Source organism: Lygodium microphyllum, chromosome 1 (genome assembly GCF_053477565.2).
Source record: "Lygodium microphyllum isolate KBCC chromosome 1, Lygodium_microphyllum_v1.1.10, whole genome shotgun sequence".
Classification (NCBI taxonomy): domain Eukaryota; kingdom Viridiplantae; phylum Streptophyta; class Polypodiopsida; order Schizaeales; family Lygodiaceae; genus Lygodium; species Lygodium microphyllum.
The window spans coordinates 175,159,374-175,231,462 of record NC_141135.1 but is presented as its reverse complement, the minus strand read 5'-3'; positions in this window follow the sequence as shown (position 1 = coordinate 175,231,462).

Genomic DNA, 72,089 nt, shown 5'->3' with positions numbered 1-72,089 from the left:
CCGTACACTGAGAGCGGCCACACGGCGTGGGAACAAGGGAGGGAAAAGGGGCAGAAACGGGGGCTGTAAGTGAGTAACTGAAGGAAATTAGGTGAACTGAGGAGGGTAAGTCAATTAGGTGAGCTGAGTTACTTAAAGCAATCAAGTTAATTTAGTTGGTTAAGTTTATTAGGTTAGTCTAGTCTGGTAAGTTAATTAGGTTAGGTTAGTTTATGAAGTTATGTTAGTTAGGTTAGTCTGGTAAAATAATTAAGTTAGGTTAGTTGGTTAAGTCAAATAGGTTAGTTTAGACTAGGAAGGTTAATTAGGTTAGTTGAAACTAAGAAGGTTAATTATATTAGTTGAAACTAACCAGGATAGGAGGAGGGGATAGTGGTGGCACGTCGGACTAGAGGCGGCGAGGTGGTAGCGCGGCGGACGGGAGGCGGCGACCGCAGGGGAGAGGAAGAGAAGCGTCGCAAGCGATGGCGGGGCGGGCGCTTGGGGAAGAGGGGAGAAGGAGGAGGAGAGAGGCAGTGGTGGCGGGCGGCGGGGCGGTGGAGAAGGGAGGAGGGTACGAAGGCCACGACGAGGTGCGGGCAGTGGTGGCGCAGGGAGGAGAGGAGGAGTGGAGAGGGAGGAGGGATGGAAGGGGCCGGTGGCAGAGGGAGGAGAAGGAAGAGAAGACCGTGGAGGAGGGGCGGTCGCTGGCGGAAGAGGAGAGGAGGAAGAGAAGACGGTGGAGCCTGCGAACGAGCGGGAGGACGAAGGGAGAAGCGGTGGTGGAGAAGAGAGAAAGAGAGGAGGAAGGAAAAGGCCCGGGGGGGAGACAGAAGAAGGTGGGGCAAGCCAGGGAGGAGAGGAAAGAGGACGAAGAGCAGGGGTCACGCGACAAGCGGAAGAAGGTAACCATTTTTTTTTCTTTCGTTTTTTTTCTTTTTTTCCTTTCTTCTCTTTTCTTTTGTATTTATTTTCTTTTCGTTTTCTTGTCATCTTTCCCCGTTTGTTTCTGGTTTTTTCTTTTCTTTTCTTTTACTTTTTTTAAAATAATTGTGTTTAAAAAATATGGGGACGTGGGAAGTTTTTTTTTTGGTTTTTTTAAATGAAGTGTTTGTTGTTTGTTTTTTATTATTATGCTTTTAATTGTATTATTATTATTGCTTATTTTTAATTTATTGTATGAGTATTTTAAGTAGTTATGGTGTTTGTTGTTTTTTTAAAAAATTTATTTATTTATTTATTTTTATTTTAAAATAAAATTTAATGTGGAATGTTTTGTTTTTTATGTATATTTGGTTTTGTTCTTTTTTAATAAAAATAAATTGGGTATGGGTGTGCAAAAAGAACGCACCCCTGTCACGCGCATATGCGTAGGGCGAGGGTAAATTTTTTTTTTTGCAATGACAGGATCAGACGGGGCAAGGACGGTGATGCGCAAACCACAGACGCCACGAGGGCATCTCGAGGCGCGTAAAACCAAAAACAAGCGCGTTCACACGTGACATGAGAAACGTGGTGACACAGCTAAAAGGAAGAAAAATTAATAAAACCCAAACCGCACGTCGAATTGGAAAACCATAAGAAGGAAAAATGTGCCGAAAGACGAGGGGAAAATAATGGAAAATTGCAAAACCGGGTCCAAGCAAAATCAGGGTGTTCACATGGGAAAAAACGCAAGAAAAAAGCCCAAAAACAGTTACATGTATTAATATCAAAAAATCCGCGTAAGGGAACGAAGGACAAAAAGAAGAAAAATTGTGCACAACAATGTGTCCTACAACCCTATCATGGCAAAACACAGTTTCGATTGAGATAGGATGCATTCACATGGAAAAAACCCTAGAAAGGGACCCGAAAATGGACTCAAAAATTAATACGGGAAGAATCGTGCATCGGAATAGAGGATAGTAAAAAAGAAAAATGTCTAGAAGAAAGGGATTCACAGGGCTAATGTATTAAAACTCAGTTTGGGGGAATTAGGAGAGGTTCACATGGAAAAAATAAGAAAAACACATCCGAAAACACTCGGAAAAATTAACAACTAAAAATCCAACAGTCGGAAGAAGGGGAAGGAAAAAGAAAGAAGTGAGGGAAAGACTGGCATGACACGACTGTCTAGTTAAACTGAAAGTTTGGTGAAAATAGAGCAGGTTCACATGGAAAAATGTGAAAAATAGGCACGAAAAGGGCCCAGAAAATCGTAAAAATTATTAACGGATAAACCGTGCATCGGAATGATAGGGAGTAAAAAGAAAAAATGTCAGGAGGAATGGATAGGGCAGGGTTGGCACATCAAATCAGAGTTTTGAAGAAATAAAGATGCATTCACATGAAAAATCGTCCAATTTACGGGAATTAATTTAAAAATTAATAACTTTAGAACCGTCTGTCGGAATAGGAGTTAGTAAAAAGGAAAAATTAGCAGTTCAAAGGGATAAACACATCGGTAAGGTTGGATGTGAGTCTCACTGAACGTAGGATAGTTTAAAAGAAAGAGCGTGAAAACAAAGAATAAATACAAATGGTCAAGGAACAACCCTGGGGATAGGGTGAAATAGAATGGAGAAGTGGGAAAGGGACCCTATCAAGGTAAACTGAAGTAATGGTGTAGATATATGATCATAGCAGGGTATATGCATGGGGGTATGCAACATAGACGCACAGGGACGCGTCTCCACACTTAAAACCTTAATAGGAAGGGTAATCCCAACATCAAGGACCGAGTACCACACATCAGACAAACCAGGAATGTCCCCACACTTAAGACATGACCGTCACTGAGAAACAGAAGATGTAGGGTTAGAAAAACTTGGCCCATATTATCGGAGTAATGTTGACTATCGAGGTTGTTCACACCCAATTTAGGAATCAACAAGGGGGTGGTGTAGAGAGAGTATGCCAGGGTGCACAATTGATGGTGCATTAGTGCGTCCAACCTCGTTTGGCATAGGTGCAAGTAGGAAGGCCAGGGAGCCTTGCAGTGCAGTGTACAGAACAGAGTGACGTGTCATGTGCTGATGGTAGAGACCCAGCCCATGGGTGCATAGGGAAACAGAAGTGTACTTGACTTCAATGGTTATAACGTCCCTCAATCCTCACCTCTCAATAATTGATTGAAAAAACACCAGTCACACTCAACCCACCCTTTGTCTCACGCTCTGTTGAAAGATACAAAAGGTAGCCCATTCCTGAAACCCATTGATGTAATCCTCCTTGTCATGTGTGCAGAGGTTGTAGGCCTTGTGCGCAATTGATGGTGCAACTGTGCATGCCGCCTTGTGCCTGTATACAGTGCAAGAAGGAAGGCCAGGGAGCGTTATGGTACAGTGCACATGAACAGATCATGCATTGTGCATTGAGAGGCCCATCCCATGCGTGCAATCCTCCATTCACACATCTCACCTCGCATTTGATTGAAAGGGAAAGACTGGTTACTCACCCCACCCTCTGTCTCACGCTCTGATAAATACAAAGGACAACCCATACTCACATTTCCATCCTGTTAGGATGAAAGCTCCCATCACTCAAGGGGTAGGTAATGAAGATCATGTCGGCTATTGTTGTCATCAGGATCTTGAAGACAAGGCGTACCTAGGGAGGCAGCCAACAACTCATACTTGAATCACGAACTGATATTTTAGAAACAGCGCACTAAGGGAGGTGGCTTCAAATTACTTGCCGAAAAGGGTCTGTTGATAGGTCAGCTATCTTGAACTGCAAAGCGTTACCACCTTTTTCACAATCAGATTCCCGCCCAAGGGTGTTTCCACCTTTTCTCAGAACGAGGCCAGTTATGACAGGGAATTTCTTCATTTTCTCCCATAACAATTTTGTTTGTTTTTTTTTTGGGTTTTTTTTCCTCTCTTTTTTTTCCTGTTAAGAAAGAAAATGGTAGAAATACCATGTGTCAGGGCCAACCTCGCCACCTTGTTGGATTAGATGAGAAGAGAACAAGGTCGGGTTGAGATGTTTCTACGAGGGGCTAATAGAACAAGACCGACTCATGAGGAAAATCATAAGGGCTATCAGGAGCACAACGAGGACAGTGCGATACCCAAAAGGGGAAGGGTAGGTCGATTGTGATTGTCAAGATCCCCAAGGAGGGAAGTACTTCTTTAGACGATAGCCATTGATCAGGAAAGGATTATCAGAGGCATCAATGGTCTGCACCTGAATAGAGCCGTTAGGATTAACAACAAGTACCTTGTACGGGCCCATCCACCTTTATTGAAGCTTGCCAGGAAACTTGCCAAATTTTGAATCATAGGCCAGAACAAGATCACCTTCTTTGAACTCCTTGTGCTTGATGAAATTGTCATGATAGGCTTTGCGTCGCGCCTGAGTAGTTTCCATGCATTGTAGGGCTATCCGTCGTATCTTATCCAAGCATTCCAAGTGCAGGAGACGGCATTGAAGTGACTCATCATCTCCCAAGCGTTCTTTAACTGCCACTCGTAAAGAGGGAAATTCCAGTTCAATAGGAAAGACGGCTTCTGTACCATACACTAACAGGAAAGGGGTATGTCCTGTAGCTGCCTTATGGGAGGTTCTGTATGTCCAGAGGTCCTCTGTAAGTCGATCGTCCCAGTCACAACGATGTGCGGCAATTGTTCTTGTCAGAATCGAGTAAAGGATGCGATTGGTGACTTAAACTTGGCCATTGTCTTTGGGGTAATAAGGAGTGGATTTGCGATGGCGGATCTTATATAGTTGCGTCAGCTTCTCCATGATTTTGTTAAGGAAATGAGTACCTCTGCCACTTACGAGCTCGAGGGGACTGCCAAAACGGGTGATAATATTCTCATACATGAACATGGCTACACTGTTACCATCGTCCCGCTTCAGAACTTTAGCTTCACACCACTTTGTGATATAACTTGTACATACTAAGATGTATATGTTCTACTTCCGTCTGGTAGGTGGATCAATGGGACCCACAAAATCAATCCCCCACTTCTCAAACGGTTTTAGGGAAATAATGGGTTGTAGTGGCATGGCACTTGTTTTAGTGGGTTTCTCCATTCGCTGACAAGCATCACATCTCTTGTGCATAAATCATATGTATCCTTGTGGAGGGTCGGTCACCCACCAGTATCCTGCTAACAAAGCCTTCATGGCTATTGCTTCTCCTGCGAAGTGTCTACCACATGGTTCATCATGGCATGCTTTCAATACTATACCTATTTCATCCCCTGTAACACATCTTCGCAGCACTTCATCTTTGCCTCTCTTGTACAATGCACCGCCTAGCAAGGTGTAGGGGGCTAATTCTAACAGAAGCTTCTTCTTCTCACGGCTTGAGATGCCAGGAGGAAACTGTTGAGTTGCCAGGAGGTTGGCTATATATGCATACCAGGGAGTGACTGTTTCAACTAGAAACAACGAAGCATCAAGAAGGTCTGGATCATCCTGTTTCTCTTCCTTTGTTTGAGGGATCCGTGATAGATGATTAGCTAGGACATGGAAATGACCAGGCTTAGTAACCACTTTAAAATCGAACTCTTGGAAGAGGAGAAACCATCTCATCAATCGTCCTTTAACATCTACTTTGTTCATTAGGAAGGACAGGGCTTCATGATCCATGTAGAACTTAAAATGTGTTGACAATAGATAGTGTCGAAACTTCTCTAGTGCAAACACCATTGCCAAGCACTCAAGCTCTGTCACTGTGTAGTTCCGTTCCCTATCAATGACCTTCTAGCTTGCATAATAAATGGGTTGATCTAATTTAGAGGGGCCCTTTTGACATAAGACAACACCTAGCCTTTCAACTGATGCATCTGTGTGCACATGGAACTCCTTCATCCAATCAGGAGGCTGTAAGATAGGTGCTTGGATAAGGCACTGTTTTAAGGTATTAAAGGCTTCTTCATAGTCATCAATCCAAAGGAAATCCGCATCTTTCCTTAGGAGCTTGTGCAGAGAGGCTGCCTTGGTTGCAAAATGTGCAATAAATCTTCTGTAGTAGCCCAAATGGCCAAGAAATCCTCTCAATTGCTTGTACTCCAAGTCTTTACATACGTTAATTTTTACTGAGTTACAATAGAAGAAATCCCTTCTCAAACAATTTAAGAAAGAAAAAAAAATGATAGCAAAAAAAATGGTTTGTCATAACATAGACAAAATAGAAAATGATGAAGATCATGATGTTCAAGATCACGAGGCATATCTTAATTAGCATGTCCCATGTATTTGCTCTCAATGTAAGCTAGCATTAATTAGACAAAAACATTGATTGTCTATAGAACATGTATGACACTTTGGCGAGTTTCAATCTGAGATCATTGATCAGACGATCTTAAATTTTGAGCAAAAGGTAAGAAAATTTTATATCAATCATGCATTGTATTCACAAGCTAATTGAATACCATATACAAAAAGATTGGGTGTGGTTGGCAAATTTTCTATCCAGGGTGGTGATGTCTTGTCCCAAGAAGGAGTGCACCCTTTGCGGCCAGTTAGAAGAGTTGGTGGGCATGCGATGCATGGAGTGCCTGAGCCAATCCACCACTCAGAAGATACTACCCAATCTATACCGTCAATACCAAAGGAGACAGGCAGCTCGTACTATTGATCGTGATTGCAAGATGCCTTGCTCTAGAAATACGCAGGACAATTTACCGGTTGTTGACTGTAGTACAATGGATCTCACAGAAGGAGACTAAGACATCCTCTATTGAATTCAAGAGGCGTGGAGCAGTGGAGACGATATGTCTCTTTGAGAAATACCTGCCTATCAGCATGCTCACGATACAAATCCACCTTCTTGTGCATCTTGTAGATGAAGTGGAGATTGTTGTACCTATCCATGTTGAGATATCGAGCTCCACTCGTGATATGCCAAGCTGACCATTGTGCATTTATGTCACCGACTTGTTAGCTGCAGATGCGGTTGGTACACCGCCCATGAATAATAGCTACATGACAGCTATCTTTATCTACTCTAGTTCGTGGCTCAGTTAGTATGCCACCTTAGTTAGTTGAGTTTGGTTTGAGACCCATATATAGGGTTATTCTATTTCTTTGTACTAGATCTATTTTCTCTTAAGCCCCTCTCCTTGGGCTTTGAAGGTACCCCCCTAGAATTTCCCCCTTAGATTTTACAAGCCCCCTTTTCTCCCCCCCATAAAAGGGTTTTTGACCTTTAAGGTCTTATCTCCCTAGTTTTTTTTTAAAATTCCCTTATCTCCCTTCCCTTGTGGCATATTAAAACCCCCTATCGTAAAAACCCCCTTAAGTCCTTCCTTTGTGCTCTTGAAACCCCATGCAAAATACCCTTGGGCCTTTGTTTATTTTTTTCCCCACTCGTAAAAGGAAAGAGAGTGTTGAGGGTCATTTAACACCTCCCTTTCCCACTCAAAAACCCTCGTAAGGGATTCCACACTTTATTTATTCCCTGTTTGTGCGAGTCACTATAAGGCCATTAAGCCCCTCCCATGGCTTTAATGGGTCTTATCCGCAAAAGATTTTGAAACACCCCTTCTTTCGAAATCCCTACTTCAAGGAGGGTGCCTTCTAAAACTACTTTCGACGGATGGTGCAAGGGAGCGACGGTGGAATTCCAAAGAGGAGTTATAAAGCTACTTCCACGTCCGAAAGACTACAATTGCGATGCCTCCTAAGAAAGTCCAAAGCGCAGTCGCGGGAAGGTCATCTCCGGGCATCCATGTGGACATCTCACCCCAAGCCTAGCTTTTCCTTCCTAATTTTTATTTGATATTGTTATAATTCAATCATGCAAGGTTTGTTAGAAATATGATATATTTTTGTCCTAAAATGCTCAAAACGAAGGAACTTAGTCATTAATACTTTCAATAAAACATGCAAAATAAAGAAAGCATAAATGCATTTCTAGCAAATAGCTTTATGCATTGAAATGAATTATAAACTAGATTATTTTCCATTAAAATAGTATACTTCGTTTAGGCCTAGAAGTACAAACTGCATATCGTACTATTAACCCATATCCTCTTTGCAATGAATCATCTTGGAAAGTGCAAGTCATGAAATGATCCTTACGATGCATAACTCTAGGTAAATTATCATTGTCAACTGCATAAACTATCAAGAAAAAGGTTGCTTGTTTAGCGTCAATTTTATTCGCAAGTTATAGAAGATTAGTTGGAATTAACCTAATCTATGCCTGACATCAAATCGATAAGTTAGGGTTGAAAAATCAATTTATGCATAGACAACGAGTCATGTGGAAATGATCACGAAATTATCTTCTAGAGTTAAACAAATTGGCATAAACCTAAAACACCTAAACCGCAGAGTACTTGTTAAGAAAGAGTTGAATTCCAAGAAATTCACTAGGGAATTTAATACGTGACCTAATCGCACGTATTGTTAAAACTGATATTCCTATACCTTAAATACTTGCCCACATTCACTAAATGTAGGGACAATGAAAATGAAATTGGAAAATGAACTAGGGTTTGTCCCTAAGAAATCTTACGAGATGGAAGTTGGAACTCTAGGACTGACAACGTCAGCCTAACGTAATCAGGAACAGATTATCTTGTGACTTCGTCAATGAGTAGAATAAGTCTCATAGTTCGATGCGACACTTGCGCAACAAGTGCGGAGTCATACGATCTTGTGATTGGATCACAAGGAAATGGCCAAATTCTCGCAACGAGGATGGCAAGTCCTTACGCAAGTTATCTTGCAAGAAGATGAATAATCATCCTAATTTAGTATCTTTCTTGAGTACAGAAGATTGATTGGAAGCTAATGACCAGCCGATAAACTGAAATAACTGATGAACTTAAGGATTGACCAAGTCGGGTTAATAGGGTACGCCCTAACCCAGGATATAGGGGATCTTGCCAAGTTGCAAGTCATCCCGGATAGAGTGCTGGATGCATTCGAAAGGAAGGATTCATTCCTTAGCAGTTTGCCAACAAAAACGATCAATGGAAATGTTTGTGCTTGCTACAGATTTTAGAGCACTGTTTGGCTTCGTTTGATCAATGAATTAAAAGATAAATGGATATCTATACTTCAGGTTGAAAACCTGAAGGGAGAGGCAGCTTCAGTTACCCCTGACTGCCTGCCTGACCCTAACCAAGGGGGTTGTTGACCGCGCCGAGAAAGTGGACCGAACCCCTGCGAGAGGTCTCTCCGTTAAGCGCTACTTGGAGCACGAGGACGCTTGGGTTCCAGGGGGGATCTGGCCGTAAACCCCTCGCCTTCCGGGCCCTGCACAAGAGGCTAACGTGACTTGGGATTGGATCTCGAGGCCCGCATACTAGTCTACGGGCGGAAACTTGGATTAGTAATCCCTGTGGATTGCTGGATAGCCTTCGGGCGGATTGTGGATAAGCCTACGGGCTGGACTCTTTGTATTTCAAAGATAAATATGATAACCTGTTAATAAGGAACTTGTCTGATATTGTTTTTCTATGTCAAAGTGATAAGATTACATGAAAGAACCAGTGCCTAACGGGTTAATTAAAGAAGCTGGTTGTTACGTGTCCAACTAATGTGTTAGGTAATTAAATAACTAAAACAACCCGAGGAAAGTGCGAAGGATGGGCTATAGGTCTGTCCTATGGATGGGTGGTCCCGGTTGGCCGGGAACTTTTCTCAAATCACGACGGACAGCAGGAAGATAGTCAAAGAACACGAACAACAAAAGCGTTGACCTAGAGTTATGATTGAACCCGATTTACGTTGTTTTAGGGGAATGGAATGGGACTATGCCTTATGGCAAAGAGGTTGAGATTTGTATCCCTCTCGTTTCCCATTCTCCTTGAACCAAGTGCAGCGTGAATCCGCTTCGGACTTGGCATTTTTGCGTAAAGTAGTTCGCTTGGGTCCGACGCTAGTTGCCGTTAGGAAATGACCAATCAAGAAAACCCTAATTTAGGTCGATCCTAAGTGGGAACGGCCGGAATACTTCCGCTACATGGCAGACGCGAATTGCCCTAGATCGCAAACCCCGTAAGATTCCATGGGTGTCAGGCGGAGCTTTCTAGACATCCTTTCCGATGGACTACTAAGACGTGTCCTGAAAATACAAGTGGACACGTTACAGGCTTCTGTCCATATATAAACTCAACTAGCATAGAGCCTATAGTCACACTATGAATAGTGCGATCAGCCCATAAGGCATAAGGCAACAACCTAGGCCACTCTCGAACTCGTCCACCGTATGCTTTGGCTAAGGCTTTCACAATCGGTGAATGGCCTCTTTCCCTCTTCCCATTGCCTTCTGTATTATATACTGAAGTCAAATCAAGTTTAATACCAGTGAGAGAGAAAACCCCCTAGCCTCATCAGCATCCAACTCACCTCTATCTGCAGTAACTTGTAATGAATACATAGCAGGTAGGTAGGATAAAGCTCATCTCTATGCCTTACTGAAGAGAACAACTGACAATCAGTGCACGTCTCAACAAACTATGAGATATCTCAATACATTACCCTCCACCAATAGCACTCTTTGATCTTCTTATAGGTTGCCCAAATAGCTCGATGCCCAGCCCAAAGAATTTCATGGAATTCTTTCATGATACACACCTGTGAAGCTTCATCACAAATAATTCTCAATGGCTGACCTCCTCTCTTTCTTGGATGCTTCCAAAGTATCCCACTTTGCAAGAAAAAACCATAAGATTTTCTTCTAATATTCTTGAAGTCTCCATCAATCCATCCATCCTATCTAGACATAGTAGTCAAATAACAACTAATCTGCAAAGACTCTCTTGAATACAAAATCTCATCAAAGCTTTCCAAAGCAATCACATGAAAATTATGATCAACATGTATGGCTCAAAGATTAGCCCCATGATAAGCATCGTCAATATAAGAAAAATCCATATCATCATATCTTGCTCGTGAAAGCATATCGGCTATTGGGTTGTCTTTACCTGCTATATGCCTGAACTCAGGATTCATGGATTTTATGTACAAAATCCACCTAAGCATGGCACTATCTGGAAAAAAAAATCCATATCATCATATCTTGCTCGTGAAAGCGTATCGGCTATTGGGTTGTCTTTACCTGCTATATGCCTGAACTCAGGATTCATGGATTTTATGTACCCAATCCACCTAAGCATGGCACTATTTGGAAAAAAACCACTCATGATCATACCTAAAAGAGGCAAACAATTAGTCTCAACCACCACAACAGCTCCAATGAAGTACTCTCTATCATTCTTGAGAGCTGTGGCAACTCCCAAGAGCTCTCTTTTAACTTGAGGATACCTTCATTGTCGCATGTTTAGAACTCTTGCCCCAAACCGAATAGCATACCTATTCCCATCTGCATCATCTTGGCTAATAGCCCATCCAACAATAGGACTAGTATCAATAGTAAGCACAATAGGACTTCCACACTCATAATCTACCTTTGGAAGAATCGGAGCATCTCTAAATAATCTCTTCGCTTTCTACATGGATTTAGTATGTTTTATCTCCCATTACATTTCCCTTTTCTCAAGACCTGATAAAGATCATCTCCAATATGAGCAAAGTGAGGAATCTAAATAAGATAAAACACACAAGCTCAAAGAAACTTGCAAACCTCAGAAGTAGAAGAGAAAGTTTCCCCAATCTTTTCTATGGCATCAACCTTCACATGAGAAGACTTCATGCCATAATATCCACACATATGACCAACAATCAAAACTTCTCTAACACAAAAAATAGACTTCAACCCTGAAAGTTCAAATTTACTTCTTCTAGTCTGCAAAGAATCCTCTCAACATGTCTAATATGTGAGGCCACAAAGAATCTGCATCCATGATCATCTAAAGAATCATCTTTACCTTCTTCCAAACAACCCTTGATAGGTAAGTCATCAATGAAAGACATATAAAGCTCATGAATAAAATCCCGTATAACCTTATTCATCCCATTCATCATGTGAGCAACCGAATTAGTAGTTCCTTGTGGAAGCTTACACATTCAGACAAGGCCTAAAGGTGTCTTCATTGTAGTCAAATCTCTGCTTTCAAGGGCAAGCCGAAACTGATCATATTTGGAATAAATATCACAAAGAGAATAGATAGCACGACCAGTAAAAGCCTCAGAAAACTCATCCACAATAGGTCTTACACCAACATTTGGAATAGTGACCTTGTTTACTGCTATAGGTTCTGTATAAATCTAAGTGTCCCATTCTTTTTAGGAACTGTGAACCACCTGTTGAAATATGGAGCTGAAGATGGCTCGAGAATTCCCATCCTGATCTACTCATTCAAGAGCTCTACGAGTTTGGGAAAGTGAGCCCTCAGCACACTAGTAGGCCGTAGATTCCAAGGGACATGTGGAATGGTAAAAATAACCATAGGCATCACGACCCTAGGATCAACACATCCAATCTCATGTGGAAAGAAAGCAAAAGCTTTTTCATGTTTGTATAACATCTCTTCAAAACATCTTACCTCTCAAGAAGTAGAAAATGTTGGATCCCAATATTCATCTCTTTCAATGTCTCATCTTAAAACTTATGTCCAATACCTGCAAGATCTCGCAAAGGAGGTTGCATAGCAGCTCTTTTAATCATCTCATCAGTGTCTAAAGGTAGTGGTCCTGCAACTGGTTGAACCTTCTTGTCAACTGTCTTATATTTTGTCTGAAATCTGGCTTCATTGCTACAACATGCAAATTTCATTGCTATACCCAAATCTTTTTGCTAGAATATGTCAACACGGAATTCTTTTTGCTGAGAATCCATAGTACACAAAATTGTTTTGAAGCATAAAATGAGCAATCTCACAATACATCGACAGAGAATGAACCCATAAGACATGATATTTCTTGATTGTTAGCATTTAGCAAAACCAAAAGTTATTTCATGATATCTGAGCATGAAAGGCTATCATAGAGACCATCTATTCGGTCTTCTTCCTACAAAATACATGTAATCATTAATTATTTTTCTTTTCTTTTTACATACTGCCTGGGAGCTCTAGGCATATTAGAAATATGCTGAAAACACAAACTACTTTCACTGGATACACCATAAAAACACAAGGAAAAACTGCCACTGCCAGGAGGTGAGAGCTTTCCCTAACTCGTACCACCATCGTCTCGCAAGATAGTGGTACTTAGCAAAAATCTCACTCTCCTGCTAGAAGAGGGGAATCCCTCATAGAATCTTTATTCTACTGATGATTAATACAAACATTCATGAACTGAAAAACTCTCTTTCCATCCTTGCTTCGGATCCGTGCATAGGCAGACCCATCATCCATAACCTTAGTCTCCATCCGAGACTCAACGATAAATGGCTGCCCCAAAATAATAGGATAAGAACAAGAGTTTTGTACAAAGAAATGATAAGACTCGCCCACCCTCCAATAGAAATCTTCAGATTTGGACAAGCAGCATATAAATCTCATGTAGTATTATTGGCCGCACGCATGAGCCAACCATGATCAACATCAATTGGCGATCTACCATTGTCATATAAATCTCGCACAATTACATTAATCTTGAAACCATGATCCAAAAGAGCAACACAAGGAGTCTCAATCTCACCAAGCTTGACAACAATTTCCATAGTCGCATGAGCCTAGTGACTTCGAGAAAAATGGCTATGAGGCACCAATCTAGGTGCATCTTCGCTCTCATCATACTGTATGGGCTGAAGCAAAGGATGAAAACTTCTTGAACTGCATACATAGAGCTCCATATGTAGATTCCTCGATGATATCTTTTTTAGAATCAACCTCCTCAATCTATGATCCTTAGAGAATAGCCTAGGCAACAACTAAAGCCTCTCGATGGATCATATCTTTCAATGGTTCTTCAATAATTTCACGCTTTCTTTTTATGATGTCGTTGACAACATCATTGAACTCTCTCTTGACAATCCCCAAAACTTCTCCAAGTGTAAATTTAATTTTTAAATTAAGAATTTGATCCTCGAGTATCTTTTTCAAGTCTATGGAAGTCTCGATGTCAGATAGCAGCTTGAATCCAGGTTGCTTCTTTGGCTTCAAATCCTTTAAGTTTGGGGCCTTTTGATCTTCTTGCACTTTTGGCTTTTGCACATCAGCCATACTTTGCTCGGATCTTGAAGAAGAAGGCTGAAGAACTCTCTCACCCCTCCTAGTTGTCTTCTTTGATCCTTCAAGTTGATCATTATCTCTTTTGCACTTTTCTTCAACAAGTGCTTCAAATCCTTGAGATTTTGCAATATAAGCATAGATAGAGAAGACATCTATGCGATCATTCCATCTAGTATCTTTTCTAATTATAACATCTCCTTTGAATGAAAGTTTAGATAAATAAGCTTTATTTTTCTTTTTTGTGTTTAGTGCATAGCACCATAAAGGAGAGTTATCTTTTGGCAACTGCTCCAATTGAAGACCATAGGCAGCAGCTTCTCTTGCCGCCTCTTGCTTCACATAAAAAGAACGTAAGAGAGTTTCCTCCATTAATTTCTTCATACTCCTTTGCCAAAATTCATTTTGAGTAGTTTCTCTCTATCTCCGAAACATATCATCCTGCCCTTCCACACCACCAACTTCAATCTTTTCGCCTCTTCGAAGTCTTGACAGTCCTTGCGCTCATGGTCTTGACAGTCTTCATGATCATTTCTGGAAGAATTCATAGGAGTACAAGCACTACAAGATATAGGCCTTATACCGACGTTAAAAGTGATGAAAATATAAATAAAAATTTTTTTCCCCGTCGTCACAAAAAGCGTCATTATTGGCGATGCCATAGAACAGTCGGTATCAGTGTGGCTATTAACGTCGGTATTGGCATCGGTATCAGTGTCACATTTAAATGCGACGCTGATACCGACGCCAATACCGACATTGATAGCGATGGTTTGCGACAAAAATAATGACGCCAACAATGATGCGAGTAGTAAAATTTGTGATGCTAATAGCGACGGTAACAGGGAGAAAAAAAAATTGTGGCAGGGCAGCAAGCTGTCCGGCCACATATAGTACTGTGTGCTTTATTTGAGCCATACAAAATAGTTTCTACACTGTGTACAATGCTCGTGAAAACCAAAAAAAAGTATATTGAAATCATGACACTGATACATGAAATAAATACATAATCGCATAATAAGCGATTGGTACAATCATGACAAGATATCACTAATACATAGAAAATGTCTACACAGATCAAGCGAACAAAAAATAAAGGTGTGTGAGCTCCAGGGACCCAAGGGCGAGCTATATATCCTCACCCTCCAAAAGCTCGTTCCACCACAAAGGAGCATCGAATAGACTTTGCAAAAAAAGAAACAACACATCAATCCACCATACAATAATGCATTCTAATTAAACATGGTAACTACGGACAAGAAAGATGAGTGACTTATAGGGCCACCGCATACAATCGAACGATCAATGAAGTGAGACCGTGCCTCTCTACATATCGAGTCTCAAGGCTGATCGAATCGTGATTTGTAATGGAGTGCTGTAAAGAAAATAAAATGCTAATTGTTAGAAACATTATTATCAGTGCAAAGGATATTGCAAAAAAATAAACAAGCAAAAAATACAAAAACTTACAAAGTCCTCCAAATATGTCGTGTGGCCGCTACTCCCAAGATGATGGACTACTCTGGCCTCGAGTCGTGCCCTCGCCGCCTCGCGCTACTGACTCCAACGTCCTGGAGAATTTGTAGCCTCCTCCGTCAGTCGGCACCAGTCATCCGCATCTAATCACTCGAGCTTTGCAGCCCCTTGCGTGTGTCGAATCATCTGTGTGACATATATACACACATGCAATCCATCATCCAGCCCGTAGAAAATCTATTACTAAGGCTGGAACTAGAAACTCCTCATGCAAGGATACTACTATGTAGTCCTTGCTCCCCTCTGATATGTTCTTCCTATGATCTAAGACGTTGTGCCGAAAAACTTGTTGGCACAACTCTCTCATGCGAGCCATCACCCTCCTCCCCTCATCATTCATGATGATGGCTCCTAACCTATTATCGACTAGATATGCATATCTCCTTGGGGTCTATCTAATATGGATCCTCTCCCATCTGTGTCCACGCTTCTAGGCATATCTAGGAGATCCCTGTGCATCCGGTGTTCTGACTGGGGTAATATCTCTCGGAGTGGCACCCATAGGGGTGCCACCTACTCTACTGACGGCTGAGCAAAAGCCGAAGTAACTAGAGTAGACGTCCCCACAGGTGTGATAAATCCTAGAGGTGATGCAACTCCAGCTGAACGACGAGATGGAGACACCACGTTTGTACCTCCACAGCATCCACCTGAGCACGAGCCACGCTCCCTGGAACGGCCACGAGAGCGAGGATTCGCGCCTATATCCCATGTCGATCACAGGCTCACTACCTCCGTATCTCTGCAGCATCCCCTTGACCCTGAAGCACTCCCTCCCTCTGGCCCAAGTCTGGAGCGTCGAGCTCATCTGCTCGAAGCTTAAGCATCCGATCGCACTGAAGTAGATCTAGTAGAGTGCCGTGACGAAGAACGAGACAGCTCCTGGTCTACCATATCTCTAAATCTCGCGATTTGGTCTAGAGACATGCATGTGAAGATATCCTGTAACTCCTCATCACTCATCCCTCGACTCATCCTGAAAATGTCACCTACACAGACAGAAAACGATGTTAGAATAATCAATTTAAATCATATAAAGCATAGTAATATAAATCCTAAAAAAAAGATCTCACTTAAAATGCATATCTTTTGTACCCTTATAAGCGATTGGTCAATGAATTGAGTAAGTGGATGCTCCAAGTACGAAGTATCCTATGGTCCCATGTCAATCTCCTAACAAAACTCCACATACACTGGAAGGTCGATAGACATGTCACCACAAAAGGATCAGTCCACCGCATTCTCAAAGAATTCTTGGACTCCTGTATTTTCATCATTGTTAGTCGATACTAGCTCCAAGCTTTCAGTGGCCTCTACTCCTTGCAATATCGACCCCTCTATTTGCATATTGTCTTCATCTATGCTCGGAATGTCGCTTTGATCATATACTCTCGCACTTCGGGAAGTTGAAGGTATAACATACCACCATCAAGGTTGTTGAGGGTTTGGATAGAAGATTACATGTTCACAAACACATACAAGAGAGTTTAAACCATTGTGATATGTACCATGTTGTAATACAATTAACAAACAAATGAGTCCATGCACCTGTTCACAATGGGCCGAAAACACAAAGGTGTCGTGCGAATCCGTCCATTCTTTTTCGGAATCTATTTCGAGAAATCTAGATGGACCTCATCGAACTATTGCTCCAGCTCCTCCAAGTACCACTTTGAACCATTGCACATCAAATAGTATGATAAAGAAGCTACGCTAATCCACCGTAACAATACTTTGCAAGTTTCCAAAATACTCCATCTCATCTACAACTGTGTTTGGATCCATTACTCGTCGTCGGCTCTCTTGCTCAAACCTTGCCATGATACCACAGTCCATTATGGAGCGCATTTTGTCAATACGCTCCATGCGAAAATGCCATCCGTGCGACCACGCTGCACTATCTATTTTGTACTGTACATTGAAACACTCAAATTAAATATCGCATATAAAATATAGATACGAAAAATCCTAAACACCTTATCACCTTTGGACTACATCCCCTTGAGAATTCCTACTCCTCCAGTGAGACCTCTGTCCCTTCGCGAGATGCTGCGGTCAAAGCTCTATGCAACCATCGCATTAACATGAACCGCGGTGTCTCCTCCATGCCCTCGGGATATCGAATTAGTCGATGACGCGTACAATGTCAGAATTCAGATCGCGCTTCCTCTCGATCTTGCCTAGTGATCTAGTACTTGGCGAGCCACGTCTCCATAGAGGCATGGTGCAACATACAAAAGCGATTCACCTTCTCCTCCATTGAGGCATCCATTCTTTTTTCTACCCCATTTCCAATGACCCCAGTCAGTCTATCATCATCCTTAAGTGACCATAGCATTTCGTTGTCTGGATCCACCGTTGGTAGCCATTGTGAAATATGCACTAGTGCGTGAAACACCAACCAACCTTCAACCATGCTACCTTCTGGCCGAGCTTGTTGTTGCACAAAGCCTTTCAGGGTTTTCATGAAGCGCTCCAAGAAGAACATCCATCACGTATGGATAGGTCCAACAATCTCCACTTCATCTACAAGATGCACAAGAAGGTGGATTTGTATCGTGAGCATGTTGGTGGGCAGGTATTTCTCAAAGAGACAGACCGTCTCCATTGCTCCCCGCCTTGCGGATTCAATAGAGGACGTTTTAATCTCCTTCTGTGAGATCCATTGCATCAAAGTCGACAACTTATAAATGGCTCCATGTATTTCTGGAGTAAGACATCCTACGATCGCGATCGGTAGTACAAACTGCCACAAATGAGAATGCGTTATGAATAATGGCTACACTCCAAATAGCAAAATGTGCACGCCAATTACAATCCATTCATAGTACAAACCTAACATATCTTATGCCAGTCATGGGATTTTAGTCCTAATAATTAGTCATCTTTAGAAAATGCAGACCTGAGAGAATGCATCATACCCATCGAAGTGCGGATAGACTTGACTACTTGCTTCACAATGCACTCTTCTTTAGTGGACAAAACCCAAGGAGCACGAAATAGCTACATGCGACTATCAACACTGGACTGTGGCCAAAGCGCCTCCATCTTACCTACCTCCTTTAAATCCATTCGTGCCCCTAATACGACGAAGCTGAAGGAGAAACTGGGAGAGATGATGACATAAGAGAAGAAGAAGAAGAGTAGCAACGTAGAAGGCCAACGGAAGAAGTTGTGAAGACAAAGCTTTGCATCATCAGCGAAGATGGCATGCAAAAGGACGAGAAGAAGGCGGCAGACTGGGGAGGGCGAGCTATGAAGGTGAAGCCAGGAGAGGGTCTACCACCTTGCAACTTGACGCATGTGCGGCTCTCTTATGAAAATTTTTCTATTGAGAAGCCATCGATAGCAACAATCTCGGCAAGACTTGAAGTTAGCACTAAGCTCCACAAGGACCGCAGCACCGTTTCTGCAATAAGATAGCAAAAAGGCGTAACCTGCAAAAAGTCTGGTGTAGCTACCATGACACTAAATGCAAGAGCACCAAAACTAAATTATCCAAGTTGAAGATCTAGCCCTCCCAAAGTGCCTGGATTTGTGTTTCTCTTTTGACAGATGCGAGTTTTGGTTTTCTTCTTGATACAATTTCTTCTCTTGCAATATGTACAACAAGTATACTCCATGAAATTTTCTTGATTTGAGTACTCTTGATCCATTATTCTCATCTTGCTTAGCATCCCTGTGACAAGCGACATTCACGAACCCCTACATGGATCCCATTCGACACCTGGTGAACCAACATGATCGTCGGTTCTGATTGTCGAGATGAGAGAGTATTCAAATACTCCACCCAAATTATCATCGAGTGCTTCTTCCTTTTTGACCTATGAGATGAATAATTTATTGCAAACTTTATCTTTGGCTATTATGATGCAGAATTAGCAAATGGAGTTATCTATGTAGAAGCAAGAGCAGCTACATCAACAACAATTGGATCAACAACAAATGCTAAATCAAGAACAAGAGTATACACATGGAGCAACCAAAGCAATCAAGGCCATGGTAAGTGAATGTAAATTATTTGATGGCTAGAATTTCTCAGCTTATCTTAAAACTTTGGAAAGCCAGATGCGCTTCTTTGGAGTTCATGCCAACTGGAACAATTATTTCTTACGGCTTGATATGCCTTCTTTTTTTGTTAGAGTGACAGATTTAGTTGTGCAAGATTCAAATTGGAATGTCTTCAAGAAGGCGCTCGAAGATGAATATTTCGTAGAGGATTATGGTATTTCTTCTCAGAAGACATTCAAAGAGTGGGTCTATTAGCCCAAGAAAGGACTTGTTGCTTCTGAGTTATTGCGCGAGTTTGAAGAATATTACAACTAGTTGGATGCACTTGAACAAAGAGCCCTAAACTCGGAGAAAGTAGAGTTTTTCTTGTAGGCAGTTGATCCTACACTTCAAGATGAGTTGGGAGAGCTTCTTGAAGACCATAGGTAGCCTATGGGATTGAAGACAGATTGGCAAGATGCTATTGATGCAGTCTCTACATTAATGAAGAGGCGAAGATCGAAGGCTTGCCTACAAAATGGTATAAAAACTCCCCTAAGCATGTCTTCTCCTACCTCGACTTCTCCTACTTCTCCTTCCACTTCTTCCACCCCTCATCCTATCTATGCCTACTTCTGTGCCTATGCCTATGCCTATTCCTGCCGTAGTTGTCAGGCCATCTACCAAAGCAACTGCCGAAGACGTGGTGGAATAAATTTCAAAGAATTTGAAGGGTCTTCAAGTAAAGATGGCCAGAAGAGATCAAGATCCACTTAACCCAGGTCCAATTTCTGTCCCATCCTCTTCCCTACAAGGAAACAAAGGAATAGCGATGGTGGTTAGCGACGCAGAAATAGCGGCGTCACTATTTGCATTGCTACTAGCGTCGCAAATGCGATGCTAATAGCGACGCCCCACAGAGAAAAAAAAAGTGGGTGGGAACCCAAGCGCGTTTCATTTCGCGTATTCGTAAAACTTTTTGAGAGGGAGAGCGAGAGAGAGAGGGACCCTTTTGCATAGAGGGTGAGAGAGGGAGAGGAAGAAGGCTTGTCACCACCAGCGCCGCCACTGCTGACGTTCGGGAAAGAGAGGAGGAGCCGCCAAACCCTCCTGTAAATCTTTACAGTGAGTCCATTCTCTCTCTCTTTTACTTGTTTAGGGTTTAATTTGTGTATATTGAGAGAGGGAGAGGGAGGGAGAGAAAGAGAAAGAGAGGGAGAGGGAGGGACAGTGCATTCTCTCTCTCTTTTACTTTTTTTAATATAATTTGTGTATATTGAGAGAGGGAGAGGAAATGAGAGAGAAAGAGAGGGAGAGGGAGAGGGAGAGGGAGGAAATGGGAGAGGGAGGGGGAGGGAGGGAGAGAGAGAGAAAGAGAGGGAGAGGGAGGGAGAGGGAGAGGGAGGGAGGGAGAGAGGGAGAGGGAGAGGGAGAGGGAGGGGGATGAAATGAGAGAATGAGAGGGAGGGAGAGTGTATATTACTCTCTCTCTTTTTTGTATAATTTGTGTATATTGAGAGAGGGAGAGGAAATGAGAGAGAAGGAGAGGGAGAGGGAGAGGGAGAGGGAGAGGGAGGAAATGAGAGATGGAGAGGGAGGGAGAGAGAGAAAGTGAGGGAAAGAGAGGGAGAGGGAGGGGGAGGAAATGAGAGAGGGAGAAGGAGGGAGAGAGAGAGAGAAAGAGAGGGAGAGGGAGAGGGGGAGGAAATGGGAAAGGAAGAGGGAGGGAGACAGAAAGAGAGGGGGAGGGAGAGGAAATGAGAGAGGGAGAGAGAGAGGTAGAGGGAGGAAATGAGAGAGGGAGAGGGAGAGGGAGGGAGAGAGAAAGAGAGGGGGAGGGAGAGGAAATGAGAGGGAGAGAGAGAGGGAGAGGGAGAGGGGGAGGGAGAGGGAGAGGGAGGGAGAAGAAATGAGAGAAGGATAGGAAGAGAGGAAGAGAGCAAAAGGAAACGAGAGAGGGAGAGGAGAGAGAAAAAGAGAGATGTTATTCATAATAGGAAAAGAGAGAAAGAGAGGGTGTGGGTGAGGGTGAGGGTGAGGGAGGGAGAGGAAATGAGAGAGGGAGAGGAAGAGAGAAAAGGAAATGAGAGAGAGAGAGGAGAGAGAGAAAGAGAGAAAAATCATTAAACCTAATGGGGAAAGAGAGAGTCAGGGTGAGGGAGGGAGAGGAAATGAGAGAGAGAGAGAAAGAGAGAAAGGGAAATAAGAGAGGGATAGGAGAGAGAAAAAATGAGAGAGTGAGAGGAGAGAGAAAAAGAGAAAAAATCATTAAATCTAACACTACAAGGATTTGAGCTAGTAGCGACGCCGATTAGCGACGGCGGATAGCGGCGTCGCTATTGGCGTTGCTAATAGCGACGCTCCACAGGGAAAAAAAGCAGCCGAAACCGAGCACGGTTTTCATTTCGCGTTTGCTCCATTGTGAGTTTTGAGAGCGAGAGTGAGGGAGAGAGCGACCGTCGTGAGAGAAGGAGAGGAAGAAGACTTGCCGCCACCGCCATTGTTCGCAAAGGAGAGGAGGAGCCTTCATCACAAAAAAGAGCCGCCCCATGCTCGCCATATCTCATCGGTGAGTCTCCTTCTCTCTTTCTTTTGCTTGTTTAAGGTTTAAATCACTCTCTTTTGCTTGTTTAGGAGAGGAAATGAGAGAGAAAGAGAGGGAGAGGGAGAGGGAGAGAGAGGGAGAGAAAGAGAAAGAGAGGGAGAGAGAGAGGGAGAGAAAGAGAAAGAGAGGGAGAGGGAAAGGGAGAGGGAGCGGGAGAGGGAGAGGGAGGGGGAGGAAATGAGAGAGGGAGAGAAAGAGAAAGAGAGGGAGAGGAAGGGAGAGGGAGAGTGCATTCTTTCTCTTCCTCTTCCTTTTGCTTGTTTAATGTTTAAATCACTTTCTTTTTTGCTTGTTTAGGAGAGGAAATGAGAGAGTAAGAGAGAAAGAGAGGGAGAGGGAGAGGGAGAGAGAGGGAGAGAAAGAGAAAGAGAAAGAGAAAGAGAAAGAGAAAGAGAAAGAGAAAGAGAGGGAGAGGGAGAGGGAGAGGGAGGGGGAGGGGGAGGGGGAGGAAATGAGAGAGGGAGAGAAAGAGAAAGAGAGGGAGAGGGAGGGAGAGAGGGAGGGAGAATGCATTCTCTCTCTCCCTCTCCCTTTTGCTTGTTTAATTTTTAAATCACTTTATTTTTTGCTTGTTTAGGAGAGGAAATGAGAGAGAAAGAGAGGGAGAGAAAGAGAGGGAGAGGGAGAGGGAGGGGAAGGAAATGAGGGCGGGAGAGAGAGAAAGAGAGGGAGAGTGCATTGTCTCTCTCCCTCTCCCTTTTGCTTGTTTAATGTTTAAATTACTTTATTTTTTGCTTGTTTAGGAAATGAGAGAGAAAGAGAGATAGAGAGGGAGAGAAAGAGAGGGAGAGGGAGAGGGAGGGGAAGGAAATGAGAGAGGGAGAGAAAGAGAAAGAGAGGGAGAGGGAGAGGGAGAGGGAGAGGGAGGGAGAGTACATTCTCTCTCCCACTCTCCCTCTTGCTTGTTTAATGTTTGAATCACTTTCTTTTTTGCTTGTTTATGAGAGGAAATGAGAGAGAAAGAGAGAAACAGAGGGAGAGGGAGAGAGAGGGAGAGAAAGAGAGGGAGAGGGAGGGAAAGGAAATTTAAGATAATAGACTTATCGATAATGGTATGCAATGTGCTTTGCCATGGGCCACGTACATTGGTGACTCTTTAAGATGGCTTAAAATTGGTCATGTCCTTCATAATGTCCAAGTAGGGGATCTAATTGTGATATGCATAATTTATTGTTTTTGTATTAACTTTATAGGCATAACAAATTAGAAATCATGCCAACTAGTCAACGGAAGGACTAAAAGAAAATGATACCCTAGCTAATGGTCATTACGGTACTTTATCAAAATGAACCCAAAAGTATTGTTATAGAAGAAGAATCCCTTAAATTGAGTATAGGATATTTTCTCTCAGGTCTTATGACTATGAGTAGAATTGATTGAAATAAATTTTATTACTATAGTTGATAAATTTCATAGATGGCATTAATTTTAATACGCGATCCTAAGACAAAATACCCACATTTCTAAGATGCTTTTTGTTGAGACTGATTTATTATTAGACTAAGAGATCCTCAATGATGCTCATAAATGGATTACTTATACTCAAAGCCCTCTAGTGCAGTTTTTTACAATAACGAATAATTATCTAGTGGGACAAACAAATCCTTGAGCATGATACAAGGCCGAGATATAACATCAAAAAATCTCTCAACTACTATGTATAATGCAAGATTTATGGTCAACTTGCAACTTGATGTACATCTCCATAAAGCTATCCATTTAAGCCTCGTTTGCTGTAATATAGATAAGATGGAAAATGAATAAGATCTTATTGTTCAAGACGGCGAGATGTATCTTAATCAGCATGTCCCATGTCCTTGCTCTCAATGCAAGTTGGCAATTAGACGAAAACGCTGATTGTCTATAGAACACGTACAACGATTTGGCGAGTTTCAATCTAAGATTATGATTAGGCGATTGCGGATTTTCAGCAAACGGTAATTTGAAGTTAGTATTAATCATGCATTGTACTCGCAAGCTAATTGAAAACCATACACAATAAGATTGGGTCTTGTTGGCAAATTTTCTATCCAGGGGGGATGTCTCGACCCAAGGGGGAGTGCACCCTTTGCAGCTAATTAGAAGAGTTCGTGGACGTGCGATGGATAGATTGCAGGAGCCAATCCACCACTCGCAAAGCCCATCTATACCGTCAATGCCAGAGGAGACAGACAACCTTCCCGATCTACCTACAATCTTGGAGCCTGAGATGGAGGCAATGATCGATGCATTGATTCCCATGGATGTTGAGACATCTGACCCGCTTAGAGAGGAAGCATCCATACCATTATATGATGGGTGCCGAGTATCTCAGTTGAAGACATTGCTTGCACTCTTAAGTGTGCAAGCAAAATACGGTTGGAGCGATACGAGTGTGACTGAGTTATTCAGGTACCTTGCACATCGGCTTCGTTGATTATTTTTTTTACAGTATTATTGCAAACATTTGTGCTTTTTCAAGGTGTTTTTTGATTTTTTTCAGGTTATTGAAATATCATATATTACCACCTGCAAATACCATGCTTGAGTCTCGTGATGATGCATGACATGTTTTACGGAAGCTTGGCATGGACTACAATAACATCCATGCATGTATCAACGACTACATACTGTTTCGAGATGAATACGAGACTATGGAGACATGTCCAAAGTGTGGTGCTCACAAGTATCGACAGGACTTGCAAGGGCAAACCATCCCTCAAAAAGTTCTCAGACACTTTCCGCTCATCCCCCGCATAAACCACATGTTTCGCACATCTGGCATGGCAAGCTTGACAACGTGGCATGTGCAGAATAGGTCCACGGATGGAGTTCAACGAATATCAGCGGATTCGCACACATGGAGCCACATTGACTCTACCTTCCCAGGCTTTGCGCGAGAGCCAAGGAATCTTCAGCTCGGTCTCGCCATGGATGGTGTGAACCCATTCGGTCTACGCTCGACTTCTTACAGTGTGTGGCCTATAGTGCTTGTCAACTACAACATCCCTCCATGGCTTTCTACGAAGAAAGGACATCTCATCCTTAGCTTACTCGTCCCGGGCCGCTATAAAGTAAAAAATATGGACATGTATCTTCGTCCATTAGTCGATGAGCTTAAGATTTTGTGGGAGGAGGGAGTCACTGTGCAAGATATGAGCAAGCGCGATGGTCGGCGGTCAGCCAACATTCGAGCCATTCTCATGTGGACGATGCATGACTTTCCGGGATTGGGAGAGTGCTCAGGTAAGCAGACCTCCGTTCTCGCTGGTAATATCTATATTTTATTTCATTCAATCAAGTATTCACTAGGTCGTGGCTCGCCTTATACGTCTGGTTACCTCAGGTTATCATGCATGTCCATTGTGTGGGCCATAGTTAGACTCCCGAAGGTCACGAACCATGAAGAAGATGGTATGTCAAGGACATGCCGCTTTCTTGCCGGAGGATCATGAACTCAGGGAAGGTTTTCTTGGACGACCTCCAGCACGTATGAACGGTGCAAGCTGGTATGAGCTGAAAATGGTAAACCCGGAATTACATCCAAATGGAATACGACGGTTCTCAGTTTTCTAGGAGTTGCCATATTGGACCCACTTACAAGTCAACCACTTGTTGGATTCCATGCATATTTTCAAGAATGTGGGCAGCTTGCTATGGGACCACATCACAGGAAAGAGAGACACTATAGGGTCACGAATGGATTTGAAGGAGGTAGGTAAGATGGAGGCGCTTTGGCCGCAGTCGAGTGCTGAAGGGGGAGTGTAGCTTCCTCGCGCTCCTTGGGTTTTGTCCACCAAAGAAGAACGCATTGTGAAGCAAGTAATCAAGTCTATCCGCACTCCGACGGGTATGATGCGTTCTCTCAGGTTCACATCTTGTGGACAAAGTGGAGATTGCTGGACCTGTCCATATGCGATGGATGTTCTTCCTGGAGCGCTTCATGAAAACCCTGAAAGACTTTGTGCGACAACGAGCTCGTCCAGAAGGTAGCATGGTGGAAGGTTGGTTGGTGTCAGAGGCGTTAGTACATATCTCGCAATGGCTACCAATGGTGGAACCAGACAGTGAAATGCTATGGATGCTGAAGGACGATGATAGACTCACAGGAGATGTGGTGGTTGGAAATGGGGTAGAAAAAAGAATGGATGCCTCAATGGAAGAGAAGGTGAATCGCTTTTGTATGTTGCACCATGCCTCCATGGAGACGTGGCTCGCCAAGTACCAGATTGCAAGGCAAGATCAAGAGGAAGCGCGAGCTGAATTCCGATGCAGTATGTGTCATCGACCGATTCAATATCCCGAAGGCATGGAGGAGATGCCGCGGTTTATGTCAACACGATGGTTGCATGGAGCCTTGATCGCAGCATCCAGGGAAGGGATAGAGGTCTCAATGGAAGAGTGGGAGTTCTCGAGGGGATGTAGTCCAAAGGTGATGAGGGGCTTAGAATGTGTCGTATCTAAATTTTATATGCGACATCTAATTTGAGTGTTTCAATGTACTGTACAAAATATATAGTGCAGCGTGGTCGCGCGGACGGCATTTTCGCGTGGAGCGTATTGACAAAATGCACTCCACAATGGACTGTGGTGTCATGGCAAGGTTTGAGCAAGAGAGCCGGCGACGAGCAACGGATCTGAACACGGTTGTGGATCAGATGGAGTATTTTGGGAACTTGCAAAGTATTATTACGGTGGATTACCGTAGCTTCTCCATGATACTATTCGATGTGCAGTGGTTCAAAGTGGTACTTGGAGAAGCTGGAGCAACAGTTCGACGAGGTCCATCTGGATTTCTCAAAATAGATTCCGAAAAAAAATGGACGGATTTGTGCGACACCTTTGTGTTTCCGGCCCATTGTGAACAGGTGCATAGAGTCATTTGCTTGCTAATTGTAATACGACATGGTTTATGTCACAATGGTTTGAACTCGCTTTGTACGTGTTTGTGAACATGTAATCTTCTATCCAAACCCCCGACAACCTCGATGGTGGTATGTTATACCTTCAACTCCTCAAAGTGCGAGAGTATATGATCAAAGCGATGTTCCGGGCATAGATGAAGAAAATATGCAAATAGAGGGGTCGATATTACAAGGGGTGGAGGCCATCGCAAGCTTGGAGCCCGCATCGGCTAACAATGATGGAAATACAGTAGTCCAATAATTTTTTGAGAACGAGGCAGACTCGTTCTTTTGTGGTGACATGTCTATCGACCTTCTAGTGTATGCAGAGTTGTGTCAGGAGATTAACATGGGACCATAGAATACTTCATTCTTGAAGAATTGTATTACTCAATTCGTTGTTTAGATCTTCCATAAAGGTACATAAGATATGCATTTTAAGAGGGATTTTTCAAAAATGATTTATATTACTGTGCTTTGTATAGTTTAAATTGATTATTCAAACACCATTTTTTATCTGTGCAGGTGACATTTTCAGGATGAGTCGAGGGATGAGCGATGAGGAGTTTTAGGACATGATGGCACGCATGTCTCCAGACCAGCTCACGAGATTCAGAGAGATGGCAGACCAGGAGCTGTCTCGTTCTTCGTTAGGGCGCTCTGCTAGATCTGCTTCAGCGCGATCAGATGCTTCAGCTTCGAGTAGACGATCTCGACGCTCACGACTTGGACCAAATCAGGGGGGTGCTGCTGTGGAGACACGGATGTGGTGTCTCCGTCTCGTCGTTCAGCTGGAGTTGCGTCACCTCCAGGATTTGTCACACCTGTGGGGACGTCTACTCCAGTTACTCTGGCTTTTGCGCAGCCCTCAGCAGGTGGCACCCCTTTTGGTGGCACCCCTTTGAGTGCCACTCCGAGAGAGGTTACCCCTATCGGTACACCAGATGTACAGGGGTCTCTTGGATATGCCCAGGAGCGTGGACGGAGATGGGAGAAGACCCATCTTAGGCAGACTCCTAGGGATTATGGATACCTATTTGATAGTAGATCAGGAGCCATCATCATGAATGATGAGAGGAGGAGGGTGATGGCTCGCATGAGAGAGTTGTGCCAACAAGTTTTTCGGCACAACGTCCTAGATCATTGGAAGAACATACTGGAGGGGAGTAAGGACTACATAGTAGTATCCTTGCACGAGGAGTTTCCGGTGCCAGCCGCAGTAGATAGATTCTCTACGGGCTGGATGATGGATTGCATGCGTGCATACATGTCACATAGACGATCCGACGCACGCAAGGCAATCAAGAGTGGGGCTGCAAAGCCTGAGTGGTTAGATGCAGACGACTGGCGCCAACTGAGGGAGGAGGCTACAGATTCGCTAGGACGTTGGAGTCAGCAGCGGGAGGCAGCGAGGGCACGACTCGAGGCCAGAGTGGTCCATCATCTTGGGAGTAGCGGCCACAGGACATATTTGGAGGACTTTGTAAGTTTCTCTTTTGTTTTGCTTATTTGTTTTTTTGAAATATTCTTTGTACTGACAATCATGTTTCTAATAGTTAGCATTTTGTTTTCGTTGCAGCATTCCATTACAAATCGTGATCCGCAAGGCCTTGAGACTCGATATGCAGAGAGGCACGATCTCAATGCATTGATCGACCGATTGTATAGACGTGGCAGCCCTGTAAGTCACTCATCTTTCTTGTCCGTAGTTACCATGAGATATTTGAATGCATTATTGTATGGTGGATTGATATGTTGTTTCTTTTTCTGCAGAATCCGTTCGATGCTCCTTTGCAGCGGGACGAGCTTTCGGGGGACGAGGATTTCTAGCTCGCCCTTGGATCCTTGGAGCTCACACACCTTTAGTTTTTCGTTGCCTGATCTATGTAGACATTTTCTATGTATTACTGATATCCTTTCATGATTGTACCAATTGCATTTTATGCGATCATGTATTTATTTCATGTATCAGTTGCCACAAAATTTTTTTTTTCCCTGTTACCGTCGTTATTTGCGTCACAAATTTACAGCTCGCGTCGCTATTGGCCTCGCTATGTGCGTCGCAAATTCACTGGTTGCGTCGCTATATGCGTAGCGATGGCAATAGCGACGTTTCTATGGCGTCGTTAATAACGACGCTTTTTACAACGACGGGGGTAAATTTTGTTGTTTGTATTTTCGTCGCTTTAAACGACGGTATAAGGTCTATATCTTGTAGTGTAATAGAGAAAGAGAGAAACAGAGGGTCAGGGTGAGGGAGGGAGAGGAAATGAGAGAGGAAGAGAAAGAGAGAAAGGAAAATGAGAGAGGGAGAGGAGAGAGAAAAAGAAATGAGAGAGAGGAGAGAGAAAAATCATTAAATCTAATAGGAAAAGAGAGAAAGAGAGGGTTAGGGTGAGGGAGGGAGAGGAAATGAGAGAGGAAAAGAAAGAGAGAAAAGGAATTGAGAGAGGGAGAGGAGAGAGAAAAAAATGAGAGAGGGAGAGGAGAGAGAAAAAGAGAAAAAAATCATTAAACCTAATAGAGAAAGAGAGAAAGAGAGGGTGAGGGTGAGAGAGGGAGAGAAAGAGAGAAAGGGAAATGAGAGATGGAGAGGAGATAGAAAAATAAATGAGAGAGAGAGAAGAGAGAAAAAGAGAGAAAAATCATTAAACGTAATAGGAAAAGAGAAAAAGAGAGGGTCCGGGTAAGGAAGGGAGAGGAAATGAGAGAGGGAGAGAAAGAGAGAAAAGTAAATAGGACCTTTCAATAAGCTCATCCTAGGCTCATAGGGGTTAGGCTGATCCTCAATAAACCTAAGGGATATATGGCTAGAGAGCCCTAGCATACTTGTGCCTCCTAGCATAATGTTCTTCTTGCAAAGAGACCTCTCATACATGGGGCTTGTCCTAGCCTCCACTATGCAATATATACAATGAAGGCAATCAGCCTATCAGTATGAAAAACATTCATTTTTCATAAAGTAATCCCAAAAAATAACTTTGGATATTCCATAAAAATCAATCTCTTCTTAAAAAGACAAATACAGAAAATTAAAACAGCATCGTCATGGTCGTGTTCGTGTTCGTGGTCGTGGTCGTGGTTGTCATAGTCGTAATTGTAGTTGTGGTCGTGGTCGTGGTCTTAGTCGTAGTCGTATTCATAGTCGTGGTCATGGTGGTCATGGTCATGGTCGTGGTCATGGTCATGGTCGTAGTTGTGGTCGTGGTCGTGGTCGTTGTAGTCGTGGTCGTGGTCGTGGGTCGTGGTTATAGTTGTCGTAGTCATAGTCGTAGTCGTAGTCGTAGTCATGGTGGTGGTGGTGGTGGTAATAGTGATGGTGGTGGTGGTGGCGGTCATAGTCGTAGCCATGGTTGTGGTCGTGGTCGTAGTCGTCATGATCGTGGTCGTGGTCATAATCGTAGTCATAGTCATAGTCATGGTCGTAGTCGTCGTTGTAGTCGTTGTGGTCATGGTGGTCATGGTCGTGGTCATAGTCATAATGTAGAAAAAGAGAGAGAGATGGAAGGAGAGGATAACAATTTAAGAAAGAAAAAAAAGAGAGAGATGGAAGGAGAGGATAACAATTTAAGAAAAACAAAGTCTGATAACAAAAATAAATTGTTTGTTATAACATAGACAAAATGGAAAATGATGGTCCTGTTGTTCAAGATCGTGAGGCATATCTTAATCAGCATGTCCCATGTCCTTGCTCTCAATGCAAGCTGGCAATTAGACGAAAACGTCGATTGTCTATAGAACATGTACCACGATTTGGCGAGTTTCAATCTGAGATCATTGATCAGGTGTTTGCGAATTTTCAGCAAATGGTAAGAAAAGTTAATATCAATCATGCATTGTACTCGCAAGCTAATTGAATACCATATACAATAAGATTGGGTCTGGCTGGCAAATTTTCTATCGAGGGAGGTGATGTCTCGTCCCAAGGAGGAGTGTACCCTTTGCAGCCAATTAGAAGAGTTCGTTGGCGTGTGATGGATGGAGTGCATGAGCCAATCCACCACTTGCAAGGCCAATCTATACCATCAATGCCAGAGGAGATAGGCAACCTTCCAAACCTACCTACAATCTTGGAGCTTGAGATGAAAGCAATGATCGATGCATTGATTCCCATGGATGTCGAGACTTCTGATCTGATTAGAGAGGAAGCATCCATACCATTATACGATGGGTGCTGAGTATCTTGTCTGAAGACACTACTTGCACTCTTAAGTGTGCAAGCAAAATACGGGTGGAGCGATGCGAGTGTGACCGAGTTGTTCGGGTACCTTGTATACATGCTTCGTTGATTTTTTATTCGACACTAGTATTAAAAACACTTTTTCTTTTCAAGGTGTTTATGATTTTTTTTAGGTTATTGAGATATCATATATTACCACCTAAAAATACCATATCTAAGTCTCGTGATGATGCACGTCATGTTTTATGAAAGCTTGGCATGGACTATAACAACATCCATGCATGTATCAACGATTGCGTACTGTTTCGAGGAGAATACAAGACAATGGAGACATGTCCAAAGTGTGATGCTCACAGGTATCAACAGGACTTGCAAGGGCAAATCATCCCTCAAAAATTTCTCAGACACTTTTCCCTTATCCCCCGCATAAACCACATGTTTCGTACGTCCGACGTGGCGAGCTTGACAACATGGCATGCACAGAATAGGTCCATGGATGGAGTTCAATGAATATCAGTAGATTCAAGCGCATGGAGCCACATTGACTCTACCTTCCCATGCTTTGTCCGAGAGCCAGGGAATCTTTAGCTCGGTCTTGCAATGGATGGCCTGAATGCATTCGGTCTATGCTCAACTTCTTACATTGTGTGGCCTATAGTCCTTGTCAACCAATATCCATCCATGGCTTTCTACGAAGAAAGGACATCTCATCCTTAGCTTATTCATCCCCGATCGCTACAAAGTCAAAAATATGGACGTGTATCTTTGTCCATTAGTTGATGAGCTTAAGATTTTGTGGGAGGAGGGGGTCACCGTGCAAGATATGAGCAGGCGTGATGGTCGACAATCAACCAATATTCGAGCCATTCTCATATGGACGATGCATGATATTTTAGGATTCGGAGAGTGCTCAGGTGAACATGCCTCTGTTCTCGTTGGTAATATCTATATTTTATCTCGTTCAAGCTTGTATTCACTGGGTCGTGGTGTTGGAACAGGTCTGGTTACCTCAGGTTATCATTATTGTCCATTCTGCCCGAGCCACAGTTAGACTCCTGAAGGTCACGACCATGAAGAAGATGGGTATATCAAGGACACGCCGCTTTCTTGCCAGAGGATCATGAACTCAGGGAAGGTTTTCTTGGACAATGTACAACATGTATGAATGCCGCAAGCTGGTACGAGTTGAAAACGGAATGTGGCGGTTCTCAGTTTTCTACGAGTTGCCATATTGGATCCACTTATAGGTCAACCACTTGTTGGATCCCATGCATAATTTCAATAATGTGGGGAGATTGCTATGGGGGCCTGCAGCCTCATTGGCAACCTCTTCATCACCTTTAGGTCCTCGTCTGCAGCTTCTTCTTTATCCCTTCTTCCTTGTCTTCGTCATTTTTTTTGTTCCATCTACAACAGCTTTGTCCCACCCCTTCACTCCGTCGTTCCCCTTTGTCGCAACATCGACACACACAATTCGACTTTCACAGCTTCCTCGTCCCTGCTTACCCCCTACATTTCCGCTCCTCTAGAGCCTATTAATTGTCTCTCCTATAATTGTTTACCACACTATAAGCTTTTGAAAAGCTTCATTGCTTATGAAATTAATGGCGATAATATTATCATTCTGTATTTTTTCCTTGTTTGGAGCATTAATCCGAAGCTTTAAAAGCATTCCTTATTTTCATTTCAGTTTATCATCATCGATTACGTCTGCTTTGATGTTGCATAAAATGCCACCTTCTGTGATCAAGCATCCGGTACCATAAATTCCAGTCGGATGGAATTGTACAACTCCAGATCCTCACACGATAGGCCAGTACGTGCAATCATGGCATTGCCATCATCCCCTATGCATGTTTTGGCTGTTGTTATAGAAATTAAGCCCTACTTTACGCTCGAGTAATGAATATTTTTCATTGAACCCGAATTTCAATGCAATGATCCATCCTCCGTTCATCTTGTGTCATTTTTCCCAAAACTGTATTTATGCCGCCTAAGTAGAAGCTCTGTGGGATCATGTGGGGAAGAACTTCGAGATGCAAAGAATATTAAAACCATGCTCAGAGAGTCAAATTGTTGCACAAAGTCTGCCCCAACCTTTTTAGACAATTTCGAGTAAAACCTTGACAAATGGAATATCTAACTGTAAGGCTTTGGATCACTAAATCATAGTGATACTCTTCCTACATATGCAAAGATCATGGCTCATAAGTTAAAAGCTTCTCTATCCTAATAGGGTAGGATGTACATAAGTATATGTCAATTCAACATTTGGCAATATATGTACTTGAGATGTCACATGGTGAGCAATAAGAGCTTGTCCTCTTGTAAACATCACATAGTCATGTGAAGAATGCTTCAATCTATTGTCGATCCATATTACACAAGGCACTTTTGTAGATCGGGAAACCTTCATGTGATCCGTTTTTCCATGCATTGTGCCCTATCAAGAACGTGCTCTAGAAAAGAACTTCATGTCCAATCACTCATGCAATTTGCATTTAGAATCCAGGCTTGTGCAATCAATCGACTGATGGTTCCACATAAAAATTATGAATGCATTGAAAAAATTGTGCCTAGCCTAACTATATGTGCTCATGCATCATGCAGATGATGCAAATACAAAAGATAGACACAACGAGAAATAAACTCATAATGACACTAACTTAAGAGACTAGAATTTTGGCAGAAAATTTCGCCCTCAAATTTGCAGTGATAGATGCGCAGCATCACACCAATGTCCACCTAATAGATTTGAGCTCTCGATGCTTTCTATCTTGGTTAGAGATGTAGGAGAGCCTCTCACGTACGATGAGACTATGCCTAGGGGTGACAGTCACTGCTCAGAGAGGGCTACGTTGCATAAGAATATGACTTGGAATTTAGTTTCCTTGCATGCTAGCAAGAAGACACTACCATGCAAATGGGTATACAAGCTGAAATGTACCCCTTGAAACCCCAAGGCAACTTACAAGGCAAGACTTGTTGCTAAGGGCTTTAAACATGAGCATGGAATTGACTTTGATGAAGTCTTTTCTCCTGTGATCAAGATGACCACCCTATGCTTGGTTTTGGTCTTAGTCACACTGTCGTGCCGCTATACGCACACCGTGTAAACAAAAACTAGAGTGTGGCTTTCTTAGTGCTTTAGTGTGTCAATGCCATTTTAGACATTAGTGTTAGTATCCATGGTTCAAAAATGTTAGATTTTTGGACAAGTTTTAGTCAATTTTTGATATTTTAGATATTGTCTCTTGTAAAAAAATCCATAAAACTATAGAAAACTTCTAGATTAGGATGACATGTAAAAGAAAGCCTGTATCTTTCAGCCAATTTGAGAGGATTTTATGTAAAAAGAGAGATTGTCAAAATCACGCGACACACGATCATTGTTTTCAAGCAGTGAACAACACTCCAAAGTGGGAGATGAAAGAGTGATCTGGCAAATTTCTAGTCAGGTGTGCTGGTATTTTACCATCCTTTTGGAGCCAATGAAAGCATCAGATTGGCGATCTGAGCAGCATAGAGGAAGGTATTATTTTATACACGTTTTTGTCTACAAGAATTTTGTCTTCTCATAATGCAAGAATAAACTGACACGCTTTATCTCTGCTAGTATACTTATACATTTTCTATTTCTTTCTGTGAGTATTCTTCTACATCTTCTATTTCTTTGAACCCCTTCTCTTCCGTGGGCTGATGTCTTGAGCCATATTCAGAAAATTAGCTGCAACAATGTTCTTTTAATTCATTTCTTACTCTACAAAAAACATCTTGTCAAAATATGCAAGTATTATGCGCGCCTATGGCAGAGCAATGTTTGTAGATCATTTATAGATTCTTTGAGTTGAATTAAGAGGAGAGTTTTCTCTTATTTCTTGGCTGTGGTAACTTATCCTTATCAGGAACTCAATTTGAAGAAGCAAGTCTCTTTGCCCTACAAGCCTTGTAATTGACTCATAAACTCTTGTCCCTAACAGCCTACATTGAATGTTATCATGTAAAGTTGATTCATGCTATGGCATCATGTATGAATTATGGGATGCAAAGTTTCTTATGATACATGACAACATACTGTACTTGATTTTATAATTTGTGATTGCTCTTATAGTCAAGAAAACAAGCTTGATTTGAGTTAGAACTTATGAGTTAATACTCTTCTGATCTTTGCTAAGAACATGCAGTTGGAAGCTCTATTAACCTCTTCAAGAACTTGGCTTGAAACCTTCAACCCTTCTCGGCAATGAAGGAATTTCATGAAAGCCTGTGGGCTGGCCGGCATAGAGGCATATGGGGAACCTTTAGTAAAGTCAAAGAAAAATATATGGTGGAAAAACATGTATCAAGATATAGCACATTTCATTGAAGCCTATTGTGTATGCCAAATTTTTTCTATGGTCAAGCATCGAGATGGGTTACAACCAACTTATCCTTTGTCTATACATTATAGATGGGTTATTTATCTTATAACTATGCCTGCAGGAATATGGAATATGTGATATTTAGTGCTTGTAAGAGAAGATCTAACCAATCAAGTTGAATGCAAAGCTTTAAAAACCAAGACCACTCCAGCTGTTTGTCGCTTTTTTCTTGAAGAAGTATTTTACTGACATGGCTGCATTGGCAATGTAACCACAAATAGAGGAGAATTGGATGCCAATGAGGCACACAACTTCTTTGCTCAATTGGGTATTAAGTTGGCTTTAACATTAGTCTACAACCCTGAAGGCATGGAAAAAGTGAGAGAGCAAACCGGCCTATTCTCAAATCTCTAGCCAAGTCTTGTAGAGGAAAATTAAAGAATGGCCTAAAATACTACCTTTTGCACTATGGGCTGACCAGACTAGTCACATTACAGTGATTAGATGTGTGCCAACTGAACTTATGCATGGAAAACAACCAATTATGCCAATTGAAGAATCTATTCTCACATGGAGTCTTCTACCTTGGGAGGAAGGCATCAGTAGAGAAGAGTTGCTGATTTTGTGCATATGGCAGCTAGAAAGAAGGCCTTAAGATGTTCATGCAACTATTGAGAAGCTAAAGACAGTAAGACTAAAGAATAAATGAAGATTTGATAAGTGACATCGACTTCGACCAAGAGCAATTCAAGAAAATGACTGGGTGCTTGTCTATGACAACAGCCTAGATAATCAATGCAATGCTTCTAAGAAAATGGTAAAGCGTTGGTTTGGCCTATATGTGGTAAAGGTCGTTCATGACAATGCCACATATTCATTGGCTGAATTGGATGGGACAAGTATGAAGATACCCGTAGTTGAAAAAAGAATCAAGCTCTTCAAACAAAGAGAAAGTTCAACATATGAGTTAAAAGACTTGGATGTAATTCAAGATCATGATGACATAGAAGAAGAAGAAGAGGAGACAGAAGATGAAGACATTAACATGGCAGAAGATACTTCTTCTTACAGTGGAGATCCGTAAGACTTTGGCACATGCTAGAGGATGTGCAGGTTAGGAGGGTGTGGATGTCGTGCTGCTACACGCACATCGTGTTTAAAAAAAACTAGAGTGTGGCTTTCTTATTTATTTAGAGAGCCAATGCCATTTTAGACATTAGTGTTAGTGTCCATGGCTCAAAAATATTAGATTTTTGGACAAGTTTTAGCCAATTTTTGATATTTTAGATATTATCTCTTGTAAAAAATCCATAAAATTGTAGACAGGTTCTAGATTAGGATGATATGTAAAAGAAAGCATGTAGCTTTCAGCCAAATTGAGAGGATTTTATGTATAAAGAGAGATTGGAAAAATCGCGCGACGTGCGATTTCTGTTTTCAGGCAGTGAAGAGCACTCCAAAGTGGAAGATGAAGGAGTGATCTGGTAGAATTCATGCCAGGTGTGATGGTATTTTACCCCCCTTTTGGAGCCAATGGAAGCATCAGATTGACGATATGAGTAGCATAGATGAAGATATTATTTTATGCACGTTTTTGTTTACAAGAGTTTTATCTTCTCATAATGCAGGAATAAATTGACAAGATTCATCTTTATTAGTATTCTTATACATTTTCTATTTCTTTCTATGAGTATTCTTCTACATCTTCTATTTCTTCGAACCCCTTATATTCCATGGGTTGATTTGGGGCTAATATCTTCAGCCATATTCTGAGGATTATCTACAGTAGTGTCTCTTATAGTGATGCCATGTCATCCACACAGACGAACAATAGCAAGAGGCTATGGAAGCTGAGTATGAATCTCTTGTCTCTAAAGGTATATGGGTTTTAACTAAGTTACCACCTCGATGTACTGCTATTAAATGCAAGTGGGTTTATAAGACTTAAAAAAAACCAGACGAAACATTTGGAAAATTCAATGCAAGGCTAGTTGCCAAGTGTTTCTTCCAAATTGCAAGAGTTGATTACCAAGAAACTTTCTCACATGTTGTTCGTATTACCAATATTCAGGTTTTGTTAGTTTCTGCTATTGAGTCTGATTTGGAGATTCACCAAATGGATGTGAGAACTTCTTTTCTTAATGGTGATTTAAAGAAAGAGATATACATGGAGCACCTAGAGAGATTTCTACTCAAACATAAGGAAAATCTTGCTTGAAAACTTCTTTGGGCAGTCTATGGTCTCAAACAATCTTCACGAGCTTTGTATCAAAAGATTGGTCTCTTTCTTACAAAACAAGGTTTTATCTCTTGTTCTTCAAATCCTAACTTATATGTCAAGCGTTGCAATGATAGTTTTGTCATTCTTGCTCTATATGTGGATGATGCCATACTTGTTTCTAACAATCTCAACTTCATTCAACAAGTAAAGAAGGTTTTATCTTCTGGATTCTCCATGGTGAATCTTTGAGACATACACTCATGTCTTCGTATTCAAATTCAACACTATTAAGAAAATGGTATTTTTTTACTACATCAAACAAAGTTCATTGAACATATTATTCATAAGTTTGGTTTGGGTTTTGTACATCTTGCTACTACTCTTGTCTTGTGAGCTCTACCCAAAACTCTCACTTTTTGCAAAATAATGGACAATTAGCATTACATCAACCTTATGCTAATCTTGTTGGATGTCTTCAATTTGTTGGCTTAAATTCTTGCGTGACATTCTTTTTTATGAAAATTTTCTTGGACAATATCTTAGTTCTCCATACCTTAAACATTGGATTGCAACTAAAACTAGCTTTGAAGTATTTGAAAGGCACTAAAGATTTTGGGTTGGTTTATCCATACCAAAAAAACTCTGATTCTCAACATTCACTTCAACTTTTGGATTATATTGATGCATATTGGGTAAGCTCTCACTTATCCATGAGTTCTAAAAATTATTTCTTTATCAATGGTTGTCTTATTTCGTGGACTAGCAAGAAACAATGTTGTGTTGTTGTTTCCACTAATGAGGCTAAATATGTAGTTGCATCTTTAGCGACTCGAGAGTCAGTATGAATTCAACAAGTTCTATTAGATATTGGCCATCCTCCTCTCTCTAGCACACCACTTCGATGTGATAACCAAAATGCTATTAGTATTGCTAAAGTCTACGTTGAACATAAAAAGTCTAAACATATTGCAATGCATTATCCTTATGTGTGATATGAAGGAAAGAAAGGCATGATCATGATTGAACATTGTCCAAATGATCAAATGACTGCAAATATATTCACCAAAGGACTCGACAAAGCATGGTTTGCTCTGCTCTACTTGGAACTTGGAGTTGTCTCACCTTCAATCTTTGGGAATTAATCTACTATGACATTGTAGTGCCATTGTACATACTCCTTGTAGGCACCATACACTTCCTACATGCACATACACCTTAGACCTCTTGGTCATCTTTGTACATACATATTCAGTTTCACTTCACATGCACGGATTGACTTTACATGCACAGAATAATCCATCTTGATCATGTTTGTACATTTGTATATAGGAGCTCAAGCTTCTTCCTTATGCTCCCCAAGGATTTTTTCATTCGCAGTAGCAGCTAGAAACCTTTGTTTGATTGGGGGAGTTGGAGCTATATATAGCTCACCCTATCTAGACTTGGTCTCATCCATATATATGTAGATTGTGATCAATATGAAGTAGCGTTTGGGAGTGTACATGGTGTGTCTCTTCTCTCTCTCTCTCTCTCTCTCTCTCTCTCTCTCTCTCTCTCCACTTGTTATCTTCAGGACTTGTTATCTTCAGGACACGTCTTAGCAGTCCATCGGAAAGGATGTCTAGAAAGCTCTGCCCAGGACTCCCATGGAATGTTACGTGGTTTGCGATCTAGGACTTTTCGCGTCTGCCACATAGCAGAAGTATTCCGGCCGTTCCCACTTAGGACCGACTTGAATTAGGGTTTTCCCTATTGATCATTTCTTAACGGAAACTAGCGTCGAACCCGAGCAAACTACTTTACGCAGAAACGCCAGGTCCGAAGCGGATTCACGCTGCACTTGGTTTAAGGAGAATGGGAAACGAGAGGGATGCAAGGCTCGACCTCTTTGCCATAAGGCATAGTCCCATTCCGTTCCCCTAAAATAGCATAAATTGAGATTATTATAACTTAGACTCTAGGTCAGCATCCTTTTTATGTTCGTATCCTTTGAAATTATCTTCTCGCTGTCCATCATGATTGAGAGAAGTTCCCGGCCAACCGAGACCACCCATCCGTAGGACAGACCTATGGCCACATCCTCTGCACTTTTCTCAGGTTGTTTTAGTTATTTAATTACCTAACACATTTAGTTGGACATATATCAATCAGCTTCCTTAATTAGCCCATTAGGCACTGGTTTCTTCATGTAATCATAGCACTTGACATAGAAAAGCAATGTCAAACAAGTTTCTTTTAAATAGGTTATCATATTTATCTTTGAAATACATAAAGTCCAGCACATAGGCTTATCCATAATCTGCCCGAATGCTATCTAGCAATCCACAAGGATTACTAATTCAAGATTTTGCCCATAGACTAGTATGCGGGCCTCGAGATCCAATCCCAAGTCAAATTGGCCTCTTGTGCAGGGCCCAGAAGGCGAGGGATTTACGGCCAGAGCCCCCTCTGGCACGCAAGCGTCCTCCTGCTCCAAGTAGCGCTCAACGGAGAGACCTCTTGCGGCGGGTTCGGTCCACCTTCCCGGTGCGGTTAACAACCCCCTTGGTTAGGGTCACGCAAGCAGTCGGGGGAAATTGAAGCTGTCTCTCTCTTCAGGACTTTAACTTGAAGCATTAGATATCTTTTCATCATTTAATTCTTTGAGCAAACAAAGCAAAATAGTGCTCTTAAAACTGTTACAAGCACAATCATTTCCATTGGTCGTTATTTGGCCAACTGCTAAGGAGTGAATCCTTCTTTCCGAATGCATCCAGCACTTGATCCGGGATCAATTGTGACTTGGCAAGATCCCCAAGGGTTTATTTGTTAACCCTATATCCTTGGGTTAGGGCCGTACCCTATTAACCCAACTTAATCAATATCTTAAGTTCAAATAGCAGTACATATGTTATTCCAATTTACTGATTGATCTTTTGCTTCCAAGCAAATATCTGTTTCCCGTATCCTTGGTCATTTTACCCACAAAAGGTACTATATCAGGACAATTATTCATCCTCTTGCAAGATAACTTGTGTAAGAATCTGCCAATCTCATTCCGAGGAATTGGCCATTCCCTTGTGATCAAATCACAAGATCGTGCGACTCTACAACCTGCAGCACAAGTGTCGCATCAACTATGGGCCTATTTATCCATCGAATGAAATTATGATTAGATATAACAATCCGTTCCTGATTGCATTAGGCCGACATTGTCGGTCCTAGGGTTCCAAGTTCAAACCAAGTTTCATCTTTTTAGCGAGAGATTCTTAGGGTAAAAACCTTAGATCATTTCTCGCAAGTATGTCCTACTATCGCTACATTTCGTGAATGTGGACAAGTCTTTAGGGTATTGGAGTTTCAGCTTTGGTAATAAGAGCGACTAGGTCACGTCCTCAATGTGTTAAATCCTAGTTAGCTTTTTGGGATATGTTGCATTGAATTAACCCTTTCTAAACGAATCTCTCGCGATTTTTAGGTGTTTAGGTTTAAACCAATTTGACTTGTTTATTCTTGAAGATAATTACGCTACCATTTCCGTAACCACATGATTCATTGCCTACGTATAAGTTGATTTACAAACCCTAACTTATCGGGTTAAGATCAAAGCATAGGTTAAGTTATAGCATAATTCCAATTGATCATCCTATAACATGCAAACAAGATTCATGCTACTAGTCTTTAGGATTTTATGTTTAAACATGCAACCTTTTTCTACTTTCATTTCCGAATGAATTTGTCGTACGCAAAACTTACACAACCTTTTGTTGAATTGAGTTTTTAGGCCACTTGCCTAGAGTTAAATCTTCTTCATGCAGCCCTAGTAATTTCCTACGGTTTCTAGTAACTTTCTTTAAGAATCATTTCGAAAAATATGTTCAATAATGCGATATGCAGTTTATTCCTTCCATGATTAATCAAAGTGTACTATCATCATTCTGTTTTGTAAAAATGGACATTAATTAATCTAATTTCATTTCTTGCAATGCATAAAAATCACTTGCTAGAAATCTTATGCTCACTTTATTTTGTTCATTTTATTGCAAAAAAAAAAACTAATGACCGCATCCCTCAATTGTGAGCTATTAGCCAAAATATTTTCAATCGAAAAAACATGCATCCTCATTCCTCAAATGATCCATGCATACTTGAAATATTACGACGTTAATCAAATTTAGGAAGAAGAACTTGGACTTGTGGTGAAATGTCCACATGGATGTTAGGAGACGATCCTCCAGCGGTTGCGCCTTGTGCTTTCTTAGGAGCCATCGCGAATTCGGCCTTTCCGCCTATGATGTTGGCCATCTCCTTTGTACACAAAACTCCCTTTGTGATTCCGTCGTCCTTCATAATCGAACCTTAGAAATGGAACTTATTAATTTCTCCTTCCTTTCATAGAAGCTCCGGGGTGCAAATTGTCTACACGGGAAGGGGTTTTGCACTTGAGCTAATTGGGAGATTGTAGGAAATCCAAGAGGGAAAAAGGGCTTGACGAGGCTTTTTAAAGGCCTCGGATAGGACTCCACGGGAAAGGGGGTACTAAATGGACTTTAGCGGATTAGAAAAGGGGGCAAAGGGTATAAAAGACCCTAAAAAGGGATATTTCCATGGAGGGGAAAGGGAGAAACCCACGGGAATGGGGTTTAAGTCCCCGGGAGGGGATAGTCTAGGACGCACTTGGTAGACAAAAAAGGGGAAAAAAGGGAGTATGAGAACCACAATAGGGCTTTGGATTTCGGGGGGGGGGGGGGGTTATCAACCCACATGAACAAGGGCTAGGAGGAAGCCCACACGAAAGAATTTTGGGCAGGGGGGGATGGAATATAAAAGGGGGCTTAGGGAACCCCCTTGGAAGCTTCAAGAAGCTTCCATAGAGCTTCTGCAATGTGGAGAGCCCACGTGGAGGAGAGGAAAATAATCAATTATGGGCGGCAACTGGCATCAACTCGCTCTCTCTCACACGGCTCCTCCTCAGGCGGCGTTACGGCTCCTCCCTCCACTCTCGACTAGCAGAGTGGCGTTACGGCTCCTCCCTCCACTCATGATAGTAGCTTCAGTAGTGTCTCGGCTCCTCCTTCCTTTCCCAAAGCTCCCATGGCAATGGGTTTTATAGGGAGAGGGAGAGGTACCTCCCTCCCTCCACGTGTCATTACGCATGGCCTCCACCCTCTTGCGAGCTCCAACAAGGAGCTTAATTGCCCCTTGCTATTTCTCTCTCCTCCAGCCCGACAGTCGGCTGGGGGAAAAGGGGAAAAATAAATAAATTGGCCATAATTTTCAATGAATTATCCTCATGACCTCCTATAAAGAGGAGGTTCATGTTAAGAACGCGTGCTTAGGAATCGGGAATGTTACAATCTAGGATGGCTCAAGAGCCCCATGGGGTGAAAAAAGATACAAAAATTGAACATTAGGAAACCAATTTATGAAGAAGTAGGTTAGTGATGACTAACACAATGCAATAGGGAATTTTAAAACACAATGATGGGCTCCGCTTGCATTGCACTAGCCCTAGTCTATCACAAATGATTGGGTTGGTAGAACACGAGGAGGGACCCTTCAAGAATCTCGAGAGCCCCTCTTTGTATTGTGCTAGTCCGAGTCTCCCCTCATGGAATCTTCTTCTGAGTCATCTATATCTAAGTAATTCATAGAAGATGGTAGATATCAAAATGTATAACTTTCATTGGAAACAAAGCAAAAGAAGACATTGAATCAAAAGTGGAAGTAAGAATAGTGAATCATATGAAAAATTTAGGGATGAGAGACACTTCATTGAATACTCAAGACTTTCAAGAAAAAGATAGAGATACTATAATGGAGGAGAGTATATTGGTATGATAATAAAGAGAATATCAAGAAAATGATAGGACAAATGCAAAGCTGTACGAAATTGACAAAAAATGTTGCTAGCTAGGCTCTTAAATTGTTAGAGAGCCTCTTTCTTTCTGTCTCTCAATGAATTTGTCCCTAACAATACCTAAAAATAAATTATGTTAGGAATTTCAAAGAATGAGATCCCCATTTTTCCCATTGCAGTAGTATTGTCCTTATTGGTTGAGAGGCTTTCTCTCTCTATACTAAAAGGCCCAAATGAGAGTCCAAATCTCCCCTATTGGTCTGCTAAGGACTGTAGCTTAGCTACTCAAAAAAGCTTGTATACCTTCCTTCTATAAGTGAAACTTGAGCAACCCTATGGTAGTAGGTGGATGCTCCATAAGGTGAGAAATAACTCTCCTTCATACTTCAATAAGGGATTATTGCTATATTTCCAGATGTTTAGCTCTCGAGATAGGTAAATAGTTATATGACTAATCACATTTGTGGTTGTATAAAATAATATAGACATCAAAACTTGAAGATTCCTCTAGTCATGTTATAGTACGAAAAATGTTTAAATTTTTATCTTTTTACATGTCTAAAAGAGACTAGCTAGATTAAGAGATATTAGTCTTATAAAACTACTTCTTATAAAGGTGGTAACTAGAATTTTATCCTTAAGTGAATGAGATTTTTCCACCCTTAATACCCACATGTTGGTACTATGAAGAAGTGATTTCATAGATCAATTGTATAACCTTAGGTACTAATTTTTTACATCATATTACCATTGTAATATTATATTTGACATATACTATTAAAAATAAATATTCACATCTTAGTGAAGAGTGATAAGCCATTTGTTGTATAGGCTAGGAACAGAAGAACCTAAAATAGATATTCTCTAATAAGCATAAAAAAAGGATGAATCAAATGGATGGTTCTTGGAAAGATGAGCTGGAGATCCACCCTCTGTTGGTTAGTGCTCTACACATAAGTAGAAGCTGTATTCTGACGTTGATTCAGGACCATCGAATCAATCATTGAATGCTATGAATTATCAGGGAAAGTTGCCACTTTTGAGGAATAACAGTGAAATATGTCATATATCTGCAACTCCAAATACTTGACATACAAAACAGTTTGCAAAACCACATCCCCCATATACCAGCCATATCTACATCATCTGAAATCAACAGATCACCTCGTAGATACATGTAAGACAGCAACATGGTATTCGTCATCACAGAATCTTCAAAAACCATACGGACCACTTCATTTAGCAAATCGAAAGACCAAGCCCCACTCCAACCATCCTTTGGAAAAGGAAGATCCGTCATTGAAAGCTTCATATACAAGGCTAACTTCTACAACTAATAGTAGACAAAGAAAGAATGGTCTGAAGGAACATACTCCTGAAAGTGCTCAAATGTAGACCATAACAAATCCATCTTGGATTGCAATCTTTCCACTTTATCTTGAAATAAGGGACACAGTGTGGCCTGTCTCTGGAGAACTGTCAAGTCCTACTTAGAGATAGAAGGAATAATAGGAACATTGGGGCTTGGAGGAATGGACCATGACTATGCCAGTTGGTCTTGCAACTGCTTAATTTGGGAAGCTTGTGATTCCACTCTATTATGAGCAGTCTCTAAAGCTGACAATTTTGCATCTAAAAGAGTCTGAGACTCTTGAGCTTCTTTAGACATTCTCTCTTTCTCTTCTAAGAGTTTAGTGACCTCTGACTGAGCTTCTGTTAACTGAATCTTTAAATAATATATTTATTCTCTCTAGGTATCAATTGTTTGTTTTTGCTACTCCATCTGCTTAAACGGATATGCAAGTGTTTCTTTAGCAGAGGCTAACTCTGAGGTTGCCTTATGCAACTAGTCTTTGGACTGCATCAGTTCTTCATAGAAAGAAGCATACAGTTGTTGAATACAAGCTATCACTGTGAGTTCAATAGAACTCCAGATGTCATTACAAAGGAATGGAATAGCATCTCCTGACACTAAAGTGTTCATTGAAGGGAATGATATTTCAAAACAACCCTCTCTATGTGCCCTGAATAAATTATTACATGTGAGGTAAGCAGGGAGATCACTGCCAGATGTAGCAGGAATTGTGACTGAAGAAAGTATTGAGGGAGTTTTATCTGCCACACGCTTCAAGCACTTCCGCTGAATGACCGATGGAGGAGGGGAATCAAGATTCTCTATATCAATAGGTTCTGACTCTTCTGAAGGTGGAGGGGGAGGAATTGGATCAGATGGAGGAGGTGGTAGCACACCCTTCTTTAGGCCTGAGTATGTCAAGAAAGCATATAGATAGGAACCATAGGTGACATTTGTGACATTTCTCTAGTTACTTTGACAAAATGTTGGTCCATCTTTGTAAGCAGGTAAGTACTCCAATCAATAGCCACCCCTTTTAACACCATCCTGGAAGCTGTGAAGAGCTCTTTAGACAAGTAATAGGATGGTGTTTTAGCAGGCATAAACCTGTCTTGGAGAAACTGGCAGACTAACTTTCAAAGAGGATCAATGATCATGGAAAAAGATACTCTTGAAGTGTTAATCACTTTCTTAACATCCAGAATCTCTTTGGTCTGCTTCTATAATAACAGCTTGAAAATCTCATCATTGGAGAATAATTGTCTAGTTATAACAAAGGGCTCTCCTTTGTAGGGAAGAGACAAAGCCTTCCCTAACCCGCGGGGTCGACTTCTTGCTGTATGATACAAGAAACTCATTACACAGGGATGGATCATCTGGAATCAATGGGAATGAAGCAGCTGCGAAAGTTGCAAGTCCTGCTTTCGCTATAGGCTCAAAAGCCAGTAGGGAAGAATAATTCCTATTGATCAACGGGACATACTGGATAGGAGGAGGAGCATGAGACACCATTCAGATGGAAAACACACACACCACAAACACAAACAATCACAAAGAATGCATGTAAAACAACCAAATAGCTATAAAAAAGAAATCAATTAAAAGAAGCACACACACATACGTAACTAACCAATTTACCACCCCAAACAACCCATATCCTTAAAAAAATTTAGCATGATCTCTACACACATGCGACCGAAAACTTCATGCGATGCAACAAATAGGCACCCAAAGCCCCGTATCAAACAAGAAAAGAAAAAAAACTTCAAACCACACCCATAATCGTATCACATAAGAAAACTATAATACCATAAAAGTCTAATCAAGACCTGACCATAACTTTGACCAACAATGTTAGTTAAGAGGATTTTATGTGCCCATCCCACGAAGTGTGTTTATTAAAAAGGGTGAAAAGAGTATAGTGAGGGAAAATGGTTTTAATAAAGGGTTCACTTTAAGAAATTATTAACAATGGGTGATATTTTATTAGGTTATAAATCTTAATAAGAAAACGACGGTTCTTTCTTAATATTTTAATTACAATTTATTAGAGTGAAACGGTGCTTTATCGAAATCGGACTACGATTCCCAGATTGGGGTCTCTAAATGCAAATTCATTAACTAGAAATTAATGGTGATGTGGAGAACTTTTTTGCCAGTGCATGCTTTTTTTGTGGCGGTTGGTTCATTCTTATTAAAAATTTCAAGACAAAGTCGCATCTACAGAAGACCTTGACAAATTTCAAGATAGAAGATCAATCTAGCAAGATCAGATTCAATTTGAAAGCTCAATTTCAGATAATATGAGACATGCAATCAACTACATCTGATTGGGAGCATCTCCAATAAACGGCTTGACAAAAACTCATGTCAACAAATTTTTCATGTAATCTGAATTCCTATGAAGCTTCTCTTGGAATTTTTTTTAAAAACCACTAATTCAACATATCCATTGGAACAATAAGAAACCTGTCTCTCCCAAAGGAACAAAGTAATCTAAAGTAAGATCTAAGAGGTTGGAATAGGATTGAGAAGACATCTTTGTATTCAGGTACAGAAGAGTGATTTAATGGCAAATTAGACCAGATCCATCAATGGTTTCTCAGGGTTTTTGGAAGTAATGAGTGGTAAGCATGCAAGTAATTGTCAATTTTGCACAATTCCAAAGGTTTGACACAATTGTTTAAGCCTTGGGGAAGCAGAACTTGGTTGCAAGCAGTGGAGGATTACTGTGGAAAGAGTGTTTAATCAATACCAGAAGTAATGCGCCAATCAGCATCATTGTATCAATCATTGGCAGTTATCATCTGGAAGAAGAATCCGTTATGGCTGTTCAATAATTCCCACATCATAATCTATCCTTGCTTTTTCTTCCCCTAGGCACTTTGCTAGAATTCGGCCACTTAGAAGTGCAGATAGCTGCATCATAACCAGAAAGCCGAAGATGTTTCACCAATAAGCGCCGAATACAGCCTCCTTTGCATTCTGCACCAAGCTGCAGGCAGACGAGGTCTAGCTCTTTGATTGCTGAAGTAAGAACAGTGAGCATAAAGAGGACTTCTTTCTCAACAGGAGTAGCATTGAATTTCAGGATCTGGAGGATTTCGAACAATTTCGCGCCATTTGCCATATCATGGCAGAGAATCGCAACACAATTGTGAAGCCTTATGCGACCAACATTATCCCTTGAACCTTCTTCATAGGAAATTAAATGGACTCACAACAAAATCACCGCCCAAAATTAGTAAAAATCCAACCAGTACACTGGTTTTCCTACATCTTGAGGAAGCAGTGGCCAGCACCGAATGCCTTAAATCCTCAAGATTGTCTGCTGAAATGTCTTCCTAGTATCCAACAATGATTTCTATAGGATTATGCCGAAGACGAGAAGACGTTGATCGAACAGGAAGACGCTCTCTCCTCCTTCTCGACCGAGGGGCATTATGTTTATGAAAATAAGCTTCAATAATTGAGTTAATACCTCTCTTAGGCATTTGTCAGGAACCCTTGTGGCCTCAATTACCGCAACCACATCACCGTTTTTCCTCCTACTTCACTTTTCTCCCCCGATAGAGCTTCAATTACGAGAGTCTGCCATCCTTTGCGGTGCAAGTGATGTTCTCGAGCTGGCAATTCCAGACTTCGAGTTATCCTCGGATTCAATAAGGGATCCCCGATAGAGCTTTTGACTCTTGAGCTCGATGGAGACGATATGGCCTTCGGCTTCGTGTAGTAGCTTCACGGGTATATAGTCTTGTTCAAGGTACAGAATGCTACTGAGAGTGTAGATTTTTCCCTAGTCACGTTTTTCCCGCTCCTTGCTTTTTTTTTCCAAAAAAGCGGCCCATCCACTCCCAATTGAGCACTCCCGTAATGGAGCTCCCCTATATTGTTCCATCATATGTGAATCATATAGATGTGGCAATTTAGCAAAGGGGTTGACTGCAATCAAGATATTTCATGTATATGTCTACTCCAGCTCACCTCAAATTGTCGTTTCTTACTGTTTTTGCATTGCCAAAAGCCTCAAGAAGCGGATTTGACTCTAGAACATGTTGTTCGACTATTCGTCCATCTGTAACAGCCCTTCTAGCCATATAAGTCAAATATTGCATGATAAGTTTTGTTGTCTCTGTCTTGCCTGCACCACTCTCACCACTAACAAGAATTGACTGGCTTTGAGACTCGTTAATCATAGTCCTGTAAGAAGAATCAGCAACTGCAAATACATGAGGATTTAACTCCCCTAATTATATCCTCCACCATTTTCTGGAGGGCTTTCAGCTCATCCATATAAAGTCTCAAATCGTCAATGCAATCCAAGAGTGGCAATACGCTAACATAGTCTCTTGTATCTCAATGCTTCTCTAGTAGCAAATCAAGGAATCTTCATCTTGGCCAAGGGCAAGATAAGCACTACCCAAATGCTCCCAAAACATATCAGCCATTGGCTGAAGCAGTCCAAATTCCAATAGTACATCCTTCAACTGGTCAAGCATTTGTTGGATAGCTTCTGGGTCTCGTAAACCAATAGATAATTGAATCAAAACATCAAGCATTGCAGCTTGTTCCAACCCTTTTGAACCTTTCTCTAATTGGGCCATCAAGGCCTCATAATTTGCCTCTATAAGAACCATAGCTTTCTCAATGTCTCCTCCCCATGAACTAGAATAATGTTAGGTAGTCTCAACTCATTCAGAATCGTACTCGTCTGATTAAAATCTGCATGTGTAGAGAAACATATCTGAAAGAAAACTGCACTTTTGTGCATCAGCATTTGGTAGGTTTCCATACTTGGTATACATGCCAACTAGAGCATTACAGATAAGTTCCTCTTGCTCCAAACCCCTCTCCACTAAACTGCCCACGCAGAACAAAAATGCAAACACAACAACTAAATATGTACAAAGTAACAAATGTCACACACACAACTTTTTGGTGGATTCTACACCTCGGATGTGCAACAGTACGACATCCACCCCCTCTGATCCTGCGCATCCTCCAGATGGGCTAATTACCCACGATCATTATCGTCAAAATCCACGAACAGATCAATCTCTTCATTGTGTATTTCTGGTATATCAACAAGACTATCTGTCATATCATCTGTCTCTTCTACTGGAGTTTCTTCTCGTTGCTCTTCTCTTACAAATTCTTCCAATGCATAATCCTCATCATCTATTTTCTTGAAAATCTTGATTCTTTTTCCTGCAATAGGCACTCTAAGCACTGTCCCATCCAATTCTGTCAGCTCATATGTTGCATTGTCAAAAACATGTCTGACTATGTATGGCCCAAACCATCTTTTCACCATCTTCTGAAGTGCAGTATACTAATTTTCAAGGCTGTTATCAAAGACTAATACCCAGTCTCCCTCTTCTATTGCTCTAGGCCACAAACGATGCTTGCTATCAAACCTGTCCTTATTTCTTAGTCTAGCAACCTTCAACCTGTCAATAGCTAGCAGAATATCCTCTAGTCTTCTCTCCAATTGCCGGATCCGAAGAGCTAAGAGCTCCTCTCTCGTCAAATCCTCCTGCCAAGGTAAAATTGACCAAGTCAAAGCACAAGTCTCAGTCGGCATAACCGATTTCTGACCATACATCAACTTTGCAGGCATATATCCTATGGTAACACTATGAGTCGTATGATCAACCCACAAAGCAAATGGTAGAAGTCTCAGCCATTCTCCAATCCGTCCTCTGCATGCTTTGGCTAATGCTTTCACTATCGACAGATACCCTCTTTCACTCTTCCCATTTCCCTCTAGATTGTATGCTGTGGTTAGAGCCAACTTGATTCCTAATTGAGAGAAAAACTCTCTAGCTTCATCTACATCCAATTCACTGCAATCTGCAGTGATCTTACCCACATAGCCATACCTGCAGAAAATTTCTTCCAATAAGAACTTACACACTGCACTAGTGGTCTTCGTTCTCAAAGGTCTGCTCTGAATATGATTGGTAAGATCCTCTCTAGCCAAAAAAATATATCTCATCTGCCATAGACCCATAGGCATAGTAACCAAGTCAACTATCCACTTATAATGAATGCATAGCGGATAGGTCGAATGAAGCTCATCTCAATGACGCACTACGGAATACATTTGACAGTCTCTACAAAGTGAGAAACATCTCTGTACATGCCTTTCCACCAATATTTTTCCTTTATTTTCTCATAAGTAGCCCACACTCCTCTATGACCAGCCCAAGGACTCTCATGAAACTCCCTCATCACCTCTAACTGGGTCTCTTTATCGCAGACAACCCGCAAGGGTAATCCACCTCTTTTCTTCGGGTGCTTCCAAAGAAATCTGTTTTTGAGGAAATAACCATAGGCTTTTCTTCTGATCTTCTTGAACTCTTCATCTGTCCATTCATCTATTTTGCTTAGTGTACTAAGATACTTGCCAATCTACAACCAATCTCCAACATAGAGTTCTTCTATGAAAGCCACAATATCATAGACATGACAAACATGATCAACCATAGCGGTTGAAATTTTTGCATCATCCTCTTCTGCAAGTAGTGTCTCCTCATCATCATATCTGGCTCTAGACAGCATATCCACCACTGGATTATCCTTCCCTACTATGTGTTTAAATTCTGGATTTAATAACTTGATGTATGCGATCCATCTCAGCATAGCTATATCCGGAGTAGATCAACTCGTAATCATACCTATCAATGGCAAGCAATCTGTCTCTACCACAACTGAGACGCCAATAAAGTACTCCTTGTCACATTTGAGAGCCATAACAATTCCCAGTAATTCCCTCTTAATTTGCGGATACCTCCTCCGTCTCTCGTTTAGGACTTTCGCCCCAAACCGAATAGCATACCTGTTTCCATCTGCATCATCTTGACCGACAGTCCAATCTATGCCAATTTGACTAGTGTCAACTGTCAATAGAATAGGCCTTCCACAATTATAATTCGCTTTCCTGATAGTAGGAGCAATCTGCAATAACTTCTTCAATTTCCGCATGGCTCTAGTGTGGCTCTCATCCCAATAAAATTTCTTTCCCTTTCGAAGCAGCTGATATAAACAATATGCTATGTGTGCAAAATGGGGTATCCAAATCATGTAAAACACACAGGCTCCAATGAATCTCCGTACCTCTGAAGTGGTAGAACAATACTCCATAATCTTGCCTATAGCATCCACCTTCTCAGGTGAAGGTTTCTTGCCATAATACCCACACATATGTTCAACAATGACAACCTCATTTACTCCAAAAACAGATTTTTTCCCTGATAGTGTCAAGTTCACTTCTTCTAACTTGGCCAAAATCTTTTCACAAGCTGAAATATGATCAGCCACAAAGTATCTGCATCCCTGCTCATTTAGACTTTCATTCTTCTCTTCTTCTGCACACCCCTTAATGGGCACATCATCCAAGAAAGGCATGGTAATCTGAGGTATGTACTCACGAAGGACCCTATGCATGGCATTCATCATATGCGCAACAGAATTAGTGGCACCTTGAGGTAAGGTGCACATCCTGACAGGCCCAATAGGAGTTCTCATAGTGGTTATGTCCCTGCTTTCCAAAGCCAGCTGAAACTAATCATATCCCGAATACAAGTCACCTAAAGAATAGATGGCATGTCCCGCAAATGCTTCTGCAAACTCATCCACAACTGGACCTATACCAACATTCCTGATAGTAACTCTGTTTACTGGCTGCATGTCCTGTATAAATCGGAGAGTACCATTCTTCTTTGGAACCGTAAACCACCTATTTGAATATGGTGCGGATGATGGCTCTAGGATTCCCATCTTGATTTTCTCATTCAACAAGTCAATTAACTTTGGCAGATGTGCCTTAGGCACTAGAATGGGTCGGAGGTTCCATGGAATATGAGGAATAGTAAAGATCACCATAGGGGCAAAAATATCTCGATTCACACATCCAATCTCATGCGAGAAAAAAACAAACCCCCTTCCATGTCGCTCAAGCATATCCTGAAAGCATTTCTTCTCTGAGGGTAGCAAGAAATCACCATTTCCAATTTTTAATTCAGCAAGAGTCTCTGCTAAAAATTTATGGTCTATATGCTCTAGATTCCTCAAAATTGGCTATTTGGCAGCCCTCTTTATTTGCGGATCACTGTCAAGTGGAAGCGGTCCAGCTACCGGCTTCACCTTCTTATCCACAGTCTTGTATTTTGTGTCAACCCTGGCTTCATTATGATCCTTTGCATTACTCAAATCTTGCTGTAAGTCAGCAATTCTGCCCTCTAGTGGGCTGAATATCCTTAACCCTCTACTCTATGGACTGCATAAGAACAGCCCTAAACTCTGGATGTTGAAATGTTTCAGCAGTCAACTCTGTTGGCTGAAAGTTTTTAGCCCTCTGTGTCTCTGTAGGCTCATCATAATCAGTTGAAAACTCTGTTTGCTGAATTTCTTCAGCACTCAACACTTTTTGCTGAGTCACCTCAGCCTCTGACTCTATCTGTGACACAAAATCTGAAATTTCATGAAATATGTCCAGGGACTGCAGTGATACATTATTGTGAAAACTCTGCAAATCATTTTTCAGCATATTTTCCATCTTTGTCATCGTATATGCACAAACCATACTATCACACATCCCATCTATATACTCATCATCCTCTAAAACACCTATATTTTTCAAATCTTTCTCCTTCCTGCATATGTACTGCCTGGCAGCTCTAGGCAACTTAGAATTCTTCTAATAACTCATCGAACTGTTTGCTGAAATTCCAACAAAACTGGAGGAGAAAACACTACTGCTAGGAGGCGAGAACTCCAATCTCCTCTGCTCTGTACCACCGTCATCTCATAGGACAACGGTACCTAATGAAAACCCGAATCCCTCACAGTGGAAAAAGGTACATCTCAAAGAGTATCTCTGTTTCTTGCATGGTTTACACACATAGTCATAAACTGGACTACTCTCATACCGTCTTTACTGCAAATTCGTGCATAAGCAGATCCATCATCCATTACTTTCGTCTCCATGTGCATCTCTGTTATGAATGGCTGTCCAAGAATTATGGGGTAAGAGCATGAATCCTACACAAAGAAATGAAAATCCTCCTCTACATCTCCAATAGAAATCCTGACACTTGGACAAGCAGCACACAAATCACCTGCAGTATTGTTGGCGGCTCTCATACGCCACCCATGCTCTGCATCCATAGGCCATCTATTACTTTCATAAACTCCACGAACTATGAGATTAATCTCTGAACCACGATCCACCAAAGCAACATAAGGCACCTGTTTCTCTCCAATTCTTACCATTGTTTCTGTAGTTTCCCTAGCCCAATGACTCCGCAAAAAATGACTACGCAGTACCAAGATAGGCTCATCAATTTCAACATAATGCATAGGTTGAACCCTCTTCTCTGTCTACGGAAAAATAGAAGCATTTTCAACCATAACCTCATCCTCATCCTCATCCAACTCCCCAATCAAAACTCCTTGTGTATCAGTAGTAGGCAATGCATGTCTTTTTCTCTTCAGGACTTCTTGGAACTGATCTTGAAACTCTCTTTTTGAGATGCCCAAAACCTTAGAAATAGTAAAAGTCACCTCACTGCCAAGTATCTTATCATTAAAAGTCACCTCACTGCCAAGTATCTTATCATTAAAGATTTTCTTCATGTCCGTAGATGTCTCAATATCGGACATCAATCTAAAACCTGGCTGCTTTCTCTCTCTAGGCTCTTGCCTCTTTTCTTTCTTTTGAGCATCGAGAAGAAATGACAGGGGAAGAGAAGAAATGACACGGGTAGAAGCAGGCATAGGAGCAGAAGATGGCATCGGTATCATGGATCCATTCTATAGGTGGGTCTTCCATATCCGCCTCTTGGTCAAAGTTGAGACCGCATCCTGGGCATCTTGCCAATCAATTTAAAGACCCATAGGCTTCGTGCGATCCTCAAGAAACTCTCCTAATTCTTCCTGAGGAGCAGGATCTGTAGCTTACAAGAAAAGCTCAACTTTCTCAACATCCAATGCTCTTTGTTCAATGGCATCAAGCTGACTATACCTCTCTTCAAATTGTCGTATCAATTCTGAAGCAGCTAGACCTTTGTTTGGCATGTAGACCCACTCTCGGAATGACCGCCGTGTAGCCATCCCAAAGTCCTCAAGAAAATACTCCTCTTTCAGGGCCTTCTTAAAATCTTGCCAATGCGAATTTTGAAGGAAAAGATCACTCACTTTTACCCTCAAGGCAGGTGTGACAAGGCGAAGGAAATATTTACTCATAAGTCCTGTTGGTACTCCAAAAAATCCCATCTTGATCTCATATGTCTTCAAATAAGCTGATACATTATGGCCATCAAATAGCTTCTTTTCATTATCAACTGCATCAATCGCCTTAGTTGCGCTGATTGCATTCTCTTGCTCTGAATATAGCTGCCTTTGTTGAGACAACTGTTGTTGATGCAACTGTTGCTGCTGCTGCATATACAATTGTGTTTGCTGATTTTGAAGCTGCATATACATAGACATATTCTGCAAAATCTGCTTCGAATCATCCGTAGAAGTACTTGAAGCAGTAGTCGATGATGAAGCTGAAGTAGAGGACAAAGCAAGAATCGTAGAAGAGGCTGAAAATGATGCTAAAGTATCTCCCATCCTGAAATTTAAACGCGACACGTCGGGTTCACCAAAGATGTCGAAGGTTTTTTGAAAACAAAGTCGCGTCTACAGAAGACCTTGACAAATTTCAAGATAGAGAATCAATCTAGCGAGATCAGATTTAATTTGAAAGCTCAATTTCAGATAATATGAGACATACAATCAGCTACATCTGATTGGGAGTATCTCCAATAAACGGCTTGACAAAAACTCATGTCAACAAATTTTTCATGTAATTTGAATTCCTATGAAGCTTCTCTCGGATTTTTTTTAAAAAAACCACTAATTCAACATATCCATTGGAACAATAAGCAGCCTGTCTCTCCCAAAGGAACAAAGTAATCTGAAGTAAGATCTAAGAGGTTAGAATAGGATCGAGAAGACATCTTTGTATTCAGGTACAGAAGAGTGATTTAATGGCAAATCAGATGAGATCCATCAATGGTTTCTTAGGGTTTTTGGAAGTAATGAGTGGTAAACATGCAGGTAATTGTCAATTTCGCACAATTCCAAAGGTTTGATCCAATTGTTTAAGCCTTGGGGAAGCAGAACTTGGTTGCAAGCAATGAAGGATTACTGTGGAAAGAGTGTTTAATCAATACCATAAGTAATGCGCCAATCAGCATTATTATATCAATCATTGGCAGTTATCATCTGGAAGTAGAATTCGTTATGGCTGTTCAGTAATTCCCACATCATAATCTATCCTTGCTTTTTCTTCCCCCAAGCACTTTGCCGAATTCTGCCACTTAAAAGTGCAGATAGTTGCATCATAATCAGAAAGTCGAAGATGTTTCACCAATAAGCGCCGGATACAGCCCCCTTTGCATTCTGCACCAGGCTACAGGCAGACGAGGTCTACCTCTTTGATTACTGAAGTAAGAACAGTGAGCATAAAGAGGACTTCTTTCTCAACAGGAGTAGCATTGAATTTCAGGATCTGGAGGCTTTCGAAAAATTTCGGGCCATTTGCCACATCATGGCAGAGAATCGCAACACAATTTTGAAGCCTTATGTGACCAACATTATCCCTTGAACCTTCTTCGTAGAAAATAGAATGGACTCACAACGAAATCACCGCCCAAAATTAGTAAAAATCCAACCAGTATACTGGTTTTCTACATCTTGAGAAAGTAGTGGGCAGCACCGAATGCCTTAAATCCTTAAGATTGTTTGCTGAAATGTCTTCCTAGTATCCAATAATGATTTCTATAGGATTATGCCGAAGACGAGAAGACGTTGACCGAACAGGAAGACGCTCTCTTCTCCTTCTCGACCGAGGGGCACTGAGTTTATGAAAATAAGCTTTGGTAAATGAGTTAATACCTCTCTCAGGCATTCGTTAGGAACCCCTGTGGCCTCAATTACCGCAACCACATCACCGTTTTTCCTCCAACTTCACTTTGCTCCCTCGATAGAGCTTCAATTACAAGACTCTGCCATCCTTTGCGGTGTAAGTGATGTTCTCGCGCTGGCAATTCCAGACCTCCAGTTATCCTCGGATTCGATAAGGGATCCCCGATAGATCTTTCCGCTCTTGAGCTCGATAGAGATGATATGGCCTTTGGCTTCATGCAGCAGCTTCACGGGTATACAGTCTTGTTCAAGGTACAGAATGCTGCTAAGAGTGCAGATTTTTCCCCAGTCACATTTTTCCCGCTCCTTGCTTTTTTTTTTTCCAGAAAAGTGGCCCAGCCACTCCCAATTGAGCTCTCCCTTAATGGAGCTCCCCTATATTGTTCCATCATATGTGAATCATACAGATGCAACAATTTAGCAAAGGGGTTGACTGCAATCAAGATATTTCGTGTATATGTCTGCTCCGGCTCACCTCGAATTGTCGTTTCTTACTGTTTTTGCATTGCCAAAAGCCTCAAGAAGCAGATTTGACTCCAGAACCTGTTGTTCGACTATTTGTCCATCTGTAACAGCCCTTCCACCCATATAAGTCAAATATTGCATGATAAGTTTTGTTGTCTCTGTCTTGCCTACACCACTCTCACCACTAACAAGAATTGACTGGCTTTGAGACTCGTTAATCATAGCCCTGTAAGAAGAATCAGCAACCGCAAATACATGAGGATTTAACTCCCTTAATTATATCCTCCACCATTTTCTGGAGGGCTTTCAGCTCATCCATATAAAGTCTCAAATCGTCAATGCAATCCAAGAGTGGCAATACGCTAACATAGTCTCTTGTATCTCAATGCTTCTCTAGTAGCAAATCAAGGAATCTTCATCTTGGCCAAGGGCAAGATAAGCACTACCCAAATGCTCCCAAAACATATCAGCCATTGGCTGAAGCAGTCCAAATTCCAATAGTACATCCTTCAACTGGTCAAGCATTTGTTGGATAGCTTCTGGGTCTCGTAAACCAATAGATAATTGACTCAAAACATCAAGCATTGCAGCCTGTTCCAACCCTTTTGAACCTTGCTCTAATTGGACCATCAAGGCCTCATAATTTGCCTCTACAAGAACCATAGCCTTCTCAATGTCTCCTCCCCATGAACTAGAATAATGTTATGTAGTCTCAACTCATTCAGAATTGTACTCATCTGATTAAAATCTTCATGTGCAGAGAAACATATCTGAAAGAAAACTGCACTTTTGTGCATCAGCGTTTGATAGGTTTCCATACTTGGCATACATGCCAACTAGAGCATTACAAATAAGTTCCTCTTGCTCCAAACCCCTCTCCACTATACTGCCCACGCAGAACAAAAATGCAAGCACAACAACTAAATATGTACAAAGTAACAAATGTCACACACACAACTTCTTGGTGGATTCCACACCTCGGATGCGTAACAGTAGGACACTGCATTGCATGTGAACGGTTGACTGCAACACTCCACCGCACGGACAAATCAGAGGCGCGTCCTCGCGCGTGAACCCGTGCTAACCACACCCATACACTGGGAGGGGCCACACGGCGTGGGAACAAGGGAGGGAAAAGGGGCAAAAACGGGGGCTGTAAGTGAGTAACCGAAGGAAATTAGGTGAACTGAGGAGGGTAAGTCAATTAGGTGAGCTGAGTCACTTAAAGCAATAAGGTTAATTTAGTTGGTTAAGTTGATTAGGTTAGTCTAGTCTGGTAAATTAATTAGGTTAGGTTAGTTTATGAAGTTATGTTAGTTAGGTTAGTCTGGTAAAATAATTAAGTTAGGTTAGTTGGTTAAGTCAAATAGGTTAGTTTAGACTAGGAAGGTTAATTAGGTTAGTTGAAACTAAGAAGGTTAATTAGATTAGTTGAAACTAATCAGGATAGGAGGAGGGGACAGTGGTGGCACGGCGGACTAGAGGCGGCGAGGTGGTAGCGCGGCGGACGGGAGGCGGCGACCGCAGGGGAGAGGAAGAGAAGCGTCGTAGGCGATGGTGGGGCGGGCGCTTGGGGAAGAGGGGAGAAGGAGGAGGAGAGAGGCAATGGTGGCGGACGGCGGGGCGGTGGAGAAGGGAGGAGGGTACGAAGGCGACAACGAGGTGCGGGCAGTGGTGGCGCAGGGAGGAGAGGAGGAGTGGAGAGGGAGGAGGGATGGAAGGGGCCGGTGGCAGAGGGAGGAGAAGGAAGAGAAGACGGCGGAGGAGGGGCGGTCGCTGGCGGAAGAGGAGAGGAGGAAGAGAAGACAGTGGAGCCTGTGAACGAGCGGGAGGACAAAGGGAGAAGCGGTGGTGGAGAAGAGAGGAAGAGAGGAGGAAGGAAAAGGCGCGGGGGGGAGACAGAAGAAGGTGGGGCAAGCCAGGGAGGAGAGGAAAGAGGACGAAGAGCAGGGGTTATGCGACAAGCGGAAGAATGTAACCATTTTTTTTTCTTTCGTTTTTTTTCTTTCTTCTCTTTTCTTTTGTATTTCTTTTCTTTTCGTTTTCTTGTCCTCTTTCCCCGTTTGTTTCTGGTTGTTTCTTTTCTTTTCTTTTTCTTTTTTTAAAAAAATTGTGTTTAAAAAATATGGGGGTGTGGGGAGATTTTTTTGTTGTTTTTTTAAATGAAGTGTTTGTTGTTTGTTTTTTATTATTATGTTTTTAATTCTATTATTATTATTGCTTATTTTTAATTTATTGTATGAGTATTTTAAGTACTTATGGTGTTTGTTGTTTTTTTATTAAGAAATTAAATATTTATTTATTTATTTATTTTGTATTTTTGTTTTAAAATAAAATTTAATGTGGAATGTTTTGTTTTTTATGTATATTTGGTTTTGTTCTTTTTGAATAAAAATAAATTGGGTATGGGTGTGCAAAAAGAACGCACCCCTGTCACGCGCACATACGTAGGGCGAGGGTAAATTTTTTTTTTGCAATGACGGGATCAGATGGGGCAAGGACGGTGATGCGCGAACCACAGACGCCACGGGGGCATCTTGAGGCGCGTAAAACTAAAAACAAGTGCGTTCACACGCGACACGAGAAACGTGGTGACATGGCTAAAAGGAAGAAAATTTAATAAAACCCAAACCGCACATCGAATTGGAAAACCATAAGAAGGAAAAATGTACCGAAAGACGAGGGGAAAATAATGAAAAATTGCAACAACGGGTCCGGGCAAAATCAGGGTGTTCACATGGAAAAAACGCAAGAAAAAAGCCCGAAAACAGTTACGTGTATTAATATCAGAAAATTCGCGTACGGGAACGAAGGACGAAAAGAAGAAAAATTGTGCAGAACAATGTGTCCTACAACTCTATCATGGCAAAACACAGTTTCGATTGAGATAGGATGCATTCACATGGGAAAAACCCTAGAAAGGGACCCGAAAATGGACTCGGAAATTAATACGGGAAGAATCGTGCATTGCAATAGAGGACAGTAAAAAAGAAAAATGTCCAGAAGAAAGGGATTCACAGAGCTAATGTATCAAAACTCAGTTTGGGGGGAATTAGGAGAGGTTCACATGGAAAAAATAAGAAAAACACATCCGAAAACACTCGGAAAAATTAACAACTAAAAATCCAACAGTCGGAAGAGGGGGAAGGAAAAAGAAAGAAGTGAGGGAAAGACTGGCAAGACACGATTGTCTAGTTAAACTGAAAGTTTGGTGAAAATAGAGTAGGTTCACATGGAAAAATATGAAAAATAGGCACGAAAAGGGCCCAGAAAACCGTAAAAATTATTAACGTATAAACCGTGCATCGGAATGACAGAGAGTAAAAAGGTAAAAAGGAAAAATGTCAGGAGGAATGGGTAGGGCAGGGTTGGCTTATCAAATCAGAGTTTTGAAGAAATAAAGATGTATTCACATGAAAAATCGTCCAATTTACGGGAATTACTTTAAAAATTAATAACTTTAGAATTGTCTGTCGGAACAGGGGTTAGTAAAAAGGAAAAATTAGCCGTTCAAAGGGATAAACACAGCTGTAAGGTTGGATGTGAGTCTCAGTGAACATAGGATACATTCACATGAAAGAGCGTGAAAACAAAGAATAAAGACAAACGGTCAAGAAACAATTCTGGGGACAGGGTGAAATAGAATGGAGAAGTGGAAAAGGGACCCTATTAGGGTAAACTGAAGTCATGGTGTAGATACATGATCATAGTAGGGTATATGCATGGGGGTATGCAACATAGACGCGCAGGGACGTGTCTCCACACCTAAAACCTTAATAGGAATGGTAATCCCAACATCAAGGATTGAGTACCACACATCAGACCAACCGCGAACGTCCCCACACTTAAGACATGACCGTCACTGAGAAACAGAAGGTGTAGGGTTAGAAAAACTTGGCCCATATTGTCGGAGTAATGTTGACTATCGAGGTTGTGTCTTGTGTCATTATCGGCTGCAGGAGGTATCCAGATGTCTTCACAACACACGTCCTTCGTGGCAGGGACCATGCAACAGCACTCAGGGAGGTAGCTGGTTGAAGGAATCGCAGGAAATTCATCGATGACGATGGATATTGCACTTAACTCACGATCACTCAAATGGAATGAAAGAGTAGTCACTGGCCCCATTACTAACATCACTAGAGGAAATAATAATGAAACCCAGAGCTCACACCCAATTTAGGAATCGACAAGGGGGTGGTGTAGAGAGAGTATGCCAGGGTGCACAATTGATGGTGCATTAGTGCGTCCAATCCCGTTTGGCATAGGTGCAAGTAGGAAGGCCTGGGAGCCTTGCAGTGCAGTGTACAGAATAGAGTGACGTGTCCTGTGCTGATGGCAGAGACCCAACCCATGGGTGCATAGGGAAACAGAAACGTACTTGACTTCAATGGTTGTAATATCCCTCAATCCTCACCTCTCAATAATTGATTGAAGAAACACCAGTCACACTCAACCCACCCTCTGTCTCACGCTCTGTTGAAAGATAAAGAAGGTAGCCCATTCCTGAAACCCATTGATGTAATACTCGTTGTCATGTGTGTAGAGGTTGTAGGCCTTGTGCGCAATTGATGGTGCAACTGTGCATGCCGCCCTGTGCCGACACACAGTGCAAGAAGGAAGGCCAGGGAGCGTTATGGTATAGTGCATAGGAACAGATCATGCATTGTGCATTGAGAGGCCCATCCCATACGTGCAATCCTCCGTTCACACATCTCAGCTCGCATTTGATTGAAAGGGAAAGACTGGTTACTCACCCCACCCTCTGTCTCACGCTCTGATAGATACAAAGGGCAGCCCATACTCACATTTCCATCCTGTTAGGATGAAAGCTCCCATCACTCAAGGGGTAGGTAATGAAGATCATGTCAGCTGTTGTTGTCATCAGGATCTTGAAGACAAGGCGTACCTCGGGAGGCAGCCAACAACTCATACTTCAATCACGAACTGATATTTTAGAAACATCGCACTAAGGGAGGTGGCTTCAAATTACTTGCCGAAAAGAGTCTACTAATAAGTCAGCTATCTTGAACTGCAAAGCGTTACCACCTTTTTCACAGTCAGCTTCCCGCCCAAGGGTGTTTCCACCTTTTCTCCGAACGAGGCTAGTTATGACAGGGAATTTCTTCCTTTTCTCCCATAACAATTTTGTTTGTTTTTTTTTTTTTGGTTTTTTTTCCTCTCTTTTTTTTCCTGTTAAGAAAGAAAATGGTAGAAATACCATGTGTCAGGGCCAACCTCGCCACCTTGTTGGATTAGATGAGAAGAGAACAAGGTCGGGTTGAGATGTTTCTACGAGGGGCTAACAGAACGAGACCGCCTCATGAGGAGAATCATAAGGGCTATCAGGAGCACAACGAGGACAGTGCGATACCCAAAAGGGAAAGGGTAGGTCAATTGTGATTGTCAAGATCCCCAAGGAGGAAAGTACTTCTTTAGACGATAGCCATTGATCAGGAAAGGATTATCAGAGGCATCAATGGTCTACACCTGATCAGAGCCGTTAGGATTGACAACAAGTATCTTGTACGGGCCCATCCACCTTTATTGAAGCTTGCCAGGAAACTTGCCAAATTTCGATTCATGAAATTGTCATGATAGGCTTTGCGTCGCGCCTGAGTAGTTTCCATGCATTGTAGGGCCATCCATCGTATCTTATCCAAGCATTCCAAGTGCAGGAGACGGCGTTGAAGTGACTCATCATCTCCCAAGCGTTCTTTAACTCCCACTCGTAAAGAGGGAAATTCCAGTTCAATAGGAAAGACGACTTCTGTACCATACACTAACTGGAAAGGGGTCTGTCCTGTAGCTGCCTTATGGGAGGTTCTGTATGTCCAGAGGCCCTCTGTAAGTGGATCGTCCCAGTCACGACGATGTGTGGCAATCGTTCTTGTCAGAATCGAGCAAAGGATGCGATTGGTGACTTAAACTTGGCCATTGTCTTTGGGGTAATAAGGAGTGGATTTGTGATGGCAGATCTTATATAGTTCCATCAGCTCCTCCATGATTTTGTTAAGGAAATGAGTACCTCTGCCACTTACGAGCTTGAGGGGACTGTCAAAACGCGTGATAATAATCTCATACATGAACAGGGCTACACTGTTACCATCGTTCCGCTTCAGAACTTTAGCTTCACACCACTTTGTGATATAATTTGTACATACTAAGATGTATATGTTCTACTTCCGTCTGGTAGGTGGATCAATGGGATCCACAAAATCAATCCCCCACTTCTCAAACAGTTTTAGGGAAAGAATGGGTTGTAGTGGCATGGCACTTGTTTTAGTGGGTTTCTCCATTCGCTGACAAGCATCATATCTCTTGTGCAGAAATCATATGCATCCTTGTGGAGGGTCGGCCACCCACCAGTATCCTGCTAACAAAGCCTTCATGGCTATTGCTTCTCCTACGAAGTGTCTACCACATGGTTCGTCATGGCATGCTTTCAATACTATACCGGTTTCATCCCCTGTAACACATATTCACAGCACTTCATCTTTGCCTCTCTTGTACAATGCACTGCCTAGCAAGGTGTAGGGGGCTAATTCTAGCAGAAGCTTCTTCTTCTCATGGCTTGAGATGCCAGGAGGAAACTGTTGAGTTGCCAGGAGGTTGGCTATATATGCATACCAGGGAGTGACTGTTTCAACTAGAAACAAAGAAGCATCAAGAAGGTCTGGATCATCCTGTTTCTCTTCCTCTGTTTGAGGGATCTGTGATAGATGATCAGCTAGGACATGGAAACGACCAGGCTTAGTAACCACTTCAAAATCGAACTCTTGGAAGAGGAGCAACCATCTCATCAATCGTCCTTTAACATCTACTTTGTTCATTAGGAAGGACACGGCTTCATGATCCATGTAGAACTTAAAATGTGTTGACAATAGATAGTGTCGAAACTTCTCTAGTGCAAACACCATTGCCAAGCACTCAAGCTCTGTCACTATGTAGTTCCGTTCCCTATCAATGACCTTCCAGCTTGCATAATAAATGGGTTGATCTAATTTAGAGGGGCCCTTTTGACATAGGACAACACTTAGCCTTTCAACTGATGCATTTGTGTGCACATGGAACTCGTTCATCCAATCAGGAGGCTGTAAGATAGGTGCTTGGATAAGGCACTGTTTTAAGGTATTAAAGGCTTCTTCACAGTCATCAGTCCAAAGGAAATCCGCATCTTTCCTTAGGAGCTTGTGCAAAGAGGCTTCCTTGGTTGCAAAATGTGCAATAAATCTTCTGTAGTAGCCCAAATGGCCAAGAAATCCTCTCAATTGCTTGACGTTTGTTGGTGCTATTAAGGCGGCAATCTTTTCAATCTTCGCCGGGTCTGTTGCAATCCCTTGTGTAGAGACAATACGACCCAGAATAACTCCTAATGAAATGCCAAAGACACATTTGTCGAGGTTCAGAGAAATCCCATACTCTCGGCATCTGTCAAAACATTGCTCTAGGTGTCCCTAGTGCTCACGGATCAAACTATAGACACAAAAGTCATCAAGATACACCTCAATGAAATCATGCAAATGATTCTGGAAGGCAGCCATCATTACTCATTGGAAGGTGGCAAGAGCATTACAGAGCCCAAATGGCATCACTCTATAGGCATAGGTCCCCCATTCTGTGGTGAAGGTTGTTTTGGATTGGTCCTCTTCTGCAATTTGGACTCGGTTATATATGTTGAATCCATCCAAGAGGGAATAGAGTTCATGGCTTGCCATTGTGTCCAACAGTTGGTCGGTAAAAGGGATAGGTAAATGATCCTTCTTCGTCTTCGAATAGAGCTTTCAAAAATTGACACATATTCGAAGTTTCTCATTCTTCTTGGGTACTACCACAATGGGCAAAACCCATTCACTGTTAGCCACGGGATAAATGAACTCTGCTTCAAGAACTTTCAATAATTTGGCCTTCACCAGAGCAGAGTAATTAGGATTCTTTCGTCTTTGTCTTTGCCTTACAGGTTTGCAATCAGGCTCTAGGTCAATGTGATGTTGACATACTATGGGATCAATCCCCTTTAGGTGTTTGTATGACCAAGCTAACACATCTAAGTTCTCTTTAAGTAGGTCTCGCAGGACCACTAGTTCTTCTTCTTGAAGATTGAGACCCACCTTCAGGTGACGTTCAGTACCGTCAGTGTCTAGGAACGTCACTTGTCTTTCACCTTCCACTTCGCAGATGAATGTCCCACAAATGGCTTCTGACTCTTTCAAGAGAGTAGTATCCTCATCTGATATTCCGCTAGAACTAGTGTCCTCCTTCTGAACAGATGACTCATTTGTCTGTTGAGGTTACTGGAAGGGTATCAAATCTTTGTTTGCTTCTATGTGAATGGTGATTTCTTCTGGACTTAGGTATTCATCTTCAAAGGATACGTCCAAGAATATCACATAACACAGACCTTCTAGGGGCCGTGGCTCTACTAGTTTTGGCTTCTGTTGGTAAGGGGCATCATCATCATCTTTTCTCCAGAATGAATGGTCAGGGCGACAAGAGCCATTGGTAAACTTAATTTTTATGCTTTTGATCCATTGCTTGTATAGATTCTGCATATTTTATGGTCCATTGATCAACCCGAATGGAACCATGGTCATTTCATCCAGTACCGGGAGATCTTCGGCTTTTGACGTCTCTCTAGGGACATCAGCAAGATCATCCGTTATTAGAGGAAATCCTTCATCTACACTTTCATAACCTGCTTCATTTTCTTCCTCATCATTTTCATCCTCTTTCTCTGGAGGCTCTGTCTCTACTTCTGTAGAGGCTTTGTAGGAGAAGAATAGATCTTCAGCCTCTGCATCTGCTTTTGTTTCTGTCATAGCTTCTGACTCTGCTTCTGCCTCTATCTCTGGCTCTATCTGTTACTGTCTCTATGACTGTCTCTGTATCCGCTCTATCGCTATTCTGCCTCTGTATATGTTACTGCTCTGTATCTGTTCTGCCTCTGTTTTGTCTCTACGACTGTCATGTAACAGGGAGAATAGTACATTCATGCTTCTATTTCACTGTCAGAGGTGATTTCAGAAGTAAATTCTAGTTGTGGTAGGAGGTATTCTCCCATTGATAAGGATTTTATTTCGCTTGGCAGTTGTCTTACAGTGCCCACTATTAGGGACTGTGCCTCTGTTTTCTTAGGAAAGATCTGCTTAACAGCCTCTTCATCTCCTGATGTACCATCTGTTATCTCATTGGAGGAGTCAATTATGACTTCAATGGATGTGAATCCATTGCCTTTTTGCAATCCATACAGCTTCAACACCACTTTGTTGGGTCCTCTACCTAGGGTCAAGGTTTCTTTGAACTAGTCCGTCTTGGCTCTCGCTTCAAAAAGCCAAGGTCTTCCCAACAATAGGAGGTATGAGGTCCCATAAGAATTTGGTTTGACCACCAGATATGTCAGCCAATAGTCTCTTCCTGCAAGGGTTGTTTTTATGTATGGGAAGATGCCCAACGGTTTGATTCTGCTTTGGTCCACCAATCTGATAAGCCACTGTGTAGGTTGAGCTCCTTGCAACCCTAAGTCCTTCATTGTCACATCTATCATTATGTTTACTGATGAGCCTCCATCAATCAATGCATCTGAAATAGAGCATCCTTCTATCCATACACTAATCTCTAGGGTTCCAGGATCTAGGACGGCATTAGCCACATCTACTTCCTTTACAGGCTTCGAGGCCTTATTGGTCTTGGTTGCTATTGAAGGAGCGATCCTTAGTCCATGTCTTCTTGTCAAGATGCTTTTGAATTTCTTTCAGCAGCTAGGAGACAGCATTAACAACTGTCAGAATGTTAAGTTTGGTTTAAAACTGTCTAGGTCTTTGACCAAGTCATAATCTTTGATAGGATCCACAGGCTTCTCCAACCTGCTGGGGAATGGGGCTACACCCATTTTCACATCTGTCATTATGTTTACTGATGAGCCTCCATCAATCAATGCATCTGAAATAAAGCATATTTCTATCCATACACTAATCTCTGGGGTTCAAGGATCTAGGAAGGCATTAGCCACATCTACTTCCTTTACAGGCTCCGAGGCCTTATTGGTCTTGGTCGCTGTTGAAGGATCGATCCTTAGTCCATGTCTTCTTGTCAACATGCTTTTGAATTTCTTTGAGCAGCTAGGAGACAGCATTAACAACTGTCGGAATGTTAAGTTTGGTTTAAAACTGTCTAGGTCTTTGACCAAGTCATAATCTTTGATAGGATCCACAGGCTTCTCCAGCCTGCTGGGGAATGGGGCTACACCCATTTTCATCTTTCCTTTTTCTTCTAATAATTGTAGCATCGGCACTTCTTCTGTTTTTGGAAGTGCTTCTGTCTCATCTATCTCCTGGGCCTCTTATCCTGCCGCTAGGATTGTCTCTGTGATGCTTTGTGGCACTACAGTGCTCTATACTACACTGTTCTGTTCTGTATTGCTCTAACCCTCTGTTGGCAGGTTGAAATTCACAGTTTTGGCAGGAGAGTTATTTTCATTCTGAACAATTGGTTCCTTCTTCTTGGTGTGCATGACAGTGGCAACTTCCAACTCTACCAAATTGGAGGCAGGCTCTTGTGCCTTTTGTTGGCTATCAGTGGCATTGGCCTTTACAAGGGCTGGACTTGGACAGTTCTTTGCAGTGTGGCCTTCACCTTTGCATCGATTGTATAAGGGCTTGTAATCCACAGATCGTTTATGGTTTGGACAATTCGTGGAGATATATCTCTTTTCTCCACATCTGTAACATTCCACTTCTGATCTCTGACCACCGCGAGATTGTCGTCCTCTATAACTTTGAGAGGGAAACCTCCTTGGATTGAAATTAGGACCAAACTCCCTAGGCTTTGGTCAAATATCTTGTGTTGTCATTTTGGATTCTAGCAAGTTGAATCTTGCATTTTCATTCTTCTGTCTTCGCTCATGCATCTCTTTCAGAGAGCAAATATCCTCTATGGTTCTTCCGCAAACAGTAGGAATAGAAGGCTCCAGGAATGGTTGATTTTCAGGTACATTCAGTGGTTGTCTCGCTTGATGACACTTTCCGCACCATGTATTATAGCGCATCAGAGTGGATATATTGGCGGTATTCACCTTCAGCGTCTGTAGCTGCTCTGTAATCACATCCATAAGCTCTTTCAAGATACTTGCTGAGTTGGATAAATATTCCTTCATATTTTTACCTCCTGAAGTCCTTGTAGTAGGATTTTGGGAAGCTTCTATAATTACTGCATACACTGGTTGGGTTGATCCAGAAGTTTGTCTGTTCTGGTTTTGATTCAGAGCTCCTATTAAGACTTGGGGTTGTTGATTGTAGTTGGTAGGGCTCCACTGTTATTGAGTCGCCATTGGAGGAACTGTTTGGGTTGATCCAGAAGTTCCTCTGTTCTGGTTCTGATTCAGAGCTCCTATTGAGACTTGGGGTTGTTGATTCTAGTTGGTAAGGTTCCACTGTTGTTGAGTCGCCATTGGAGAAACTGTTTGAGGCCACTGTTGTTGTGGTTGAATCATCATTTGAGGCACTTTCGTCTGTGGTGACCATAGTGGATTAGGTGCATTATACTGTGGCACTGTTTGCATCTGAGGATAGGGGTAAGGAACAGTCCCTAGGACTGTATTTGGTGGATATACCATTCCAGGCATGGGAGGAGGTAAGACTCCTCTTCCTGGAGTCATTGACAGCCTTGCTTCAACTTCTTCATACAATCTTGCACCTTCCACTGCAGCTTGCAGATTGACTGGTCTTCTCAAATCCACGAACTTGCAAACTTCTGGTTGTAGGCCTCTAAGGAACACCCCTTTCAGAATTCCTTCGTGCAAATGATGGTTAGTCTATCTCTTCAGGATGGATTCCATTCGTGAGACATAAGCTTCTACTCTTTGTCCAGAGGACTGACTTAGATTCACGAACTCCTCTCGCATCCACTCTTCAAAACCTTCACACCTGAATTTAGTAAGGAAGGCCAACTTTAGATCTTTCCAAGTGCCAAATTTTCCTACTGCTTGTCTCTCATACCACTGAAACAATGCGCCTTTGAAAGTGGTGGGGAATATTGCTAACCAATGCTCAAGGGTTCTAGAATTGTTAGCCACACATGCTACCATGAATTCTGCTACATGAACATCATGATTTTCATTGTACTCTCCCTTAAAAACTGGCAATGGGACTACATTTGCTGGCCTGTCTTCCATATTTCCAGGACGAATCTGACTAGGAAGGGGACCTTGAGTTGCCATGGGGACTTCTATAAAGAGTGCTTTTAAGGCGTCAAAGGAAGCTTCTGCTGCGAGCTCGTTCTCAGCTTTGATTTTTTCCTTCTCTCTTCTCACGTACCTCTGGACTCGTTCTAATGCTTGTCTCTTGATTGTGTCACTCATCAGGGCTTGGCTCCAACCAATTGGTCTCTACTCATCAGAATAGAATCAGAAAGGGGTTTAGTCTTTGGGGGATTCTCTGGCCAACATCTCTTCTACTTCCGTCTTTTCAACATCTCTGAATTCGGCTTTCAAACCACTAGAGAGGGGGAGATATTCCGTTCTCAAAGTAGTTGTTGTGCCATTATAATAATGCCACCTTCTGAGGGTTTCAATAGTGTATATTGTGAAAAACACTCTGTCTACCAACTTTCAATGGGTTGCTAATTGGACAAACATAAGATTGTCAGTGCACCAAGCATCCCACGTATCCTGCTGTTGAGCATCCAGGAACAAATTCCAACTCTTTTCCTTCTTGTTTTCGTGAATCTCCACTGACCACGACTCTTGAAGCTTCTTCACAATCTCCCACTTAACACAATATTAGTGAGTTTGGGAATCTCCCAATTCCCATTTTTTGAATACTAAAAAGGTGGCACGCGAATAACACGCCCATAAGTTTCTCAAAACCATATGATGTGACCTATCATTGGAAAGTGCTTGAAAAATGGAATCTATTGAGCTATAGAGCGCTCGATTTGGAGTTATAGTGTTCAAGTTATGACAAATCCAAAGATTTGACCACGTATCCCAAACTTATGGAAAATTCCCATATTCCCCAATATGGTGTTACTTGATGATGTCTGGAAACTTCTCAATGAATGCCAAATCTTTCATGGGTGGTCATTCTCTCTGTTTTTGCTCTTCATTTTGTTCCCAAACAGTTTGCCACCAAGATGCAAGTTTCTACTACTTCAACAGGGAGAGAAAATAGTCCACCACATAGAGCATGCATCATGATAGTAATATGTTTCCGCCATTGTGGGATGAATTTCTTGTGGAAAGTGGCTTTGATAATGAGAATCTCCAACTCTTTAGTGGAGGAAGGAACTTTGTAAACATCCATTGAATTATTCTCTTCTTGGCAATGCCATTTCCTTGATTTTCAGCCTCTGCTGATGCTTGTTGATGGCTAGTTTCCCCGGTTGTGCACCAAAAACATGGATCCCCAAGAGAAACACCAAGGAAAAGTGGATTCTACTGCAAGAAAATCTATTTTGTAACATCAACAAGTTTTTATTTCATTCTTTTGATGACCAAAACAAAAAAAACAACAATTCTTCACGCAGCATCATAGTAGATATCTCCCACGGATTTGATAGAATCAACCATAATCTTCAACATCTTCATAGAATCCATCAATAGAAAAATGAAAATAAAAGAATACACCATTTTTGAATGGAGATCAATCACATAGTATTCATCTTCAATGTCTTCATAGTTCTCTCTCTCAATCTCTCATATATAGTTACACTGTTTTGATAGAATTTGGCTATCTCTAGCTCTCTCTCTCTCTCTCTCTCTCTCAATAGTACATCATCTCCTCACTATAATACTCTCAATAATCCTTCTTAGGTCATGGATGCACCTCCCAAGAGGTATTTCTGATGTGAAGAGGCACCAGAGCCACTACAGTGTCTCTTCATAGCTCACTACTGTCACTGTCACTCCAGTTTTCTCTTCAGTCTTCAGTAGCTGCTTCTTCCATTTTGTTTAGCTCTTTTGAACTTAGATTCATCCTTTCCAAAAATTAAAAAACTTTCCCAAAGTTATACATACTTTCTACAAAACACACTTACAGAAGATCTACAGAACAATACAGTACATTACTAGAGCAGATACAGAGCAGTTACAGAGAAGAGACAGAGGCTCTACAGAAGGTCTACAGAGGGTTACAGAAGGTCATCAAAACCTTATAACTCATACTAAAACCATTCCAAACTATAAAAAACTATTCAATAAGCTTCCAAAAGATTTCAATTTTCATCAATCATCAATCCATGCTTCATACAGAAGAAATTAGAACAAAAAAGAAGCTATACAGAAGGTATACAGAACCAATCAGAACCTCAACAGAACCTATCAGAACATCACAGAGCTTCATATCTCTACTGAGAATCATCATGAACTTCCAAAACATAATCAATATCATACAAAAAACTCTCAAACACTTCCTTTATCAACCATATATCACTCTAAATCCATCAAAAATCAATCTTTCAAACCTCAAAAACAACAAAAATCAGTCAAAAATTCAGTCTTTTTCCACTCTCAATACAATTCTGTCACTATGGTAATGAAGATGTCTCACAAGTTTGAATTTAAGATGCCTCAAAAGTGAAAATACTCCAAGATTTGGTCTTCAATTATCCACTCTCAAGGTTAAATGCCGAGTGAGAAGTCTTGATCCATTGAGCATAATTACAAAGGCAGCTGGT